Consider the following 72,089-nt stretch of genomic DNA (forward strand, 5'->3'; position numbering starts at 1 on the left):
CCAGTTTTAATTAAATAAAGGTCTTTATCTTTGGAGAAAATGATTTTATACACCAGGGACAGCCTGGCTCACAAAAGTACTAGATGATCCCTTGATGGCCCCAGGTTCCAAAAATAATAGAACCAATTAGAAGTCAACTCTAGTTGAAGCTGATATGGAGCTCATATTTGCAGAAATCATTGTATGGAATTAAAGAAAAACTTGCAGGTGTTCTGCTTAGGTTGACGTTTCCTCCATCAACTTGAAGCTGATTTCACACATCTGTAAAACATGGACCATTCTCTCATCGGAAGAGCCAACCCAATCACTGGGTTTCCCAAACTGAGCTAATGGCTGCAAAGTTAGTGAATAGTGATGGGCGAACTCGCAGATATCTGGGATCGGCGGGTCCAACCGGATTTAAAAAAAAAACAAAAGAGTTCTGTCGTGGGATTAATTCCAGATTTCTGCCTGGACACTGAACCCCATATAAGTCTATGGGGGCTCCAATTAGGTGCTTTAAAATGGTTGTAGAAGGGATAGGGGGGTTAGAACAGGTTTTTTTTACTTACCAATCTCCTGCGCTGCTTTAACACTATTTCCGGGGTCGCTCATTAACCTCATGCATATGCACTACTTCCCCCACCAACCGGCAGTCCTGACGTCTGTGATTGGTTGCAGTCACACCGCGCCCCCAGCCTATGTGACAGCATGTCTGACTGCAATCAATCACAGACGCAGGGACACACACAGCATGAGGTTAATGAATGGCCCCGATATTAGCATTTCAGCCGCGTGGAAGACTGGAAAGTATAATGTGCCTGCTCTTTCCCTATTTTCATTCTTTTTCCTTTTATTTTTTTTAATGATCTGGATGGCCGGATTCAGATAGTTACCCGGAGGTCCACTAGAACTCCTGACCAACAATCTGCGCATGGGTACTAGCTTACCCGCACTGATCCAGAGTTTTGCAGTCTGGATTCGCCTATCACTATTAGTGAACTCTTCAGAATTTTCCATATTTCTGCATACATTTAACCTAAAAGTACATCACTATTTCACAAGTCTAAAACTTAGATAAAAAGAACAAAATAAAACTACTAGGTCCAAAATCTTAGTCATTAGACAATATATTAGTCTTTTTTTAATTTGAGGAAACCGATCCAATATCACACCTCTGTGAGTAGCAAAAAAAACATGATGGTATTGGGTGGGACTCCCTGATGCAACGATTACTGCATCTAAACGTTGCAGGTAATTATTGATTAGTCATGTACAGTAGCTTGAAGGAATTTTAGACCATTCCTCCCTATAAAATAGCTTCAGCTCTGTCATGTTAGAAGGTTTTTCTCATGAACTGCTAGCTTCAGTTCCTTCCACATCATTTCTACAGAATTAAGGACTATGACTTGTCCGTTTAACAGTTTTAACTTTATTCCTCTTTCATCATTCTTTGATGAAAGAATTTTGTGATACTGGTCATTTTCAAGCTGCATGACCCACATTCTTTGAGAATAATCTCATGGACAGATGATAACATTTAAAATGTATTGTTCCATCAATTATGGCAAGCCATCCTGGCCTAAAAGCAGCAAAATAGGCCCAAACCATGATACTACCTTCACTATGCTTTATGAGGTTTTTATGCTCTAAAACTGTGTATTGCTTTCTCCAAATATATGGCTTCTCATTTAAACCAAAAAGCTCTATTTTGGTCTCATCCATCCATAAAACATTCTATCTATAGGCTTTGACTTGTCCAGCCTTTTGACTTGGCAGCAATGTTCTTCTTGGAGAGCAATGACTTTCTCCTAGCTGTCGTGCCATGCACATTATTGTTACTCAGTGTTCTCTTCAGGATGGACTCATGAGCACTAACATCAGCTAAAGTGAGAAGAGGCCTTTAGTTGCTTAGAGGTTACCTTGTTTTTTTTTGAGACCTCGCAGCTTGTTATACACTATGCTCTTTGAGTGATTATTGTTGGTTGTCCACTCCTGGGAAGGGTAATGATGGTCTTGAATTGCCTCTATTTGTACACCCTCTATGTGATTGATCATTGGTGGAGCACACATTTTTTAGAGATCGTTTTGCACCTTTTTCCAGCTTGATGAATATCAACAACTCTTCTTCCGGGGTCCTCAGAACCTTCTCTATTGTTCTCTGCCAATCCCTTCACTGGCTTCCCATTGCCCAAAGACTCCAGTTCAAAACACTAACCATGACATGCAAAGCCATCCACAACCTGTCTCCTCCATACATCTGTGACCTAGTCTCCCGGTACCTACCTGCACGCAACCTCAGATCCTCACAAGATCTTCTGCTCTACTCCCCTTTTATCCTTTTTTTCCACAATCGCATACAAGATTTCTCCCGTGCCTCCCCCATACTCTGGACCACTCTACCCCAGCATATCAGACTCTCACCTACTGTGGAAAGCTTCAAGAGGAAACTGAAGACCCATTTCTTCCAACAAGCCTACAACCTACAATAAGCCTCAGTCCAGCACACCTCTGCGCAACCAGCTCTGCCCTCACCTATTGTACCCTCACCCATCCCCTGTAGACTGTGAGCCATCGCGGGCAGGGTCCTCTCTCCTCCTGTACCAGTCTGTTTTGTATTGTCAATGATTATTGTACTTGTTTTTTTATGTATACCCTTTTGACTTCTAAAGCGCCATGGAATAAATGGCGCTATAATAATAAATAATAATAATAATTCCACAATACACTTCAACAAACATGTTGTGAAGATCAGACTTTTTTAAACTCCTGTTCTTTAAATTAAATAAATCACTCAGTAACAATTGATGGCATTAAAAAAATGACAAAATCTAACATTTTGGATTCATTTGTTTGATTTGTTTCTCTTTATCTACTTTGGGAACCTGTGTGAACATCTAATGTAGTTTTAGTTTAAATTATGTGAACAATTGTGAAGGGTTGACAAACTTTCAAGCACCACTGTATTTGTTAATGAAGCACTTAGGTCAGGTTGGTAGATTCAGCAGTCAGACTGGGTCTTCCAATACCAGAATAGTCTGTGTTTTACAAATGTGTAAAATCAGACTATACTTTAGACTAATCCTTTTTACACTGTCCTAACACCATGATCCCTGGGATTTATTTAGTCTGGGGATCCACCCCATACTCCATGGAGTATCAACACAAATTCTACATTCGACCTTGTGTGGTATAAAAGTGCATGGAATCATTTCAAAGGATGAATACATTTTTATGCTTTTTTATTATTTTTAAAGGGGTTGTCCACAACTGGACAACCTATACTTAATAGCTCCAGTTTGCTCCTCAAAAAAACTAAAGAAACCTGCATTCTTTCCTTCCTCCGATGTTATGACACCATTCCTAGACATAAGTATGCAGTTGCTTTACTTTGTGTAGCAGACTAAATCTATTAAAAAGGGCTTGCTATTGGTGGACAATCCCTTTAAAAGGGAACCTGTCACCAGATTTGGCCCCTATAAGCTGCGGCCACCACCTGTAAGCCCTTATATACAGCATTCTAGAATACTGTACTTAAAAGCCTAGGCCGCTCTGTATAACATAAAAAACACGTTTATAATACTCACTTAAGGGCGATCAAGTTGAATGGGTGTCGCTGCTCTCCAGTCCAGCACCTCCTCCATCTTCTACGATCTCCGTCCTCCTGCCCAGCCCCGTGCATGATGCGTCTGGTGTCATTCACAGTGAGGCCTCCATTGCGGTCCTGCGCAGGCGCACTTTGATCTGCTTGGCTGAAGGCAGAGCAAAGTACTTTAATGCGCAGGTTATCTGGCTATTTTCCGTGTCAAGACTCCTAACAGAAGCTCCACCGACCTTTTTGATTCTTTAAATTGTGAAATTCACCCGATACGCCTACCGGAAATTTATAATTAAACTGACAAATGGGTGTTACCATTTGCCTAGTCAAGAGGGTGTGTCCATCCATCCAGACACATCAGTGATGGCAGGTACAAAGTGTGTTGGAACATTAACTATAGGAATGATAGCATTCAGTTGTCCATTTGGCATACATTTACTCAGTATAGTATTTTGTTTTCATTAAGGTCGTCTTTACCAATACAAATATGTCAGAACAGTTAAGAAATCATTCCTAATTTCAATGTAAAATATAATTTGAATATATTTTAAGATTATAGTTTCTAAATAATATCTAATTTCTTATAATTTATAAGAGTTGATTAACAGATCATGAGTTTCCTTAAAGGGAACCTGTCACCAGATTTGACCCCTATAAGCTGTGGCCACCACCAGTGAGCTCTTATATACAATATTCTGGAATGCTGTATATAAGAGCTCACTGGTGGTGGCCACAGCTTATAGGGGCCAAATCTGGTGACAGGTTCCCTTTAAGGAAACTCATGATCTGGTAATCAACTCTTATAAATTATATGAAATTAGATATTATTTAGAAACTATAATCTTAAAATATATTAAAATTATATTTTACATTGAAATTAGGAATGATTTCTTAATTGTTCTGACATATTTGCATTGGTAAAGATGACCTTAATTTCCCATGAAAACAAAATACTATACTGAGTAAATGTATGCCAAATGGACAACTGAATGTTATCATTCCTATAGTTAATGTTCCAACACACTTTGTACCTGCCATCACTGATATGTCTGGATGGATGGACACACCCTCTTGACTAGGCAAATGGTAACACCCATTTGTCAGTTTAATTATAAATTTCCGGTAGGCGTATCGGGTGAATTTCACAATTTAAAGAATCAAAAAGGTTGGTGGAGCCTCTGTTAGGAGTCTTGACATGGAAAATAGCCAGATATCCCTCTGGTAAGGACCTAGCCAAGGAGTGGCTCTTTTTAGGAAACCACCATATTAAGTGGCCCTTTTAGTCAATATCCAGCTCTTGACGATGAGTTTAAAGATATGACAAGGGAAATACCAAGGCCAGGTATCCATCCACAGACAGCTGTTTTGGGGTATTGCCCCTCATCAGTGTGAAGTAGGATTCTGGCTAGGAGGGAGCAATGCCTAGTAGACCAGCCAGACAAAGCAATCACAGATTTCGGGGAGACCAGCCAGAGAAAACACTACCGGCAGCCAGCGAAGGCGCTCAACACAGTGAAATCCTATGTGCATTGCCCCCTGGGAAGTATGCAAATCAAAAAGGTCCGTAGCATTTAATAGGGAAAACAAGTAATTACTTATACAGACCAGTTCGGGGGAAAAAGGCAGTTGCCCTTTAAAAATTTATCAAAATCATGTTTTTTTTGTAACGTAATGTAAAACAAGGTTAACTTCGATATCTATTTTTCAGGTTTTCATGTTTAAATAGAAAAATAATCAATTCATTAACCATTCTTCTGTTTTAGAGAACACCACATTTACAACAACCATTGGGAATAAGACAAAGCAAAAAAAAAATTAAAAAAAACACACAAAAAGCTTCAATGATATTGATGTCTATTAAATATTTACTTTTCTCTCCAGTTTAAACTAGAAAGGGTAATTTTGTATTTGGCAGAAAATGCTGCAATTATGCTCAGTCAATCCAAAAGCCTAACTTGCTCATGCAAAATGCAAACAAATTAGTTAAAATGTTCTAATTACAAGGCTGTAAAAATACAAACTATCGCCAGCGTAACTTTGCGTGTTCGGCAAATTTTCTAATTTTATTCATAAGAATTTAAAGCTGCCTATCGTGCATTTCAATGCCGCTTACCTGAACTTTGAACGTCTTTTCCACTTGATATAACATGTGGAGCAAGAATAGCTATTTATATGCAATCTGATAAAACCCGTGTAAAATTAAAATTTTAAATACAGTACTTTAGAATGAAAGGTAAACTAGAATATTTTGTGACACGGTGATCCTGTGATCGACAATGGGCCATCCCTTGATCATCGTCTGTCTGGAAAGGCCACTGAATTTATAAATAATAACATTATCATTTAGATTAAAATTCAGCCCTGTTTTAAGTGCTGAGTATGGGAGGATCTGATGTGCTCTGAAAGATTACAGCCATAAATATGTATTTTGCTGAGCAATTTTCTGCTGTGATATTTCTATGCAGTAAGAACTGTGTATTTCCTACCGGGAATGACTATGGGAATTACTGTGTTTTGATTCATAAATGGTTATCTTTAATGGACTTCCTATTGGAAACCCAAAAGTTAGATTTTGAGTCTCAGAAGCTCCCGATTTAGTTTTGTTTAAACCCCAAAAAGGGAGCAAAATTTCACGATACTAAACTCCAAATCCTCGACATTTACATATAATAAAATAATAAAATTTAGGGTATCGGCACACAGTTCATTTTTATCGCTTTTTTATGCATTTTAGTGCAGTTTGTCAGAAAACTGTATGAAAATCCTTAAGCCTGCAAAGTCAATGAAAATGCTAAAGTTTTGTACACATTGCTTTTTTTTGGTGCAGAAGTAAATTTGCAGCATGTCAATTTTTTCAGCATTTTTACAGCGTTTATCCACCCCAGATTGTATTGAAAACACATGGAAAAAATGCATGCAAAGACACATCAAAAAGGCACTGAAAATGCATCAAAAGCAAGGTTTGGTCACCGCAGAGTTGGCTTTCAGTCGAAATGCTCTTAAATGTCGTGACACTGTATGATGAGATAGATCCTTACCCTGTTCAGTCCTGAACTGGCGAGCAATTCCAGCTGCAGTGTTCAAACTATTTCCTATGGAGAGTCTATCTTGCATTTATCTTTTGAGGGTGACCAGACTTTTTGGGGACTTGAAAGATTAACTTGAAAGAGTATGTGATGTTGTAAAGATGCAATATTCTTGAAACAGACTTGGAACAACCAATTTCTCTTGCTATGGCTGATAGGGTCACCCCTTTGGCCTTCATCTGTACAACCTGCTGCAAGAGTGTTTCAGTCGCCTTGGAACTGGAAGGTTCTAGAGAAAGAATGGATGTTTTGCCGCTCTACCACCAATGTGAAGAAGTGTTGATTAATATTAGTAATTTATTTTACAGGTCAACGCGTTTCTGGGATCAAGTCTCCTTCCTCAGGACCATGGAAATCAACACCAGTGTCACAGAATACAGCTGAACAGACATATATACCTGCTGACAGATACAAAGCACGCCCAAACAAATTTTATACTCTCTTTTTTTTCTTACTTTCTTACATTGATTTTTATTCAATGCTGCACAGCATATCATTTAAAGAGTTAACATCTTTAATTGTATTTGAAAATATTCTTGGACGTGGGAAAATGTTGATTGATTTCAAATTGCTGCGTCACTGCATGACAGGTCTGCCCACTGATTTTTTTGTATTCCTCAGTGGGCGGGATTTGTATCTGTCAGCAGGTATATACAGTATGTCTGTTCCGCTGTATTCTGTGACACTAGTGTTGAGTTCCATGGTCCTGAGGAAGGGGACTTGATCCCAGAAACGCGTCGACCTGTGAAATAAATTACTAATATTAATCAACACTTCTTCGCATTGGTGGTAGCGCGGCAAAACATCCATTCTTTCTCCAGTACCTTCCAGATTATTCTCGTGGAGTTGCAGCAACCGCCATTAAATTATACCTTATATAGGATTTGTGCCTGCCACAACCCTGCCAGGTGAGTGGTTTCAATTCTACCTAACTCACCATTTATCTGGTAAAGCCCTATTTTGCGCTCTCCTTAGTTTTCAGTCACTTTGAAACAGCACACCATTTTTGCAAAGTCAGTGCAAACTAGAAAGTTAGGCTGCCAGTTAGGCCTGCAACACACATCCGTCAAACACGTGCGAGTTTGGTCCGTTCCCGTATATACCAGAGACACGGAAAAACGTGCACCAATGTTATTTAATGTTTGAGGACACATGTGCGTTTCTCATTAAGGTCCGTGTGTCCGTGTGCGTGCTAAGTTTGTGTCTCCGTTTTGCACGAAGCATGTCCGTTTTCATCACGGACCCAATGAAAGTCAATGGGTCTTTGCGCACGTCCGAGTGACACGGACGCATCTCTGTTTGCTCCGTGTACATTTTGTGCTTTTTTCATGTGATGTCGGTCTTTTTTCTTTTTCTGTTTCGTTCTCTCCCTCAGTCCGTCGGTCGGTCGGTCTCTCTCTATGTCTGTCGGTCGGTCTCTCTGTCTTATCTGTCCCTCTCACTGTCTGTCGGTCAGTCCCCCCCTCTCTCATACTTACCGTTCCCCGATCTCTGGCGCGGCCCTGCACTGCTGTTATAAAAGCTCCGGCGGCATTTACTATTTTGAAAAAGCTGGCCGCTCATTAATCAATCTCGTATTCCATGCTTTCCCCGCCCACCGGCAAATATGATTGGTTGCAGTGAGACACACCCACACGCTGAGTGACAGCTGTCTAACTGCAACCAATCACAGCCGCCAGTGGGTGTGTCACTATGGAGCAGCGAAATAAATAATTAAATAATTTAAAAAATTGGCGTGCGGTCCCCCCCAATTTTAATACCAATCAGATAAAGCCATACGGCGGCAGGCTGGTATTCTCAGGATAGGGAGCCCCACGTTATGGGGAGCCCCCCAGCCTAACAATATCAGCCAGCAGCCGCCCAGAATTGCCGCATACATTAGATGCGACAGTTCTAGGATTGTACCCGGCTCTTCCCGATTTGCCCTGGTGCGTTGGCAATCGGGGTAATAAAGAGTTAATGGCAGCCCATAGCTGCCAATAAATCCTAGATTAATCATGTCAGGCGTCTCCCTGAGATACCTTCCATGATTAATCTGTAAGTTCCATCACAAGGAAGGTCCTGGTGTTGACCCAGGCCAGCATTTGGACGTAATAATTGTCTGCGTGCTGCTCATTTCTCTGCAGTACCAAATGCAGTGTTATGGCTTATTATAAATTAAAAAAAAATGTAAAAAAATTTAAAAACTCCATATATTTGGTATTGGCACATTTGAACAACTAGAAATCATTTATTAAGTAAGATGAATACTAGGAAAAAAGTTGTGAAACCCAATGTTGCAATTGCTGTTTATTTTGCATTCTCCTCCTCCCCCCAAAAAAAGAAGAAAAAAAGAAAAATTAGAAATGACCCCCAAAAGATGAAAAAAAGTTAGTTGTTCCTAAAAAAAAAATCCTTAGAACACTAAAGACGTCATGGGTCTTTAAATACATTGATGTGAAAAAAAATTGGTGAATTAGACGATGACTACATTGGGTTTTTCGCCAAGCTTCCACTAATGAATAAAATTAGGCTGATGTAATAAAGTTTATATTTCCAATGACTTACATGTAGGAACATATCTGACATTGTTATCCATTTTTACATTTGCATAACAAAGTAGAAAAACTTGAAACCACATCATGATTCAAACTCATGTAGAACATTTGTGAAATTAAAGTTGACTTCCTCAAAAGGTCATGGAGATGTCTACCGTAGGACCCAACGTGAGAAGACATATCTGGGCTCAGACACAAACCTAAATATTTTTAACAGGGAAACAGTATGAGGAATACTTGATATGTTCCCTTTCCCTTTGCCACCGTAATGCCTTCGAACTTGTAGAACCAGAAACGTTTCTGTCTCTGAACCCGTGCCATGATGTCTGTTACCTAAAATGTCCAGGGCTCTAGAAGACTTTACTACTCGCCAGACAAAACAATGATCTTGATACTGATATAAATCTCGTTTTACAAATAGGTGGAATGTGTGAAAGGGACGACTTTAAGTCTAGTGTAAACATGCCTGAATAGATCTGGGCATTAGGTAACGCCCTGCCAGACCATAAAACGAAATGTGTATCAATTTCATGAAGAATACCTTTTGAATTGTGTCCTAAATGAACAATGCCATTTACCGCATGTTTGAAAGAGACGTGAACGTATTAAGATTTAAGAACCTTTCCAGGAGGCAGCCTTATTAAGCTACCGAATTGTAGCCAAAATATTTGACCCGGCTTACCTATGCAGTCTGCCAAAGTGCTAGATATATAACACTTGTGTGTACTCACATATCAGCCTGACATAAAGATATGATTGTTATCAAAAGACGACGAGGAATGACGTGATGTTTTAATACAAATGCATATTGAAAAGGATCCAGAGAGGCTTCTATTTTTAACTCCTTCCCTGCTTTACAAAATGGCAGCAGAATGCTGAGGTAATGGCATTGGCAAACTTTTGGAAAAATTTCTATTGCCATTCCGGGCTATATTCCTCATGCATTAATCTAACTTTTAATAATTATTATTAATATATATCCTCATGATAACACAACAAAAAATCCAATCAATGATAAATTGAAGAATGCAAAAAATAACCCTGATATGTTGTCAAGAGGTTTGTGACAATTAAGGTTCTGTTTCAGAGTCTTTCATTTCATGTATCTCTATATCGAAGAAATTATAAGATTATTTGCTTTTTTGAACTCGGCCATATTGGGGACACATTAGAAAGTGAAAAAAAATGTCACAATGTGATGGTGGTTAGCGAGAGACAGGGGGCTCCTGGTAGGGGTTCCTAGGCTATCCCTAACCTCAGGGTACCCCTAATGGTGGAGATACTAGAGTCCCATGCCTGGTTATGCTCCTGCCCAGAACTAAACTGATTTCCTCCTCCTACCAGGGAAGAAAAGGGCATGAGTGAGATGGAAACACATATAAAGACAGACAGGGGGAAACCAAAACTCTGTCACACTGCAAACACAAAGAAGCAAACAATAAGTGACTCTGGAGAAAAGCAATAACAGGTAGGTAGCAACAAAAATACAACAAGGGTTAACTCCACAACCACACACAGCAACAAGTACTACAACCACTATTTAGTCTGGTTCACAACACCTCACTAGACCAGCTAAGAAAAACTATAGCTAGCATAGAAGGAAAGATCTAGCCAGCATATATAGGAGGGGAGCAGATGTGATTGGCTCCCCCACAACATGTGATTAAATGAGACTAACAAGCCAACCAGCAGAGATTAACTCTTACTAGCCTGCCTATGAACTACCAATATGTTAAGGTACCGTCACACTAAGTGACGCTCCAGCGATCCCACCAACAACCTGACCTGGCAGGGATCGCTGGAGCGTCGCTACACAGGTTGCTGGTGAGCTGTCACACAGGCAGATCTCACCAGCAACCAGTGACCAGCCCACAGCCAGCAGCAACGCATGGAAGCGATGCTGCGCTTGGTAACTAAGGTAATTATCGGGCAACCAACCCGATATTTACCTTGGTTACCAACGCACACCTCTTAGCTGTTACGAACCGGCGCCGCCATAGCCGCAAGCAGCCTGCTGCGGTTCCTGTTGCGCCCAGGCGCCGGCTGCCGTTCTTGGCCGTGCCTCGGGTCGTCCAGTTGGCTGTTCCTTCCACCACGTCTAAGTGTGGAGAGGCGGCTAGTGCGCATGTGTGCACCGATTTACCCCAGCCAGAGTCTAAGCCCGGTGTTTTGCCTAGTGAGCATGCTCAGCCTGTTTGTGTTATGTCTGAGACTAAGTCCTCAGTTCAGGCTACTGAGCATGCTCCCACAATTAACCCTAACAGCCTCTTTGCACAGGTACTTGGACTTCGTGCTGTGTCTAAGTTCTGGGATGTGCCTACTGAGCATGCTCAAACTGATAGTCTGCTTTCTAAGCCTGTGGCTCAGGCTACTGAGCATGCTCAGGCCCTTAGTGCACCAGAGGCTAGGTCCGGTAAGGACCTCACTAAGCATGCCCATGAGGTGGCAGGCCCTGATAGGGCAGAGGGTGTCAGGTGTCCTGATGACGTGGCAACTCCGGACTGGCTCGCAGAGGCCCGCCCCTATGATCTGGCACCTCAGTATTGGTCGTCAGACGATGACTGGTGAAGTGTTTGGGGCGTGGCTGCCATGAGGTCATCAATGACATGGCGGTTCCGGATAGGTCGCATGTGACGTCACTGATGACATGGCACTCTGCTATTGGACCTTGGTGGTTCCACCCTGGGTTTGGGGCGGACCCAGGTTATAAAAGGGGCTGGAGACAACATGGAGGTGCGCAGTCTTCACTTTTGCTCAGTCAGAGCACACCTCCATGTTAGAGCCTCATTGCGGCATAAGCCTATGTTGGGAAGCGGTAGGTAGGGTTAGGCGAACGGTGCCTGTCACGCCAAGATTCGTGGCTCGGCACATCAGGGTCAGGCGCCGTGCTTCCCTCCTGCCGTTCCAGTCTTGCTATAGCAGCCCAGTAGCGTTAACTGGGCTGCGGCTGCTGTGCTTCCTGTCCGATTGTGCCCCCTACGCACACGGACAACGCACCTGCTGCGCCACCTGTCTGATTGTGCTCCCTACGCACACGGACAACGCACCTGCTGCGCCACCTGTCCAATTGTGCCCCCTACGCACACGGACAACGCACCTGCTGCGCCACCTGTCCGGTTGTGCCCCCTACACGCACGGACAGCGTACTCCAGGACCCCTGTGGAGTTAACAGGGTGTTCCTTATTTTCCTCGGCTTCCCGGTCAACGCTACTGGTGTACCCATCTGGCCTGACGTGTCCTACACACACGTGGCCAGTCGAGAGGTGGCCAGAAACGCTAATCGGAGGACCGCTCGGCCTGACGTGTCCTACACACGTGGCCGACAGGGCGCTTTCGTGGCGGTCTTCCGGTCAACGCTACCTGGTTACCACCCGGCCTGACGTGTTTCCTGCACACGTGGTTGGTGTAGCGCTAGGTGCACCAAAACGCTAATCGGGTTGTCGTCTGGTCTGACGTGTCCCAACACACGTGACCGGTTCCCAGAGTTCCTGGGTTATCTCAGAGCCATCCAGCTCTATAGTCTCCGCCTAACCCTCAGGTGCCAGCAGCTCCTTTGTCATCTGGAGCACAGTGGGCCCCGACTGGCGATTAGGATATATACCCCCTGGTCCTAATCTGCCGGTCCCCCCGTAACATTAGCGCTGGCTCCCTGCACTCCTAGCCAGAGTACACATCGGGTTAATTACCCGATGTGTAGTCTGGCTATGTGTGCAGGGAGCAGGGAGCCGGCACTGACAGCGTAAGAGCGGCGGACGCAGGTAACGAAGGTAAATATCGGATAACCAAGAAAAGGGCTTCTTGGTTACCCGATATTTTCATTGGTTACCAGCGTCCGCAGAAGCCGGCTCACTGCACATTCAGCTGTTGCTCTCTCGCTGTCACACACAGCAATATGTGCTTCACAGCGGGAGAGCAACAACTAAAAAATGGTCCAGGACATTCAGCAACAACCAGCGACCTCACAGCAAGGGCCAGGTTGTTGCTGGATGTCACACACAACAACATCGCTAGCAAGTCGTGCCTCAGCAGCGATGTTGCTAGCGATGTTGCTTAGTGTGACGGTACCTTTAGTCGATGCCCAAGTCTGACAGCGCTGATTTTAGGCATCAGAGAAGTTATCAGACAGAGTGTCAGAATGTGTAGTCTGAACAGATCCCGAGGCTACTGATAGTATCAGTCTCAAGACACTCAGTGGTGTCCTAGGTTGAAATTACTGGAAGCCACAGGTTCTACAGAAAGGAGATTCTGCCATATGCATCTTTATCTTGGATCTTTGGCCTTGACAGTCCCAGTTTATGGTTATTTTAATATACAAGACATAATTAGATAGTTCTTTCTTCCGTCTCATGTTCCTTATTGAAGGAAAGTATGGCTGCCACCAGACATACAAAAGTTATGTCCAGGAGCCATAATTTTGATTTAAAAAAAAAATTCAATCTGATACTGTCCAGTTTGAATCATATTACACATTGATCTTTACAGCCTTTGCATCATATGCTACCATCAGATAGAGACATGTAAGCCCGGATGGATCCACTTTAAGCTTCCCAATTGTCTAACTTGTTTCAACTCTTTGTTTGCTACTGTTTTATCAAGTGCTTTTCCATTGAACTTCTCTCCCTTTATACAATAACCTTTCTATTAATGTCTCAAACCAAAGAGAGATGGAAGGAGGGAGCAGCCAAGGCTGGATAGATCTTCCTTTGACCAAATAATAAGGTCACATTAACACAAATTGCTAACAAAACATAGATTAAAAAGTTGGACGTAAGTGAGCTTCGTTGAAATGATCTACATGCTTTAAAAGTCTGTATTGTTGGGTAATGCACTGGTATCGGAGATGTTTGTTAAGACTATAGCAACAAACAAAAGATCTCGCATTCATACTTTTGTGCACTGACAAAGAAATTATTAAAGACATTAATAATGCAAACATGGGCCTGTCATCAAGACGGGAATACATTGGAGGAACATTTGTACAGATGGCTTTGTTTCATGTTGAATCAAGTCACCTCAACTTCAGTATCTTGCGATTGACTCTTCACCTTCAGAGAATGGGTGTTGACGAGTAGCTGGAAGATCTACTGAAGGATGCTCTACCTATATGGATAATACTGTGCAGTACATATGAATGTACATATCTGTCCTAGATGTGTTTTAATGCTTGTAAAAAAAATAGCAGTCTTGCCCTTTCTTGCACTTTCGTAAAAATGACCATTCATGTTTTTCTTGCGTTAAAACGGTCATTCTCTAGAGATTTAAGAAGGGCACAAAGGCCAGTTTTGATCCTTTTCTGCTACATCTTAGCTCATATCTCTGGTATGAAAGAACAGATACATGCCAACAGAAGACAGATTTCTATGGAAAACACAATCCTGCATGTTTTTTTTGATTATTGAGCGAGTCCCATCTAGTACATGGGCAGTCATTTATGCCAAATGACTAATTTGACCTCCATCCATACAATGAAGAAAAAACAAAAAGCCAGCACCAAATGTGCATTCCAGCACTAAAAATTCCAAACTGTACTTATTATAAAAAAAATTGAGATTTTTGGCAAAAAATTGCAATTTCTTGAGCTGCCTCACCACGTCACGGCAAATCTCATTTGAGGCAGTCCTACACTAAAATATTTTTATAAAATGTGCCATACGGCCTCACATATGAATAGTAGAACTGCTCTTAGCAGCACTCACCTGGTCTATTTCAATCCCGTACCCATGACTGAGTCATGGCTGTGGGCGGGACAGGTCCAAGCAAATGCTGCATGAAGTAAATAGCCTGTGGACAAAGCCTGATGACAATGTGAACAGTCACCAACCGCCAAAATCTAGACAGGTGGAATACATCCCAAATTGGGGTGCATAGCATGGTGGGGGTCAGCCACCGACCAATTCAATGAAGAAAAAACAAAAAGCCAGCACCAAATGTGCATTCCAGCACTAAAAATTCCAAACTGTACTTATTATAAAAAAAAATGTGAGATTTTGAGATAAATTTTTATAATAAGTACAGTTTGGAATTTTTAGTGCTGAAGTCTCAGTCATGGGTACGGGATTGAAATAGACCAGGTGAGTGCTGCTAAGAGCAGTTCTACTATTCATATGTGAGGCCGTATGGCACATTTTATAAAAATATTTTAGTGTAGGACTGCCTCAAATGAGATTTGCCGTGACGTGGCGAGGCAGCTCAAGAAATTGCAATTTTTGGCCAAAAATCTCAAAAAATTTTATAATAAGTACAGTTTGGAATTTTTAGTGCTGAAGTGCACATTTAGTGCTGGCTTTTTGTTTTTCTTCATTGAATTGGTCTGTGGCTGACCACCACTTTGCTATGCACCCCAATTTGGGATGTATTCCATCTGTCTAGATTTTGGCGGTTGGTGACTGTTCACATTGTCATCAGGCCTTGTCCACAGGCTATTTACTTCATGCAGCATTTGCTTGGACCTGTCCCGCCCACAGCCATGACTCAGTCTTGGGTACGGGATTGAAATAGACCAGGTGAGTGCTGCTAAGAGAAGTTCTACTATTCATATGTGAGGCCGTATGGCACATTTTATAAAAATATTTTAGTGTAGGACTGCCTCAAATGAGATTTGCCGTGACATGGCGAGGCAGCTCAAGAAATTGCAATTTTTTTGCCAAAAATCTCAAAAAAATTTTTACAATAAGTACAGTTTGGAATTTTTAGTGCTGAAGTGCACATTTAGTGCTGGCTTTTTGTTTTTCTCCATCCATACAAGTCTAGCCCAATGCACAAAGTAAAGCAGAGGTCAATATGGGAAGTTACCAATTTAGTTTAGACATTGATGTTTATATTAGGCAGCCTTCACAAGCCAACCTTCAGACAAAAGCTGTGAACACATGATTAAAGATGAGCAAATCTGAGGTTCGATTTTTGAACCGAACTCCAAATTTAAAAATCAAGATTCGGATTCGGGGTTCGAATGTTGTATGTGCAAACAACTCTCGTGAGTAAAGCTGTGCTCAGGTACACTTGGGGATCAGCCCTGGGTGAGCCGCTTGCAGTGTTTGAATGGTGCACACTGGGGGTAACAACAGTGGGATCACATGTAGTGTGCACCAAAATAAAAAAGTTTTAAAAATCCCTCCCAATCTCTCCTAGAACTGATCTGCTTATGGCAGGCTGTATGTGGGCAGAGACTCAAACTGCCAATCAGTGACTTGATCCGGGGTTCGGGTCAAGCTCGAGCCTGTGGACCAAGGCTCGTTTGCTGCCAGCGAACCTCCAAAGATTTGCTCATCTCTACACATGATATGTTATACTCACAAGAGCGAATTTGCCTGAACCCTTGAATTTCAACCCTTGGGAAAGGACACTGTCAAATGCCGGTGGCTACCTCTAACTTATCCGGGACCAGCTGGAGCCCATCATGGCAGAGACCGCCGGTTCCCCCAGACAACCGAAGGACAGTGAGTAAAAAGACCTGGAACCGCAGCCGCTGACTCTGTCTTTTATTGCTGGGGTCAGTGCTCCACGCTTTGGCGCCAGCCATCACTACAATCCTCATCATCTTCCCCGGGGCCCACTCCACCTGTGGGGAGCAGAACAATTGCTGCTGTAATACCATCAGCCCCGGAGGACATCACCGGCAGTGGCGGCTAATTCTTAGCCGCGTACCACAGGTGGTGTCACGAGACAAACCTCCATTTCATTATCTCCCCCTTTTATTGTACGCCTTGGGGCCATGAAGGGGCCACCCGTGACATCCCCAGACCCGACATCACCGCCCCGGCGATGAGTAAGGTTAACCCCTTGCCCCGTGGGTGCTACACTTACACTCTACAGGAGAGAGAGAGGACACTGCTGACCATAAGAGCTTACACTTTACAGGAGAGAGAGATGAGCCCACTGACCATAAGAGCTTACACGCTATAGGAAAGAGAGAGGACCACGCTGACCATAAGAGCGTACACTCTACAGTAGAGAGAAGACCCCGCTGACCATAAGAGCTTACACTACAGGAGAGAGAAAGACTTATGCAGAGACTGGAAATGCAAAAGGATTTTGCTGAACAAACTGTCATCCAATGGGAACTGCTGATCTGTGATGGCTCAGGTATTGACCACCACTTTACAATGTAGGATAATTCACTAGATGTCATTGCTGCAGGGAAGTAAGAGAAAGCCCCCACTGTCACAACTTTTTTGGCTTATTAGCTGCGGCCACCACCACCGGGCTCTTATATACAAAATATTAAAAAAGCCTCATCAAAATAAGATAGAGACAACAAACTTATCTGGAAAGTCCACGACAAAGTCCCAACCCGTTTCCTCCCAGAGATGCCAGGGAATCATAAGGGGACAGGTCCAGGAGGTCCAATACAGATACGAGCTTCTCCTTAGCGCACCAGAGCAATGGTGTGTGAGGGTGATGCAGGTATTGTTGTCTCTATCTTATTTTGATGAGGCTTTTTTAATATTTTGGTGTTTGACATATGCAGGGGTTTTTAGGGTCATTCAGGGTCTCCCATCAGTGAATGGGGGCGCCACAACCCTAGGGCATCATACCCTCCATTGCTAGGTAGGGAGAGCTACTTTAGGGATATCTAGGGATAGCCTTTTCCCGTCTCCCTTCCTATCTTTTGTTATTATACACCCTGCATATTTTGTTGTCTGTATTATTGTGGTTTTTGATCTTTTAATGGTTATTATTAAAAGTTATTTTTTAATGGGGATTATTCTTTGGTTTTCCTAACCTGTGGCGGATAGTCTCTTTATGAACTTTCCCCAAGAGCTCAGAGATTAAAGGCACCAACACAAGGAGGGGGATAGGGCTTTCCAGCTTATGCGGCCTATAGAAATCCCAAGTGTCAGCCATCGAGAGCACAGCTCCCCTATTTAAATATAGGGAGCAGGACCCCGACAGCTTCAGGCCAAGGGGTCACTCAGAAACATCTATCTACATGTGCATGGAGGCAGGCTCCAGTCCACCAGACAATACCGGCGGGAATGGATTCCCGGACGAGCTCCCCAGAGAGGCAGCGGCACCCAGAGACTTGGTTTACTTCTGTGTCAGAGTCTGCTTAATGGTTGCACCAACATCCGCACAGCTTGAGTGAGTACACTGCTGCCCCTGCGTTCTGCCTGCCCCACAGCCCGCACGACGCCATCCTCTCACCTATCCTCTAGAGTCCCGGGGTTTCCCCTACCCGTGGAAGGAACATCACCTGGCTGCCCCGCTCCATCTCCGCCAGGTACTCCCATCGGCAGCGGCGGTACTCCCCTTACCGCGAACCATGGGTGGCATCACAAACTCTCCCTTGTAAATATGCCCTCCTTTTACACTTCAAAGTGGCTGCAACCCCCCTGGTCAGTAGACCCTCGAGCTACCGCAACAGTTCGACTGTTGCAGGGGCATTATATTATAGATACACATGAATAAGGCATTTATAAGATGCCATACAATTAAATGAAGTGATGGCCATACCATTGGATCAGAATCTCTGCTCAGCATTATTTAAGTACACCCCACAAAGACACCATGATTTTCCCCACCATCATAACAGGACCTGGTTGCATCCTGCAAAAGTAAAAAATGCATAAATTACTAGTTGATATTTTGTCTATGCCTATGGATCCAATGGAGAAATTGTAACATTCTCCATTAGTTGTTTCTTTATTGTGGATGTGTATACATTTCCACTATGCTTTGATTATGGGGAAGAATATCACCACAATATGGTGCCTATAGAACACTATTCAGAGCCCCACGGAATGTCTATGGTTCTCCTGTGTCCCTGATACCTTTGATTGCATTAATTATGTTTTATGTTGTTAGAGATTAATATACAGTGGAACCTCGGTTTACGAGTAACCTGGTTTGCGAGTATTTTACTATATGAGCAAAGCTTGCTGTAAATTTGTAACTCAGTTTACGAGCAAACTTTGGGTATGAGCAAATACTCACCGCACACACTTCCAGTTCCGTTCTTTAACCGAGCTCTGACCCACTCTTGCAGTCCCCACAAACACACACAAACAGACACAAACACACACACACACAAACACACACAAATACGCATGCACACACACATATTATGCTCACCTTACCTTCCGTTCCATCGCCAGCCTCATGGTTCTTGTAGTTCGCCAGTACAGGATGTGTATCAGGTAACCATCGTGACGATGGAGGAACGTCCGCTGTCAGCCGCTACTCAAAGGCAGCGCGCTGGCCAATCAGAGGCAAGTGGCTCCTGACTTTGACGTCAGCGCTCTGGCAGCGGAAGCTTCGGCATCGGTCGCGATGGTTACCCGATACACATCATACAAGAACCAGGAGGCCGGTGATGAAACGGAAGGTAAGGTGAGCATAATATGTGTGTGCGTGCATGTTTGTGTGTGTTTGTGCATGTGTGGAATGGCACAATAGGGGACCAGGATGGGACATTGAACAAGTTGTGGAACGAATTGTCTGAGCTTCTATTATTTCCTATGGGAAAATTGACTTTGCAAGACGAGTAACTTGGTTTACAAGCACGCACCCAGAACGTATTGTTCTCGTAAACCAAGGTTCCACTGTATATCACTTTCGATAGTACAACCTTATTAACAAAACTAATTAAGATTGCCCTATATCCTTTCCTTGTAAGGCTTTGTGCCCACTATGGTCCATGATGGAACTCATAAAAGAAAATAGTATAAAAGCTGATATTGTTCATAAACCATCAAGACCAGCATCATTGTCCAATGCACTTGTTTTTATAAATATTTATACATTATTGAGTCTCCTAAATTTCCTGATTTACTGTAACTTTATGTTTATTTTTGCAGATTTGAGCCTTTTGATGCTCTAGAATTGGCAAGATTTGGTGGGAACATTATTTTATAACTACTTTGGATTCTGAAAAGGAAGTACAAGGTGGGAATAATAGACAAAACAAACCACATTTCCCTAGGTGAGAATTGTATATGTTACTTTGTCTGTCAATATCTTTGAAGTTTTTATGATTTCAATGTAGCAACATAAAAAGATTTCCTCGGAAATAGTCTTAATAAGAACTTTTTGTTTCTAACATCCATGAAAGTAGACATTTTGATGAAACTATGTCAACAACATTCATCAGTGGTTTTCTGTCTGGGGTTAATATAACGAGGATCTTAGTATCAACTATAAAGAACTAATCTTCATGATATATTTTTTTGTTCTGATTTTCTTAGTGTTATTAAAATACATTTTTGGGCCCAATGCAAAGATTTTAATGGATACCCCAAGTATAAAAAATAAGTAATAACCAACCACCCAACAACATTTGAAGAAAGCCCTCTAAATGGCCAGGTGACATGTAGCATGTGAAGGTGACAGGCCTAGACACCTCCATACTGTCCCTCAAAGTGAGTGAGAAGGCTATAAGGGTGTGCAAAAAATCTACACATAGCTGCCCAACAAATGTTCACAATTGGAAATATTTGTACTGTAATATGGTTTCTTTAGGGTATGCCAGTGGTTTTGTGCCATAGAGACAGCACTTGCCATGGCTAAGGAGCCATTAGTGAAGGGTTGGCCTTTATTAATCTCGATCTCGAGCCATGGTGCATGGATGGATCAATGCTCTGTATTAAGATCAATCTTATGCAACCCTAGGTGGGTCCCCCAGGGTCTTCTCCGCTATTATCTTGACAGTATCAAGCAATCGGGTTGCTGGTCTTCTAATTCACCTTGCTCCTTCTATTCTTCCTAAACCACCAAAAAGCTACCTCTAAAAAAATATTTTATAAATAAATATTAAAAGGAACACCTATGGTATTCTCTTATTCGACAAAAACACAGAGACATGAAGAAAAACACATAAAGTGTGCAGGTGTCAAAAAGTGCTATGCCCATACCTAATGATAACATGGGAAAGAGGGATAGTTCAAAGTAAAATAAATTATTTTCCAATATATAGAAGGACGGGACCAATCTGCATGGATCCTAAACTTCCCCTTCCTAACAGCGGAGGGTGCCTTAATTTTTTGGACACTCCCTGCTCCAGATGGCTCACCCTCTCTGTCCCTATCTTCCTCTAGCAGGGGCAACCACCACCAGAAACCAAGTGTATAAACTGTGATACAGACAGAACCACAGACATACAACACCGACAATTATTGCATTAAATATGTACATAGTTCCCTAAATAATCTAAAGGGTGCTTTACACGAGACGATCTATCGTGCGATAGATCGTCGGGGTCGCGGTTTTTGTGACGCACATTCGGCGTCGCTTGTGGTGTCGGCCTGTGTGACACCTCCTAGCGACGCAGTATCGCTCACAAATCGTGAGTCGTGTACTCGTCACTAGGTTTCATAAAATCGTTTATGAAACATGGCGCCGGGTGTTCATCGTTCCCGTGGCAGCACACGTCGCTCCGTGTGACACCACGGGAACGATGAACTGCAGCTTACCTGCGTCCTGTGGCTCCCGCCGGCTATGCGGAAGGAAGCAGGTGGGCGGGATGTTTACATCCCGCTCATCTCCGCCCCTCCGCCTCTATTGGCCAGCCGCCATGTGACGTTGCTGTGACGCCGAACATCCCTCCCACTTCAGGAAGTGGATGTTCGCCGCCCTCAGCGACGTCGCACGTGAGGTAAGTACGTGTGACGGGGGTTTACGACTTTGTGCGCCATGGGCAATCAATTGCCCGTGACGCACAAACGACGGGGGCGGGTACGATCGATCGTGAAATCGCACGATCGGTCGTCCCGTGTAAAGCAGGCTTTAGTTTCCCTCATTGAGGAACAATATATAGGTTGTTAGGTAAGAGTCGAGAGGTCTACTTATCTTATAGACACCCTCATTTCTCCCATTTATTTTTTTTATTTTTTTAGAGGTAACTTTTTGGTGGTTTATGAATATTCTCCCTTGTTCAAAAATTTTTTTGAAGTTTTTTTTCAAAAACTTGTTCTATTCTTCCTATCATGATCTCCTTCTCCAGTGAAGGGTTGGCTTACATTGGCTTATTCTATTCAACAGGGTATTATTAAAAAGGACCAACCACCAGCATTTTCATATATAAACTAATGCCAGTGCTATACTGGTGCTATCCTGCTGATTCTATACATACCTTTAGTTGTGAGATCGGATGTATAGTTTATGAAATACAGGCAAGTAAAGTTTGTGAAATGCACGGTTATTTGATTGATAGCAGCTACAGAATATCTAATAGGTGGGTTGGGTTTTGCTACTTATTCCCGCCCCTGCCGCTGCCTGTCCTTCCTCCCCCCTGTCCTTTCTCCCCTAATAATAACAGAGACAGGGGGAGGAAGGACAGGCAGGCAGACGGGGGGTGGGAATAACTAGCAAAACCCAACCCACCTATTAGATATTCTGCAGAACCTATCAATCAAATAATAGTGTATTTCACAATCTTTACTTGCCTATATTTCAGAAAGTATACATCCGATCTCACAACTAAAGGTATATATAGAATTAGCATGATAGCGCCAGTACAGTATAGCACTGGCTTTGGTTTATATATCAAAATCCTGGTAGTTGGGCCTCTTTAACCCCTTCAGCCCCCAGCCTGTTTTCACCTTAAAGACCCGGCCATTTTTTGCAATTTTGACCAGTGTCACTTTGACAGGTTATAACTCTGGAACACTTCAACGGATCCTGGCGATTCTGAGATTGTTTTATCGTGACATATTGTACTTCATGTCAGTGGTAAATTTAGGCCGATATGTTTTGCGTTTATTTGTGAAAATTTCGGAAATTTGGCGAAAATCTTGAAAATTTTGCAATTTTCAAAATTTGAAATTTTATGCCCATAAATCTGAGAGATATGTCACACAAAAAAGTTACTAAATAACATTTCCCACATGTCTACTTTACACCAGCGCAATTTTTGAAAAAAAAAAAATTCCGTTAGGAAGTTAGAAGGGTTCAAAGTTCATCACCAATTTCTCATTTTTCCAACAAAATTTACAAAAAAAAATTTTTTAGGTACCACATCACATTTGGAGTGATTTGAGAAACCTAGGCGACAGAAAATACCCAAAAGTGACCCAATTCTAAAATTTGCACCCCTCACTCTGCTCAAAACCACATCCAAGAAGTTTATTAACCCTTTAGGAGCTTCACAGCAACCAAAGCAATGTAGACGAAAAATGAAAATTTTACTTTTTTAACACAAAAATGTTACTTTAGCCATAAAAATTAGTATTTTCACAAGGGTATCAGGAAAAATGCATCATAAAATGTATCGTGCATTTTCTCCTGAGTACGCAGATACCCCATATGTGGTGGAAATCAAATGTTTGGGCACACAGCAGGACTCGGAAGGCAAGGAGCGCCATTTGAGTTTTTGAGTGCAAAATTAGCTGCACTCATTAGCGGACGCCATGTCGGGTTTGAAGACTCCCCGAGGTGCCTAAACAATGGAGCTCCCCCATAAGTGACCCCATTTTGGAAACTAGAGCCCTCAAATATTTTTTCTAGATGTTTGATGTGCACTTTGAACCCCTGGGGGCTTCACAGAAATTTATAACGTTGAGCCGTGAAAAGAAAAAAATTTTTTTTTACCACAAAACTGTTGCTTCAACCAGGTAGCTTTTTTTATCACAAGGGTATCAGGTATAAATGCACCATAAAATGTATTGTGCATTTTCTCCTGAGTACGCAGATACCCCATATGTGGTGGAAATCAAATGTTTGGGCACACAGCAGGACTCGGAAGGCAAGGAGCGCCATTTGAATTTTTGAGTGCAAAATTAGCTGCACTCATTAGCGGACGCCATGTCGGGTTTGAAGACTCCCCGAGGTGCCTAAACAATGGAGCTCCCCCATAAGTGACCCCATTTTGGAAACTAGAGCCCTCAAATATTTTTTCTAGATGTTTGATGTGCACTTTGAACCCCTGGGGGCTTCACAGAAGTTTATAACGTTGAGCCGTGAAAAGAAAAAAAATTTTTTTTACCACAAAACTGTTGCTTCAACCAGGTAGCTTTTCTTTATCACAAGGGTATCAGGAAAAAATGCACCATAAAATGTATTGTGTATTTTCTCCTGAGTACGCAGATACCCCATATGTGGTGGAAATCAAATGTTTGGGCGCACGGCAGGACTCGGAAGGCAAGGAGCGCCATTTCACAGCAAAATTGGTTGGAATTATTAGCGGACGCTATGTTGCGTTTGGAGACCCCCTAAAGTGCCTAAACAATGGAGCTCCCCCACAATTGACCCCATTTTGGAAACTAGACCCCTCATGGAATTTATCTAGCTGTTTAGGGAGCACTTTGAACCCCTGGAGGCTTCACAAACGTTTGTAATGTTGAGCCGTGAAAATATTTTATTTTTTTTACCACAAAATTGTTTTTTCAAACAGGTAGCTTTTTTTTCCACAAGGGTATCAGGAAAAAATGCACCATAAAATGTATTGTGCAATTTCTCCTGAGTACGACGATACCTCATATGTGGTGGAAATCAATTGTTTGGGCGTACGGCGGGGCTCAGAAGAGAAGGAGCGCCATTTCACAGTAAAATTGATTGGAATTATTAGCAGACGCCATGTTTCATTCGGAGACCCCCTGAGGTGCCTAAACAATGGAGCTCCCCCACATGTGATCCCATTTTGGAAACTAGACCCCCCCCATACAAAAAAAATTAGTTTGGCGAAATAAAAAATACAGACATCAGTAGAAAAAAAAAAAAAAATGAGCGCCTGCCAAGACCAGTGCCAAACGTGAGAGCAATGCACGAGTCTCGCATCGCATCATCCACTGCAGTCAGGAAGCGAGCAACTGCGCTGGATAATGCGATGCGAGAGGGCGGGGCGGCAGATGAGAAAGGGCGCAGCGGATGGAAGATGGGAAAGGGCGCAGCGGGTGGAGGAGCGGCAGAGGATGGGAAAGGGCGCAGCGGATGGATGATGGGAAATGGCGCAGCGGATGGATGGGAAATGGCGCAGCGGATGGAGGAGCGGCAGAGGATGGGGGGGGGAGGTGAGATGGGGATACCTACCTTACAGGATGGATCTAGGCAGCAGGATCACAGCAGACAGAAGAGGCAGCAGATGAAGGAGGCAACAGATCGAGGAGGGTGAGAGGGGGCAGTAGATGGAAAATGGGAGAGAGCAGGCAGCAGATCGGGGAGGGGGGCAGAGTCTGATGGGAGAGAGAGATGGCACATGGAGGAGGGGGGCCCCGGGGGGAGGGTGGCTTGCAGCACATGTAGGGGGAGGGTGGCTTGCAGCACATGTAGGGGGAGGGTGGCTGGCTTGCAGCACATGTGGGGGGAGGGTGGCTGGCTTGCAGCACATGTGGGGGGAGGGTGGCTGGCTTGCAGCACATGTGGGGGGAGGGTGGCTGAAGCCAGCCACCCTCCCCCCACATGTGCTGCAAGCCAGCCACCCTCCCCCCACATGTGCTGCAAGCCACCCTCCCCCCACATGTGCTGCAAGCCAGCCACCCTCCCCCCACATGTGCTGCAAGCCAGCCACCCTCCCCCCACATGTGCTGCAAGCCAGCCACTCTCCCCCCACATGTGCTGCAAGCCACCCTAACCCCACATGTGCTGCAAGCCACCCTCCCCCCACATGTGCTGCAAGCCACCCTAACCCCACATGTGCTGCAAGCCACCCTCCCCCCACATGTGCTGCAAGCCACCCACCCTCCCACCACATGTGCTGCAAGCCACCCACCCTCCCCCCACATGTGCTGCAAGCCACCCTAACCCCACATGTGCTGCAAGCCACCCTCCCCCCACGTGGGGGGAGGGTGGCTTGCAGCACATGTGGGGGGAGGGTGGCTTGCAGCACATGTGGGGGGAGGGTGGCTTGCAGCACATGTGCTGCAAGCCAGCCACCCTCCCCCCACATGTGCTGCAAGCCACCCTCCCCCCACGTGGGGGGAGGGTGGCTTGCAGCACATGGAGGGATAGGAGGTGTGGTGATGGAGAAGGGGCAGCCGATGAAGGAGGCGGCGGCGGCCGCCGATCGGGAACAGTGAGGGCCGATTCGGGGGCAGCAGCGGCTGAAAAAGGTGAGTGCGACGGCGGCGGGGACAGTGGCGAGCATGGCGGCGGGGACAGCGGTGGAGCGGGAGCAGCGGCGGGGCGATCGGAGACAGCGGCGGAGACAGCGGCGGAGCGGGAGCATGGCGCCGGGGCGATCGGAGACAGCGGCGGAGCGGGAGCATGGCGCCGGGGCGATCGGAGACAGCGGCGGAGCGGGAGCATGGCGCCGGGGCAATCGGCGACAGCGGCGGAGCGGGAGCATGGCGCCGGGGCGATCGGAGACAGCGGCGGAGACAGCGGCGGGAACAGCGGTGGAGCGGGAGCATGGCGCGGCGATCGGAGACAGCGGCGGTGGAGCGGGAGCATGGCGCGGCGATCGGAGTCAGCGGCGGTGGAGCGGGAGCATGGCGGGGGGATCGGAGACAGCGGCGGGGACAGCGGTGGAGCGGGAGCATGGCGCCGGGGCGATCGGAGACAGCGGCGGGGACAGCGGTGGATCGGGAGCATGGCGCCGGGGCGATCGGCGACAGCGGCGGAGCGGGAGCATGGCGCCGGGGCGATCGGCGACAGCGGCGGAGCGGGAGCATGGCGCCGGGGCAATCGGCGACAGCGGCGGAGTGGGAGCATGGCGCCGGGGCGATCGGAGACAGCGGCGGGAACAGCGGTGGAGCGGGAGCATGGCGCGGCGATCGGAGACAGCGGCGGTGGAGCGGGAGCATGGCACGGCGATCGGAGACAGCGGCGGTGGAGCGGGAGCATGGCGGGGGGATCGGAGACAGCGGCGGGGACAGCGGTGGAGCGGGAGCATGGCGCCGGGGCGATCGGAGACAGCGGCGGGGACAGCGGTGGATCGGGAGCAGCGGCGGGGCGATCGGAGACAGCGGCGGGGCGGGCGGCGGGGACGCGGGCGGTGGGGACAGGGGCGGGCGGCAGGGACAGCAACTTACCGCTCTCCTCGGCTTCCAGGGACGGTCACAGGCCGCAGATCCACATTGATTGGAGAGAGCGGTCACAAGACCGGTCTCTCCAATCAGAGCTGGGGGCGGGTGAAGCATCGATCACCCAGCTCCAGACAATGGCCAGTGCTACAGCAGCACTGATCAGGGCTGGATTTCAATGTTCCAGCCATTTTCAATGGCTGGAACATTACAGTGGCTGTAATTGGCTGAGCGGCGTTCGTCAGCCAATCACAGCCTCTGTAGATTCGGGGAGGAGGCACCAACCCTCCTGAGGTCAGGCAGAGGTCCCCTCCTTCCCGAATCCACCGTTTAAGTAAACAAATTTCACTCCCCGGGGCTCCGGGACCGCGATTTCACCAGGACGTACTGAGTACGTCATGGGTCGTTTAGCACCATGTCACCATGACGTACTCAGTACGTCCAAGGTCGTTAAGGGGTTAAAGGGAGTCTGTCAGTCGAAATGGACGGAATAACCTAAGCACAGAAACTTGTAGGAGATATAACCCCTACTAAATAGTGTACTTTTACTATTCTAATCGTTGTCTCAATTCTGCAGAAAGTGAAGTTTAATCATGCTTAATTGATTATGCAAATTAGGTACTCAGTGCACTCTGTGTGTGGCCAAGAGGCTCAGTGCAAAATTCTGCACCCTAATATTGCATATCACCACCTCCCTCTCTAGTGATAGCCTGTGCTTTTTCTGCAGACAGTACTAGCTTCCGGGAAGAATATGCTATCAATCACCACTTAGTGAGGCAGAGACATTCAAAAAAAGGTGGTAAAACAGTACACTGAGCCTCTTTGCCACATCAGGGGTGCACAAAACACCCTCCCTAATTAGTAGAGATGAGCAAACGTTTGGAAGTTTGGTTCAGCAAGTACCGTCGAACCTTAAAAAAAGTTTGGATTTGACCCTGTCTTGATACGAACCGCAATGGAAGTCAGTAATTGGACAGTTCGTGGTTCCACCCAGATATTGCCAGCCATGAGCAGAACACTTCCGGTGGAGGGTGGTTACGGTTTTTCAATTATTTTTTTGTGCGTACACACTACATGTGATCACGCTGATTAAACACTGCAAGAGGCTCGCACTGGGCTGAGCATCATCACTCATACTCAAGCACAGCGCTGCTCGCTTGAGTGGTTTGCTCTCCTACCTCACTTGAACTTTGAACCCGAACTTTGCTTTTTTTGGTAGTCGGATTACAAATCCGAACTCCGAACACTGAACCTCAGGTTCGCTCATCTCTACTAATTAGTATATTTGATTACATTTCTGTTTATGTAAAATGTGAGCAGTGAATACCAGAACACTATAAGCATGATTTTTACAGGAGCCTTATCTCTACAAGGCTATGTGCTTAGCTTAGACTCCCATTAACCTTTATTGAATTACGCAATTTGTCATTATACTATTTTAATTCAGTGTTGTGCCAATAAGTGAAAAATGGTTGTGTTAAATGTTTACTGCTTAATATAGGTGCTTATGGGTCATTGAAGTCCAAGGATGGTATCTGTCAAGCCATCCTTCAAATGTATACTTTTTTTTTAATATTATTATATATTATTTTTTAACAGTTCACATTATACTTTTTGGGATATGTTGAGTTTAGAGACAAGTTATGGAATGACATATCTGTATATTGGCAAAGGTAACCATTCCCATGATCATTCTGCTTTTTTTTCTTATAAGAGGATAAAGGCCCCTTTACACACTGCAACATCGCTAGCGATATCACTGTAACGTTACCGGTTTTGGGACGTAATAGAGACCTTCCCAGCAACATTGCAGTGTGTGACACGCATCAGCGACCTGGCCCCCGCTGTGAGGTCGCTGATCGCTACAAATCGTTCAGGACCATTTTTTGGTCCTTTGTTTCCCGCTGCCCAGCATGTATGTGTGTGTTTGACACCGCTACAATGACATCGTTAGCGACTTAGAACCCAGCCCGTAGGCGTGCTATCGTGTTCCCTTTCCCGCCCTCTTACCTCCGATTGGTGGTCGCTGTTGCCTTGTGACTGGACGGCTTTCACTGAAAAGAAGGCAACTTTAGCACTTCCGTCCTTTGTTTCAAAGCTACCTTGTTCCTGAGTGTGCTGGTTTGCGGATCATTAGAGAGTTCTCCAGTCTGCAATACTATAAAGCCTATACAGTAAGCATCATTTGACTGAAGCTGTATTGATGCTGTATAGGTAAACCAGTGTGGAGTCGCCGCACAGAGAACTCTACAAAGATCCGCTAAGCAACAGAAGCTCAGGAACAAAGGATATACAAGCGCAACTTTTGCCAATCTTTCCAATCTCGGGGTCGCCAATAAGAACGCACTAGCAATCACCAATCGGAGCTGAGGGGGGCATGTAAAAAGGACACCTAGGTGGCTTCAGCGCCAAACACCACGCCCCTAACATAGATGTGAGTCATCAAATAGCTGCTGTGTGACACGTCCCCAACGACCAGCGAGGTCGTTCTGCAGGTCCGTATCGCTGCTGCGTTGTTGGCCAGATCTGCCTGTTTGACAGCTCACCAGCGACTGTTTAGAGACTTTCCAGCGATCCCGGCCAGGTCGGGATCGCTGGTGGGATCGCTAGAAAGTCTCATTGTGTAAAGGGGCCTTAAGATAGAAATTTGTCTTTAGCTATAAGGCTTACTATCCTTTACATCTGCCTCATGAAAAGGATTTTTTTTTCCTCAGTTAAAGAGATGGTTTGAAGGTTAAAGAAATTTTAATCTAAATCCTTATCTATTTAGTGCTGTAATCTAAACTAATTTCTAATATGCTTTTATAAAAAAAATTCCCTACTGTTCTCTTACTTTACTATCTAACTGGTATTGTATTTTTCCGCTACTTCCTGACTGATGATGCTTCGTTTGAGAATCTCAGTGCATCGTGGGATACGCAAACAAAGCATCATCAGGGGGCAGAATGACGTCACTTCTGGGGGGGCAGCACTAGACTCTGAGCACTGCCAGTTATTCTGATCTAACACCATGCACTGACAGCACATTCTGCTCTGTTTCCAGCTGTACTGATCTGATCTAGCAACACAAACCGCGGTGGCATTGTGCAAATTGCTTAATGACAGCACACAGGGACATAATAGGGACTAGATCAGCACCTAAAATGAACAACACTGATGAGACTTAATTTCAGGGATTTGGTAGAGGTTGTGTTAGTGACCGCAGCCTCTGTCTCCTGCTCTGATGATGCTTTGTATAAGCATCCCATCATGCACTGGGATTCTCAAACAAAGCGTCATCAAACAGGAAGTAGAGAAAAAAATGCAATAGCAGTTAGATAGTGTAGTTGGAACAGTATGGAATTTTTAATGCAAGCATATTATAAACTAGTTTACATTACAGCACTAAATAGATAGTGATTTTAATAAGAATTTCTTTGACCTTCGGAACACCTCTTTAACCCCTTTATGACCAAGGGCATACTGGTACGTCTTTGGGCGCCTCCAACCGGTGACCTTGAGCTCCGGTGAAGAGCCGCAGTAATCCCTGCACATGTCTGCTGATTTGATCAGCAGACATGTGTGGCTAACAGGTGCAGGTGGATTGGAGATCCTCCACGCCTGTTAACCCCTTAGCTCACGCTGTCAAATGCTGTCACGCCATTCCCCGCCACCATCAGTTGCCCCGTGACTTGATCACGAGGCGATAATGTGTTATCATGGTAGCGCGAGGTCAGCTGATGACCCCTGATGCTGCCATGACTCATTTCCTGTGAGAGCTGACAGAGCACCAGCAGTCACTGGGATGCTGCATTTCTGCTGATCAGAGTGATACTGCTCTGATCAGCAGAAATGCACAGGCAAATGGACTGTGCAGTGATAAAGTCCCCTAGGGCGACTAGTAAAATAAATAAAAAATGTAAAAATAAACTTTAAAAAAAACATGAAAAAAAAACTTAAAAGTTCAACTAACCCCCCTTTTGCCCCATTAAAAATAAAAGTTAATAAAAAATATTTAAAAAATACACATATTTAGTATTGCCTTGTTCATAAATCCCGGATCTGTCAAAATATAAAATCAATTAAATTGATCGATAAACAGCATGGACATAAAAAAATTCCAAACACCAAAATTACTTTTTTTAGTCTCCGCAACATTTCTTTAAAATGCAATAACGGGATAAAAACATCACATCTACACAGAAAATGGTACTATTAAAAACGTCAGCTCAAGATGCAAAAAATAATCCATCACTGAGCCCCAGATCCCAAAAACTGAGAACGCTAAGGGTCTCAGAAAATGGCGGCAAAGCGCTATTCTATTTTTGGAGAAACTTTTGAATTTTTTTCACCCCTTAGATAAAAGTTAAAGTACCGACCTGAGGCATCATACTCATGTGTCAGTTTTACCGTATAGTGAACATGATAGTGAACATGGTAAATAAAAATAACCCAGGAAAAAAGACGAAAATGAAAAACGGAAAATCTCCTGGGGGTTAAGGCTGCTTTACACGCAACGACATCGCTAACGAGATATCGCCGGGGTCACGGAATTTGTGACGCACATCCTGCCTCGTTAGCGACATCGTTGCGCGTGACACCTACAAACAACCACTAATGATACGAAAAATGGCAAAAATCGTTGATTATTGACACGCCGTTCCTTTCCCAAATATCGTTGCTCATTTTGGACTCAGGTTGTTCATCGTTCCTGAGGCAGCACACATCGCTAAATGTGACACCCCGGGATCGACGAACAACAGAGTTCCTGCGTCCTCCGGCAACGAGGTTGGAGTGACGTTAATGCGGCTGCTCTCCGCCCCTCCGCTTCTATTGGTGGCCCGCTGTGTGACGACGCTGTGACACCGCACGAACTTCTCCCTTAAAAAAGAGTTTGTTCGCCGGCTACAGTGACGTCGTTAGGAAGGTATGTGCGTGTGACGCGTACTAGCGATTTGCCCGTGACGCACGCACGACGGGGGCGGGTGCGATCGATAGCGATGACGCTGCGTGTAAAGCGGCCTTTAAGGTTGTAGGCTATTGATCACTTATCGGAAAAGATTAAAGTACATACATTCCAAGTTTGAAATATGAGGCATGAAAGTTCGACTCTTTGTATCCTTTATATATGACTTAGTTCTCTGAGTCCTAAACCCTTGGTATATTCTACTTTGTATTAGAGGTTATCCATGGTCACATGTGTAATTATCTTGTTTTAAGCACACTTATTTTTGGGGTGTACGCCCACAAATTAATTGCAATTTTTATTTTGTTAATTTGCAAAACAACTGACAACATCTGACATCAAAGACAGTAACGTGGCTGCCGTTTGTGCCAAACCTTTGACGGCCGATGGAGCAGATGGCAAACTGCACATAGTAATAAATCTTTGAGATATTCGTTGGGCACTTCCAATTACGGAATACATTGACATCTTTTCTGATTTGAGGACACACCTTTTCCAAAATAATGCAAGGAGTGTTGTGTTCTTTTTGGAAGGATAATGACAATCTGCTAAGGGAAATTCAATACGAACATCTCATTTCTTGGCTCAAGGCATCAGATTGTACATATGTCTCCGCCTTTGTCTGTTGATGTGGTGCCATTGACAATATGGTCTTATTTACAACATTTCTAGCTCCTGCCCAACATTTCTGCCTTCACGATAACTAATTATAATGCACAATAACCATTCTTATGTGAAAATAAAGGAATTATATTTACTAACCATTAGGAATTATAATGGATATTAGAATATTTTTGAATGTTTTTCATTAGCTTGGTTTAGTGGAACTAGTGAAACCGGGATATGAAGTAATCCCTAATGCCTATTTAAAGAAGCAAAATAATTTATATATGGACATCTTCAGACCTGAGATTGGGTTAAGCTCCAAACCTGCTTACACCTTTATGGCACAGAAGACTTTGTAATAATACTTTGTGACAAAGATGTTACTCCTCCACAATCTACCCTTTTTACCTACTGAGCCAATCATATGAATGAGAAGTATGGGGAAATGTATATATGTTCCCAACATTAAAGAGGACCAACCACCAGGATTTTCCTATATAAACTAAAGCCAGTGTTATACTGGCACTATCATGCTGATTCTATACATACCTTTAGTTGTGAGATCAGATGTATAATAACTGGAATATAGGCAAGTAAAGTTTGTGAAATGCATTGTTATTTGATGGGAGGTGCAACGGAATATCTAATATGTGGGTCAGATTTTGCTAGTTATTCCCACCCATCTGCCTGCCTGGCCTTCCTCCTCCTTGTCCTTCCTCCTCCTTTTCCTTCCTCCCCCTTGTCCTTCCTCCCTCCTTGTCCTTCCTCCTTCCTTCCTTCCCCTGTAATAACAGAGAGAGGGTGAAGAAGGATAGGCAGGCAGATAGGGGTGGAAATAATTAGCAAAACCCGACCCACCTATTGAATATTCCATTGCAACTCCCCCTGTCCTTCCTCTCTCCTTGTCCTTCCTCCCCCTGTCCTTCCTCTCTCCTTGTCCTTCCTCCCCCTTGTCCTCCCTGTCCTTCCTCCCCCTTGTCCTTTCTCCCCCTTGTCCTTCCTCCCCCTTGTCCTCCCTGTCCTTCCTCCCCCTTGTCATTCCTCCCTCCTTGTCCTTCCTCCCTCCTTCCTTCCCCTGTAATAATAGAGAGAGGGTGAGGAAGGACAGGCAGGCAGATATGTGTGGAAATAATTACCAAAACCCGACCCACCTATTAGATATTCCATTGCCCCTCACCCTGTCCTTCCTCTCTCCTTGTCCTTCCACCCCCTTCTCCTTCCTCCCTCTGTCCTTCCTCTCTCCTTGTCCTTCCTCCCTCCTTCCTTCCCCTGTAATAACAGAGAGATGGTGAGGAAGGACAGGCAGGCAGATAGGGGTGGAAATAATTAGCAAAACCCGACCCACCTATTATTATTATTATTCCATTGCACCTCTCATCAAATAACAGCAAATTTCACAAACTTTACTTGCCTATATTTCAGAAAGTATACATCCGATCTCACCACTAAAGGCATGTTTAGAATTCACATGATAGCGCCAGTATAGCACTGGCTTTAGTTTATACATGAAAATCCTGCTGGTTTGTCCTCTTTAAAGTATGGAGTCATTGTTGTAAGGATATTGCCTTAGCTCTGCCATCAAAAACAATATCTGCTGCTTACACTTTGGAAAGCTCCATGAACTCTACACTATGGCATTTATGTTTCGACAAAAAAAAAAAAAAAAGAAAAAAAGCTTAAAGTTGGTCACTTGTTGGATGTATTGAATGCAGGATTAAAGAGAAGCTTACATAAAAAAAATTCCTATTATATCTTTTTGTGTAAAATGTATTTTTTTTTTTTTTGCCAATTTTTTTCCTTTTTCAAAATATGTATTTTTTTAAAAAAAAATAGAAATCTTGAATTTTCACAATGGCCACCGGGGCTTTTTTAAAGTCTAATTTCTTGTTGTTTCAGGAAACAACACTTAACATTAGCCACAATGAACAGACTCCCACCCTATCTTTTGTATTGAAGCTTTAACCCCTTCAGCCCCAAGCCTATTTTGATCCTAAAGACCAGGCCATTTTTTGCAATTTTGACCAGTGTCACTTTATGAGGTTATAACTCTGGAACTCTTCAACAGATCCCAGTGATTCTGAGATTGTTTTTTCGTGACATATTGGGCTTCATGTTAGTAGTAAATTTAGGCCGATATTTTTTGCGTTTCTTTGTGAAAAAAACGGAAATTTCGCGAAAATTTTGTAATTTTCAAACTTTGAATTTTTATCCTCAGAACAATTTTGGGAGAAAAAAAAATTAAGGAAGTTATAGGGGTTCAAAGTTTATGAGCAATTTCTCATTTTTACAACAAAATTTACAAAGCCACTTTTTTTAGGGACCACATCACATTTGAAGCGATTTTGAAAGGTCTACATGACACAAAACACTCAAAAGTGACACCATTCCAAAAACAGCACCCCTCAGGCTACTCAAAACCACATTCAAGAAGGTTATTAACCCTTCTGGTGCTTCACAGTAACTAAAGCAATGTGGAAGGAAAAAATGAACATTTTACTTTTTGGAACAAAAATGTTAATTTAGCCTCAAATATTGCATTTTACAAGGGTAGCAAGATTAAATGAACTGCCAAAATTTGTTGGGCAATTTCTTCTGAGCACGCAGGTACTTCATATGTGGCGAAAAAACACTGTTTGGGCGCACAGCAGGACTCGGAAGGGAAGGAGCGTCATTTGACTTTTTGAACAGAAAATTAGCTGGAATCGTTAGCCGCACCATGTTGCGTTTGGAGAGCCCCTGAGGTGCCGAAACAGTGGAGCTCCCCCACATGTAACCCCATTTTGGAAACTAGACCCCTCATGGAATTTATCTAGATGTTTATTGAGCACTTTGATCCTCTTGGAGCTTCACAAAAGTTAATAGAGTTGAGCCGTGAAAATAAAAATGTTTTTACCACAAAATTGTTACTTCAACCAGGTAGCTTTTTTTTTCACAAGGGTATCAGGAAAAATTGCACCATAAAATGTATGGTGCAATTTCTCCTGAGTACACAGATACCTCATATGTGGTGGAAATCAAATGTTTGGGCGCACAGCAGGGCTCGGAATGCAGGAGCGTCATTTGACTTTTCAAACGCAAAATTGTCTGGGATAATTAGCGTATTCCATGTTGTGTTTGGAGACCCCCTGAGGTGCCGAAACAGTGGAGCTCCCCCACATGTGACCCCATTTTGGAAACTAGACCCCCCATGGCATAGAAAAAAAACAGGGCGCACGCATGAATGTTCTGCAAAAAAGGGGAGGGACTAGGTGGGATGGAAAAAAGAAGTCCTGCCCAAAGTCGAGTACGACTGCAGGACGATTGCTGATCAGGTACCTAATTGTTCAAGTTTTTTTTTTTGTTTTTTTTATTTGGGGTGCACAAGAAACAGCAAAAACTAGAGCAACAATTACATACCTGATCAGCCAATCACGTAGCTGATCAGCATTTGGCGGCAAGCAGGTGGGGGAGGAGGGGGGAGAGGGAGTGGGAGATGCGATTGGGGATAATTAGAAAAGAGCCACGAACAATACTTACAGGATGGATCAGAACAGCAGCAGATGGGGGGCGGCAGATGGGGGGGCAGCGGCATATAAAGGGAGCATCTGTGATTGTGAGACGGAGGTGGCTGGATAGGGTGGAGGCGGCTGGGATAGGATGGGGCGGATGGGAGAGGGCGCAGTGGATGGGGTGAAGGGGGGATGGGGGGATGGGAGGGAAGGGGAGTGGGAGGTGAGATTGGGGATAGTTACCTTACAGGATGGATCTAGGCAGCAGGATCACAGGAGATGAAGTAGGCAGCAGATCGGGGAGGGTGAGAGGTGGGAGAGGGAGCGCAGCGCAGATCACGGGGGAGACAGGTGAGCAGAGCACAGATCATGGGGGTGAGAGGTGAGGGAGCACAGATCACGGGGGTGAGAGGTGAGGGAGCACAGATCACGGGGTGAGAGGTGAGGGAGCACAGATCATGGGGGTGAGAGGTGGCGGGAGAGCGGACAGCAGATCACGGGGTGACAGGTGAGGGAGCACAGATCACGGGGGTGACAAGGGAGGGAGCACACATCACAGGGGTGACAGGGGAGGGAGCACACATCACGGGGGTGACAGGGGAGGGAGCACACATCACGGGGGTGACAGGGGAGGGAGCACACATCACGGGGGTGACAGGGGAGGGGGCGGGTAGCCGATCACGGGGGTGAGAGGTGGGGGTGAGTGGGCAGCACATCACGGAGGGGAGGGGGCGCCAGCCGATCACGAGGGGGAGCGGCGGGCAGCACATAACGGAGGGGAGGGGGCGCGCAGCGCATAACGGAGGAGAGGGGGCGCGCAGCACATAACAGAGGAGAGGGGCGCGCAGCCCATAACGGAGGAGAGGGGGCGAGCAGCACATAACGGAGGAGAGGGAGCGCGCAGCACATAACGGAGGAGAGGGGGCGCGCAGCACATAACGGAGGAGAGGGGGTGCGCAGCACATAACAGAGGAGAGGGGCCGGGCAGCAGATCGGGGAGAGCGGTGACACTGTGGCAGACGGAGGAGGGCAGCGGCGGATCGGGAGGGGTGGGGGTGCGGGCAGCAGATCACGAGGGGTGAGGGTGCAGGCAGCAGATCGGTGAGACAGGTGGCGGATCGCGGAGGGCAGCGGCGGATCGGGAGGCTTTTCACCGGTTTCATACAGTGCAATGGCAGCGCGGCAACTTCTGGGTCCCATGCTCCGGTCACATAACAGCATGGGACCGCCCGGACCGGAGCTTGTCGCCCTGCCATTGCACTGTATACACTCACTGTGCTGGCATGCTGCAGGGACGACAAGTGACGGTGACGGGGCGGTCACCGGCAACAGGTCCATGGTGATTGGAGAGATCGGTCACAAGGCTGATCTCTCCAATCAGAGCTGCTGGAACTGGGGGAGGGTGATCCAGTGAGGTCACACAGCTCAAGCCAATGGCCAGTGCTACAGCTGCACTGGTCAGGGCTGGATTTCAATGTTTCAGTCATTTTAAATGGCTGGAACATTACAGTGGCTGTGATTGGTTGAGCGGTGTTCGTCAGCCAATCACAGCCTCCGTAGGTCCGGGGAGGAGGCACCACCCCTCCTGAGGTCAGGTACAGGTCCCCTCCTCCCCGAATCTGCAGTTTATGTTAATCGATTGCAGTCACCGGAGGCTCCAGTGCCGCGATTACGCCATGACGGAAAGATCCGTCCTTAGTCTTTAAGGCCCAGGGCACCAAGACGGAAAGATCCATCCATGGTCGGGAAGGGGTTAAAAGGGAATCTGTCATCAGGTTTTGGCTACTTCCTCTGAGAGCAGCATAAGAGCAAGGAGATTCTGAAACTAACCATGTTTTTCTTAGATGACTGGGTGCAGCCTTTCTGACTTTATCTGAGAATTGAGTGTAGCAGAGCTGGGAGCTGTCCCCGCCCACAAAAGGCTCTCAATAGAGATTGTGCATTGACTGTGAAATGTCAATCACAGCAGGAGGCGTGGCATACTGCTCTGCCCATGCACAGGAGTCACACCAATGGTAATCACAGAGCAATAAACCCTTTAGTATGAGTAAATAATAGCTCAGATGCAAGTAAGAGAAACACAGATGTTTTTACTTTTTTACACTCACAGCATGATGTCCTTAACTTACATTGCAAAATCCTGGTGACTGATACCCTTTAATGAGCGTGTGTATTGTGATTGGTGCATCCTGTATTATCAACTGTTTATAGAGGTGAAAAAAACAATCACATACCAATTGTTAAATTTGAACTCTGCTGATTTGCATGTAGTGCCCTCACCTGCTGACTCACAGGACATATATGCAAAAACAAAAAAGTCACAAGGTGCAAAGAAAAATATACAAAATCTCAAAATCTATTTAAGTCATAATAAAAAAACTGCAAAGTATGGTGAACAAACAAAGATACATCAGATCTTATGCGTTCCAAGCGCAGGTCGCCCTCTTAGTCATAGAGCCAATTTATTTTTTTCCCATATCAAAATATGTATTTAAGAAAAATAGATATCTTGACATTTTCACATTGGCCAACGGGGTTTTTTTTAAACTATATTTCCTATTGTTTCATGAAACAACCCATTAACATTGTAGTGCCGACTTCTCAGCAGAGATGCCAACTTACTCACCACCCCAGCCAGATTATGTACTTCCCCGGTCATTCACGTGTGGTGCTGCCTCCTTCCCTTCCCAGGGGCTGTGCACACAGCCCAGGTCTCCCGGCAGTGGGTTTAGGGTTTGCATGTGCACACCGACCCTCCTCTTAAAGGGCCGTCACGACAGTTCCCGGAAATGCTTCTCAGCCTATGGCTGAGAAGCACTATGTATTTAAGGCACCCTCCTATTAGGGGAGGTGCCTGCACAATGTATTCAGTTAGTTAGTATACCTGTCTACTAGCTATTTTTCAGGTCTTGGTACCCCCTGTGTCTGTCATCTGTAAGTGCCTTCCCATACCTGTCTATCCCTGCCGTGCCCACCATTCGCGGCCTGTACCTGTCTATACCTGAGTCCGTCACTTGCCCTGGGGTTCAGCTACCACAGTCCCAGTCACAGCCCTGGGAGTGGTACCTGGCGTCCGCCTTGCGGTGGGTGATTAGTTAAGCCCCTCTCACTAAAGGGTACACCCAGGTCCCGTCTGTGGTCCAGTGGGTCCACTACTCCCGCTCGCTGCCTCTACACCGGTCGCGAGCATTACAAACATTAGCCACATTGAACAGACTCCGACCCTATCTTTTATATTGAAACATTTAATGAGCGTGTGCAAAGGAAGAGGAATTGTTGTATCACCTATTGTGATTGGTGGATTCTGTATTATCAACTGTTTATAGAGGTGTTACCTACTTGTCAATGTAATCCTTTCTCTGCTTATAAGGTAATGACTGTAAACTCTTTCCTAAAGGACAAGTATGAGCCTTTAAAAGCCACACCAGCCATTGTAAAAATTGCAAGATTACTAAATTAATTTATTTATTTTTATTTTATTTATTATTTTTTTAAATCATACTTAAAAAAGAAATTGCAGAACACACATGACTCAAAACAATAGCTCATTTCTTGATGACACCTTTTGTTTAAAACTTAAGCCTGCTTTACACGTTTCAATATGTCGTGCGATCGCATTTGCGATCACACCCACCCCCATCGTTTGTGCGGCATGGGCAATTTTTTGCCCGTGTCGCACAATGCTGTAACCCCCCCATCACACGTACTTACCTTCCAAACGACCTCGCTGTGGGCGGCGAACATCCACTTCCTGAAGGGGGAGGGACGTTCGGCGTCACAGCGACGTCACACAGCGGCCGGCCAATAGAAATGGAGGGGCGGAGATGAGCGGGACGTAAACATCCCGCCCACCTCCTTCCTTCAGCATTGCTGGCGGGACGCAGGTAAGCTGCAGTTCATCGTTCCTGGGATGTCACACGGAGCGATGTGTGCTGCCTCGGGAACAATGAACAACCGGACGCTCAATTTTTAGAAAAGGAGCGACGTGTCAGCGATGAACGAGAAGGTGAGTATTTCTGCTCGTTCATAGCTGTCACACGCTACGATATCACTAACGATGCCGGATGTGCGTCACTTACGACGTGACCCCGCCAACATTTCGTTAGATATACCGTAGCGTGTAAAGCCCGCTTTATCCTCATTGAATGTTTTCAATGGTGTAATACTAATAATGGCTATGCAAAACTTCTTGTGAAAACTGTTTCATCAGTAACATGAGCACTATTTTGACAAGGAACTCAATGAAGGAAACTCCTGAAGATGTGCCGCACACTAGATTATTCCATAATGTGATTGATTGGAGATACTGACTACTATCCAAAGATAACTTTCTGATCGTCTGATGTGTAAATTACAGATCCCCACAGGCGGTCATATACAGTCAGGTGTTTTCCTAATCACACGGACAGTGTTCCTCACTCCCAATCATAGTCATTTAGAAAATCCTTTTAATAAACATTCATCTGCACGCAATCATTTTTATGTTCTCGGACTGAAGACTTTTATTAGGTACTTTATTAACCACACACCCAAACACAGTATTTGCAGATAGCATTTTGACAGCTTTTAGTGCACATTTATGTCTTTTTGCTTAAAGTGTTTTCAGCAAAACAGAAAATTCAATCTGTGCCTGGAATCTTCCTGCACCTCCCAACTCCTGTTCATTTATTTTTCCTGTGTTAACACAAACATATCCTTTAACGTGAAGCTACACGGCCACAATTCAACATTTTGAAGAAAAATAAATAAACAAATAAGTAAATAAATCGTTTTGTGTTTCCCTATTCGAAGAGACATATCTTTTTCTATATTACAGTCGATGGACCTGTATGAGGACTTTTTTGATCACTCATATATAGAGGTGAATGGAGCCATATGAGGGTTTTTCTTGATGGCTGATATACAGTGTGTCCATCCATATCCTGTCCACCGCCATTAACTTGAGAAGATCGGCAGCCATAGGAAAAAAAGTGGTGTCTAGGTATAGTAAAGTACGGAACAAGATCTGTATACAAGGTGTCGATTCGAATTGAATTGATGATGCCCTACAACTTTGTAATTCACTTTTTTTCTCTATCTCGTTCCGTTTTCGAGATAAAAATGCTAACTCCGTTGTTTTCCACCAGGTGGCGCAATAGGTGGTTTCATTGCGTAGTGCACGGCTGCTTTACTATACCTAGACACCACTTCTATGCCTATAGCTGCCGCCATTCTCAAGTTAATGGTGGTGGACAGGATATGGGTGGACACACTGTATAGAGGTGAGCGGACCTGTTGAAGTTTGGGTTTGCTGGGTTCAGCCGGACCATAGATAAAGTTCAGTTCGGCACCCGGACTTGACCTGAACTTGATCCCGAAGCCTGAATCCCATTTGTAGACAATGATTGGGCAGTTTGGCTCTTTGCCCACATACAACCAGCCGTAAACAGAGCATTTCCGCGGGAGGGCGGTGGTTTTGGTTTTTTTTGTTAGACACGGCTTCCAAAAACATTGTTTTCTACCCTCTCCCATGAGAGTCATTTACAGACCAAAAGCGCTTCACAATGGACCAAGCATCGAGCGTACTCGAGCACAGTGATGCTCAATTGAGTGGTTAGCATACGTAGAGCACCCGAACTCCAAAGTCGGACACGGAGTCCGTGTTCAGTATGAAACCCAAATTTTACAGTTCAGGTTCCCTCATCTCTAGAGAAGAGCGAACCCAAGGTTCAGTGTTTGTACCAAGCACAGACTTTACAAAGAAAAATAGAGATCAAATTGGTGCTTTACGTATGCAAACCACTCGCACGAGCATAACTGTACTCAGGTACACTCGGTGCTCGGCCCAGTGCGAGACACACTGGGGATAACAACAGCGTAATCGGATGTAGTGTGCACCAAAAAAAGAAAAAGAAAAAACCCCGCCAACCTGCCCCCGGAAGTGATCTTTTTATGGCTGGCTGCATGTGGATAGAGACCTGAACTGCCCAATTAGTGACTCCCATTGGGGTTCAAGTCAAGTCCGGATCCCAAACTGAACTCTTTCAAAAGTCCAGCTGGACCCGCCTAACCAAACTTCTACTAGTTCACTCTTCTTTACTCATCTCTACTGATATATCATTTTTATTGGCACCATTATGAAACATATACAACTGTTTGATCAGTTTTATTCCTTTTGTTAGTCCCACTAGACAGCTTTAGTATTCGATTCTGTAACAAAAAAACGCTCCCCACTGCAGAGACAAGCCTGAATAGATCCTCCTGTTGATATCCAATGGTCCGGCACGGATCACGGCAGCTAGCCGAGAAGATAATAGAACAAAGCAGTAAGGAAAATCCAGCTGAACTCCAGAGGATAAATAAAAATTCTTCTTTATTTATTTCAAGTTTGATAAAAAAAATATCCATGTTGCAAGTAAAGACACCGGCTTGTGCACACTGATGAATGGCAGTAATAAGCATCTTGAGGGGCTAATAATTCAACAATAAATGAAGATTGGCACTTATATAAATCTTTCTTCCTTTTTCTTATTAATTCCGTTTTCCAAACTTACAGCAATAACACTGACGCGTTTCGGTCACCTTTTACAGACCTTTCTCAAACCATGTGTGAACTAAACATTACACCACCATGTTTAAATGATATTAAAAAATACAAAAATATACCGTTTTTTGTATTTTTTTAATATTATTTAAACATGGTGGTGGAATGTTTAGTTCACACATGGTTTGAAAAAGGGCTGAGATACTTGACCAAAACACATCACTGTTAATACTGTCAGTTTTGAAAAATGGGATAAATAAGAAAAAGGAAGAAAGATTTATGTGAGTGCCGATCTTCATTTATTGTTGAACGATGGAGTCCATCCTGCAATTGGAGCACCACAAAGCAAAAGAACTGCCCACCTTTTTTCTGATGATATTGGAGGGGCCAGTAGTGTGACAGAAGGAGGTCCCTCCATTTGTATAACTGTCATGATTCTGCTCATTGGTGCTCTGCTCTCCTGCAGAGCCTTTGCCGGACCTCATATTTTTCCCCGGTTCCCTGACAAGTTCTGTGGGGTGTGGGAGGGGGTCTGTTCTTTGGAGCCATATTCTAGGTGATTGCTCCACTTTATCTGGGAGCTGTTTCACCCGGAACGCCGCCAGTGATCATTCCTGTTTTGCAGTGCACATCTCTGGTTCTCATAAGTGTCTGACCTGATCTTGTCCCGCTACATAGTTCTCCCATCTCCTTACCTACTGATTTAATTCCTTGACTCCCTGACCTCGGCTTGTTCCCTAACTCCAGCTCTGCTCACCCCATTGTACTTACGTGACCTCTCTGTTTATCGACCCTGGCTCGTCCCCTGACTCCGGCTCTGCTCACTCCTTTTGTTTTTTACGCTATCTCCTGGCTTTTTGACCCCTTGCTTGTTTGACTGACCCTCACTAGGTGTGTCTAGCAACACCTAGTGTACAAACCGGCTAGATCCACTCCACTTGTGTGCCTGGTGACATCTAGTGGTTTGGTGTCTTATTTCACCTGGGTTCCCGTCATCACACTAACCACTAAAGGCCCAGTCACACTAAACAACATCGCTGCTAACGAACAACTTTTGTGACGTAACAGCGATGTTGCTAGTGATGTTGCTGTGTGTGACATCCAGCAACAACCCGGCCCCTGCTGTGAGGTCATTGGTTGTTGATGAATGTCCTGGGCCATTTTTTAGTTGTTGCTGTCCCGCTGTGAAGCGCACATCGCTGTGTGTGACAGCGAGACAGCAACAACTAAATGTGCAGGCTGCAGGAGCCGGCTTCTGCGGACTCTGGTAACCACAGTAAACATCGGGTAACCAAGAAGCCCTTACCTTGGTTACCCGATATTTATCTTCGTTACCAGCCTCCGCCGCTCTCGCGCTGTCAGTGCCGGCTCCTGCTCTCTGCACATGTAGCTGCAGTACACATCGGTAATTAACCCGATGTGTACTGTAGCTAGGAGAGCAGGAGCCAGCGCTAAGCGGTGTGCGCGGCTCCCTGCTCTCTGCACATGTAGCTGCAGTACACATCGGGTAATTAACCCCATGTGTACTGTAGCTAGGAGAGCAGGGAGCCAGCACTAAGCAGTGTGCGCGGCTCCCTGCTCTCTGCATATGTAGCTGCAGTACACATGGGGTAATTAACCCCATGTGTACTGTAGCTAGGAGAGCAGGGAGCCAGCGCTAAGCGGTGTGCGCTGGTAACCAAGGTAAATATCGGGTTGGCTACCCGATATTTACCTTAGTTACCAAGCGCAGCATCGCTTCCACGCGGCGCTGGGGGCTGGTCACTGGTTGCTGGTGAGCTCACCAGCAACTCGTGTAGCCACGCTCCAGTGATCCCTGCCAGGTCAGGTTGCTGGTGGGATTGCTGGAGCGTCGCAGTGTGACATCTCACCAGCAACCTCCTAGCAACTTACCAGCGATCCCTATCAGGTTGGATCGTTGTTGGGATCGCTGGTAAGTTGTTTAGTGTGACTGGGCCTTTAGATACAGGAGCCATTATTGACCATGTCATCTATGGGGTCATAATACTGTGAAAAAAAATCAGATATCAAAAAGGGGTTTTTTTCTGCCTTAAAAACTCTTTCACACAGACGTTTAGCCTTGCCACACACTTTAGATAGCTGTCAGTCAAACAATAGTTTGGCTTAAAACTATTGTTCTTAAACCTGGTAAGCATAGCCTGCAAGTGTTGTGAATAAAATGGGACCTGTCATGATCCTCAGTACTCTGCTCTCCAGTAGAGCCATTATTCTGTATTATGCTCCAGCTTACAGATGGCATCTTAGCCATCGGGTCCTGCGCTGGCTCGGGGAGGGGCCTGTGTTCAGGTGCCTCATTGCGGGTGAATGCTTGGCTTCATTAGAGAGTAACTTCACCCGGAATGCTGCCAGTCATAGTTCCTGCTCTGCAGTGAGTTCTCTGGTTCCTGTGAGTTTTGTTGTTCTGATCTTGTCTCCTTACCTCGGACCTTTGTTACTATTCTCTGCCCGTGTCCCTGACTCTGACGTTATCCCTCTGGTTTCTGACCTCCGGCTTGTACCGTGACCTTGCCTCTGCTGTCCCCCTGTGTACCGTATCTGACTTCCTGGATTCTGATCTCTGGCTTCTACCCTGACCTCGGCTTTGCTCATTGCTTGTGTACCTTATCTGACTTCCTGTCTTCTGACCTCCGGCTTGTACCCTGACCTCGGCTCTGCTCATTTCCTGTGTACCTTATCTGACTTCCTGGCTTCTGATCTCCAGCTTCTACCCTGACCTCGGCTCTGCTCATTTCCTGTGTACCTTATCTGACTTCCTGGCTTCTGACCTGCAGCTCGTACCCTGACCTCAGCTCTGCTCGCTCTCTGTGTACCTTATCTGACTTCCTGGCTTTTGACCTCCGGCTTGCACCCTGACCTCAGCTCTTTTCGTTCCCTGTGTACTTTATCTGACTTCCTGGCTTCTAACCACTGACGTGTTTGACTTCCCTGTCTCTAGTAGCTTCTAGTAACACCTAGTGACGTATCGTCACAAGACCAAGCCACACACAAATACTCCTTCCATATCTCTCTCGAAAACACAAAGGATTGGTCATGTTGAAAGCCACCTGCCCAATCCTTTAGAATCTTACCAAAATATCCAAGTTCTGCCAAGAACTATTTAATGTGAATGCCCAGCTTAACTTTCACATTCATAAATGGGATTAGTGGTAGAAAGTCCCCCAAATCCCTAACCCCATAATCACTACTTTATAACCAATCCTGAACTCCTCCACACTTATCTTTCGATGTGAGTGATATTAGCAGCTTGTTTTATTAGATTTCTACCTAGGTTTGGTCCTATTTTCCCTGTACATGTATATTATAGAAGTATTACTGTTTATCCCTGAATGTTAAGTGCCCTATTTTTAGCTGTTTACAACGATATTATTTCAGAAGTAAATTCCACTTTATTATTCCGCATAGAGCAGGTATAACTATGTGCTAATCTCAGCAGAAACCAGGCTAAGCAAGATTTTTTTATTTTTTTTTTTATTTTTCAATTTTTTTTTCATCCTGTATGAAATATACAAGTAAGAAACAAACAATCCTGTCCGGCTTGATCAGATGAATTTTTACCTGATCTATGCCTGTCCTGCTGTGATCGGTGTAACTTATAATTAGTTTCTGCAAAGAGTTCTGCGGTTCTAAAGAATTGGGGATTAAGCTGCAAAAAAAAAAAAAGAAGAAGAAGAAAAAAAACTCGAATTTCTCTATGCCTGACAAGTTGAAACCTGAAAAGCAACACTTAGTCCATTATGGATTTTTCATAGTGACATTTTCCTGCAGCCCTGAAATATGCCACCTTGCCATTTATCATTTTCAGAGCATGGATGTAGAAAAAGAGGTTACTATCGCAAACAAAATAAAATGGATTGTCTGTATAGAGGTGAACTGAACAATGCTGATAAATGTACTGCATTGAATGTCAGCAAATGTCACTTGAGAAGCCATTTGCAGCTGCCATAACAGCCTAAGAGACCAACAAAGAGTAACAAAACTAGGCGAAATGAGTGGGGCGTACCCACTTCCACATGAATAAGCAATGAGAGGCCGAGAAGTTATACCAGAAAGTTGTTAAACTTGATAGAGGAAGCTATTTTTTTTTTTCACGGCACTGACATATTGCTACAAAAGCCCGTGCGTGCTGTAGACTCGATGGAAAAGGAATAATTGCAACGTACAATGTCGTTTAGCTTGGATTGTTGGGAAGGGACTTATTTGATTGTAGAGAATTACACGCCATTTTTGTCGCCTTTATGTTATTCCTATTCCTGTGCAAGGATAAATTTGAGAGCGTGTAGGTTTCATTTAAAGGCTAAATACAGATTGCCGTGGCAGAAAAATACCAGACATTGTACAATACTGTAAGACCACCCGGTGTAAACGCTGAAAACACAGGGAACCGGGATTTTATACAGATGGAATTAACTAGTTATAATTTTATGCTCCTTGTCTTAAAGGGAACCTGTCACCCGATTTGGTGACTATAATGCCTGCTTTACACGAGACGACCGATCATGCGATTTCACGATTGATCGTACCCGCCCCCGTCGTTTGTGCGTCACGGGCAAATCGCTGCCCGTGTCGCACAAACTCGTTTAACCCCCGTCACACACACTTACCTTCCGGACGACCTCGCTGTGGGGCGACGAACGTCCATTTCCTTAAGGGAGAGGGACGTTCGGCGTCACCGCGACGTCACGCGGCAGCCGGCCAATAGAAACGGAGGGGCAAAGATGAGTGGGATGTAAACATCCCCCCCACCTCCTTCCTTCCACATAGCCGGCGGGAGCCGCGGGACGCAGGTAAGCTGTGTTCATCGTTCCCGTGGTGTCGAACGGAGCAACGTGTGATGCCACGGAAACGATGAACAACCAGCGCCATTTTAATTAAACAATTTTATGAAACCTAGCGATGAGTACACGACTCACGATTTGTGAGCGATACTGCGTCGCTAGGAGGTGTCACACGAGACGACATTGTGTACGATGCCGGATGTGCGTCACAAAAACCGTGACCCCGATGATGCATCGCACGATCGGTCGTCTTGTGTAAAGCCCACATAACCTGAGGCCACCACCAGTGGGCTCTTATATACGGTATTCTAACATGCTGTATATAAGAGCCCAGTCCGCTGTGTAGAACATAAAAACACTTTATTATACTCTCCTAAGGAGTGGTGCGCTGCAGACTGGTCAGATGCGTTTCTCCGTTCTCTAGTGCCGATACCTCCTCTTTTGTCTATCTTTGTCCTCCTTCTTCTGAAGCCTGGGTGCATGACACGTCCTACGTCATCCACAGTAGCCGACACTGAGGTCCTGCACAGGCACACTTTGATCTGCCCTGAGCACGGCAGATCAAAGTATTGTAGTGTGCCTGCGCAGGACGTCAATGCCAACATAGGACCACCCCAGCAGCGAGGGGCTTGTGATAAGTCTTTGGCTTTACCCAGAAAGAAATGAGATAGAATAATGAAACTTTACATTTGTTCCACATATTCTCCACTGATGTCAACACACGTCTTACATCGGTATTCCAAGTTCTGTAAGCCTAGCAAAAAGAAGGATTTCGGTTGTGCCTCAAACCAGGCCTCCGTAGCAGCCATGGCATCAGAAATGGTGTGAAATTTCGTACCCTTGAGGTGTTTCTTCAGGTTTGGAAACAGAGGATAGTCGGATGGAGCTATATCTGGTGAATAAGGTAGGTGGTCAACCAGCTGGAAGCCCAACTCTGCCAGTTTTGACGTGGTCACTTGTGTAGTTTGAGCGGAGGCGTTGTCTTGCAGGAACAAGATTCCTTTGGACAGCTTGACATGCCTTTTGGCCTTCAGAGCTGCCTTCAATTGGTTCAAATGTTCAATGTAATACCTTGCATTGATGGTGGAACCCTCTTGAAGGTAGTCCACTAGCAGCATGCCCTCCTTATCCCAGAACACAGAAGCCATCACTTAGTGGCTGATTTTTGCACCCTGAACGTCTTTGGACAAGGAGAACCACTGTGTCTCCACCCTTTTGACTGCCCCTTGTTTTTAGGGTCATACACTTTGCAGATAGCTTCCTCATGTCCAAATATTCATGGATAATGACACAAACACGTTCACGGGAAATCCCCATGATGTCTGCTGTTCCTTTAGCTGAAATTCATCGATTCTCCAGTATGAGGTTGTACGCAGCATCAACAATCTCTGCAACAACAACCACACTCAGTCGTCCAGGACATTCTTCATCATTGGTGCTGAAGTGGCCTGTTTTAAATTTAGCGACCCAGTTCTTAACTGTGGAATATGAAGGGCATTGATTCCCCAATGTCTGCGACATATCACCATGAATATCCTTCGCAAACATTCCTTGCAGAAACAAGAATTTTATCACTCTACTGCTCTCAATTGCTGTGAATATCGCATTAGAATACTGTTGCAATAAGCAACAAACACACAATTTTTAAAACCTTATTTTTCAGACCATAAGACAAACCCTGGTTTTAGAGGAGGAAAATAGGAAAATACAATTTTAAGCAAAAAATGTGGTCATGACACACTGTTATGGGGCTGCTGCTAACACTGTTATGGGGGTAATGTCCCCAAATTCTCTACTAAGGTACCCCAGCCTGATAATGATCTTCCTGCCTTGTATATTATTCCCATCCTTAGAAGAAAAAACAAAAATCCAGCTCACCCCATTTGCATGGAGACCAATATTGAAGGATGGTGTATGAATAACATAGCCGGCCTGTCCATGAAATCCAAGGGAAAGGAAAAATTCTCCAGAATCCAAGTCCATAATATAAAAACTTCCGTTTTTATTAAGTAAGCATTAAAATTGCAGGTTCAACATCATAAAACCATGAATACGCGTTTTGGACATCTTGTGTCCTTAATAATAGTCAATACCATGGCATTGCTTTTTGATGTTGAACCTGCAATTTTAATACATATCGAATAAAAATAGAAGTTTGTATTTTATGGACTTGGATGCTGGAGAATTTTTCCTTATCCTCATCCTTGTATATATGTTTATACTCACCTTTCCTCACTCCACGCAGCATCGCTTGTCTTCCTGTCTGTGCCAGCAGCAGCGCCGCTGACCTGTGTGGAGCCGTGCGCACAGTGATGACGTCATCGCTGTGTGCACAGCTCTCCACACACATCAGCGGGCCAGCAGATAGGAGGACATCGCGATGCTGCTGAGATCGGTGGCCGGTGAGTATACCGTACTTATTCACTGCCCCCCGCGCTGATGATGATAGGAGGGCAGTGAATATAGCCACTTGTTAACTCGAGGCTGTAGGAGCCAGGGATGATCACGTGGGCCAGCTGTTTAGTATGCGCGCACCCCCCGCCCATCATCCCGCCCACCTGTCAATGCCGGCTTCAGGGCTGAGAGATGATGGGTGGGAGTGTATATGAAATGAGGCTAATGAGTGGGCCCACGTGGTCACGGTAGGTGCTGCTACAGCCTGCTCATGCCTGTGTTGACCTGCTCCACCACCACCGCACCCCCCTTACCCGCAGCCATCGGACAATAAGATGCACCCCCTACTTTCCCCAAAACTTTTGGGGGAAAAAAGTGAGTCTTATAATCCGAAAAATACAGTATATTAGACACATAAGGCTTTCATGTGATGTAACATTCGTTACTATAGAAGCAAAAAAAGATCACAAAGGCAAAGACTTATCACCAGCCCATTGTATTAGCAGCTCCTGTCAATCAAAACACTGTTCATTTTACTAGCTTTACTTGCTTGTGTTTCAAAAACTATACATCTGATCTCACAACTAAAGGTATGTATAGGATCAGCATGATAGCACCAGTATAGCACTGGCTTTAGGTTATATAGGAAAATCCTGGTGATTGGTACGTTTTAATGTATTTATCAAACAAAAATAAAATCTAGGCTCTATGGAAAAACAATGAGATGTAACGTGGCACTTCTGGTGTAGATAGGGGTGCTTTTGTAGGTTCAAGTAATCCGAGCACAAAAGTGTGAAAATAATTGATTCTAATAAATAATGCAGTGAATCCAGTTATGGGTGAAAACATTTTGGTCTTAATTCAAACCTTCATCAGTTCAACATGCTGCCGCATCTGACACTGCAAGGATTGGTGACGTGGAGGAAACACAGCGGTATCCGCCATTGACAGGAATGCCAGTGCGATGGTGGAGCTTCAGGGGTTAAATAGATGTGAGCGAAATCTATGCGTGCGGTAGTATGTTGAACTGATGAAGGTCTGAATTAAGACCGTAACTGGATTCACCATATGGAAAAACAATGCCACAAGGGCACTATGATCTGTATATTAAAGGGGTATATCTATTTTACAGATATCCGGATAGGGGTGACTCATGTCTATGTTGAGAAGGGTGCAGTTGTGTGCCATCTGGAAGTGGAGAGGTGGATTGCGCGCTTAATCTGATCACCCCATTTGTTAGAAAGTTCTGAAAATTACTGAACAAACACAAGGTAAGTGAGGGTCCCTGTGGTTATGAAATGCCCAAAGCCACATTGTGGTTTTGCCTTGTACAAAATCATAAAAGCTTCCATAGGGTGCAGGAGGTCCGTCCTAGAGATGAACGAAGCCGAGGTTCGCGCCCAAACTCCGAACTCGGAAACGGAGTCCATGTTTGGGCCGAACCCCCCAACTTTACAGTGCGGATTCGCTCATCTATAGAGATGACTGAACCCGACGTTTGGTGTTAAGTGGTTGTACTAAACACAAACTTTACAAAAAAAACAGTTTGGGTTCGAAGATTTGGTGCTTTACGTATGTAAACCACTTGAGCGAGAATTGCTGTGCTCGAGTACACTCAGTGTTCAGCCCAGTCTGAGCCACTTGCAGTATTTGATCGTCTCGCGCTGGGTGTAACAACAGCGTGAGTGGATGTAGTGTGCACCAAACAAAAAAAATGGAAAAATCCTGCCCACCCTCCCCCGGAAGTGTTCTGTTTATGGCTGGCTGCATGTGGGTTAAGACCCAAATTGCCCAATTAGTGACTTACATTGGGGTTCAGGTCAAGTCTGGGTCCCAAACCAAAATATCTAAAGTCCAGCTGAACTCGCCAAACTGAACTTCCAAGGGTTTGCTCTTCTCTAGTCTCTACTGTACCTCCTTTAATTTCATATAATGGCTGCACATGATTTTTTTTTTCTTGTTCTGTACAAATCAAATAGGATAAAAACTATGGCATAATCATAACATTTTTTGGAATATTGCTTCAAGGAGCACAACAGCCAACAGCCATCACCTCCCGTGTTCTGGACACTGAGCCCCGGGGCATTCACCCCTACCCACGGAGGGGTTAACATCCAGCTGCGATTCCATCGCCCCTGGGTGCTCCCCAACAGCAGCGGTGGTACTCCCTCTTACCACACACCGTGGGTGGCGTCACGAAGTATCTACAACAATCCCCGTACACATATCGCCCTTTTTTATTTGAGTGTCCGCGCGACCCCCGGGTACGGAGCCCCCTCGAGCCACTGCGGATCCGGATCCGAGCAGCCCGACTGCTGACGTGGGGGTGGCACAGGTACATGGAGTGCTTGGGGCTTCATATTACAATTTTACAGAGTACCTCATGTGCCATAGTATAACCTTTTGTCCATGGCTCTGCTATGTACAGCACATTCACCCAAAAAGTGCCAGTGGACAGTTTTCTCCAACCATCTTTCTTTGTACATGTGTTCTGAGAAACATGTAGCAAAGTGCATTGGATTAAATTTTCAGAAAGGCAGGAATTTCCCCGATGCATTGTTGTCATTCTAAAGTAGTTCTGGTGATGATGTCTCTTAAAATTGTTCCTCCAAAGGGGAAAGAAAATTTTGAAAGGTCTGCAAACAAATTTATTAGCTTTCGGAAAACCAGTATTTTTGGCAGTATTTGTCCATGAACAGGTATACTCAAATGGGGAGAGAAAATGGCTAGAAAATGTGAATCGAATTAAAGGTATTTAATGCATATTGAACTTCTCACATATGGAGATGTCAGTAACTTAGTGACCGTCAGTGACCTATGGAGCCTCGTTCTGAGAACAATCTAAAAATGAGGCTGCATAGGGGTTACTGCCGGTCAGCTGTAGCTACAGAATATCTCCTGAGCTTGAGCAATTCTGGGCTGCCGCTAACTGGAGTGACCTATGGATCTGCATTGTGCGAACGTTCTCAGAATACAGGTCCTTAGGAATCAATGAACGTCATGGGACATTACTCTTTGGATTACGTTGGAACTTCCAGGATTTATTTTATTAATAAATTGGTGAACGAAGGAATGTGGGGTAGTCTTTACTCAAATAAACTTTTTTTTTTCCCTGTGTGTGTGGGGTTTTTTAACTCTATACTTACAAGGTTAGTATTGGGGTGTCTGATAAATGCCTCTCCATTAATAAACCCTGGGCTTGATGCTAGCTGTCAATTAACAGCTTCTTGGGGTGGCTACGTGCTGCTATTTTTAGACTGGGAGTGCCCAAATAACCATGGCCATTCCAGCCTGATAATACCAGCCCCCAACTATCTGCTTTACCTTGGCTGGTTATCATAAATAGGGTGGAGCCAATGCCATTTTTTTAAATGATTTATTTCAATCATTTTAAAAAACGGCATGGGATCCCCTCTATTCTATATAACCAGCGAAGATAGAGCTGACAGCTGAGGTTTGCAGCCCGTAGCTGCTGCTTTACCTGCTCTGGTTATAAAAAAATAGGCAGCATGTCTTTTTTTCTTTTTTTTATTCCCTATCCCCAATTGTTTGCAGGGCAATCAACCCCATTTTGCTTCCTTTTGCAGCCCCCTACCAGTTAGTATGATCATTTTACAGCACACAAATTCAGGTCTCCATTGATTTATATGGGGTTCAGTGTCCGAGGTCAAGTTCGGGTCAACTCCAGGTCCTGAGTTGAACTTTTATTTACATGGTGGGCCTGAACTTCTACATATCCGATTATCGCTACCCTTTAATGTAAACTAGATACATTACAGAACAATACATAACCACCATTAATGGAAAGAAATACATGTAGATTGCTTCAGCTTCAAACATTACTTAAAGGAAATTATTTCAATACAGTTAAAGATCTGAAATTTTGTTCCTAGAGACCTTAGTCTTAAGCGGGTTTTACAAGTAGCGATATCACTATCGATGTCGCTGGTGAAAGCACCCGCCCCGTCTGTTGTGCATCACGGGCAAATCGCTGCCCGTGGCGCACAACATCGCTAACACCCGTCACATATACTTACCTGCCTAGCAACGTCGCTGTGGCCGGCGAACCGCCTCCTTTCTAAGGGGGCAGTTCGTGCAGCGTCACAGCAGCATCACTAAGCAGCCGCCCAATAGAAGGGAGGGGCGGTGATGAGTGGCCATATCATCCCGGCCACCTTCTTCCTTCCTCATTGCCGGCGGCCGCATGTAAGGTGTTGTTCCTCGTTCCTACGGTGTCACACATAGTGATGTGTGCTGCTGCAGGAACGACGAACAACCTGCGTCCTGCAACAGCAATGATATTTGGGATTATAACGACGTGTCAACGATCAACGATTAGGTGAGTAATTTTGATCGTTAACAGTCGTTCGTGCGTTTCACACGCAATGACGTCACTAAGGAGGTCGGATGTGCGTCACGAATTCCGTGACCCCAACGATATCTGGTTAGCGATGTCGTTGCATGTAAAGCCCCCTTTAGGGTTATCTGTCCAATGTCTTGTCTGCAGCCTAAAAGCTACATATTAAATTAAAGTCGCCTGAAGTTGATGATTTTGGTAATAAATGCTGGTCATCTAATGTTTCTGCATACACTAGTTATAGCAGCTATCAGTTGCGACTCACCCCATAGACATTAACATACAGCTCAGCCAAGTATTCATGTGTTTTCAAAGGGTAGAACAGAAAAATCTGGTACCTGACAGCACTGAGGACATCTTATCTCCAGTAGAACAAAAGGGTTGAAACTGCCTGTCCCTTAAATCCAGGTATAATCTATTGGGGAGAGTCAGAAGACCCTAGTGCACATTAGATGGATGACATGGGTGGACTTGGCTAACTTTAGTCTAATGTACATGGGGGATCTTAAGACTGTGTATGATCTTAGGTTAAGTAAAGAGGGTCCTGTATTGTTAGTTTATATGGAAACAGTTACTAAAACAGAAATTACAGGGAAGTTGACAATCATCGTTTTGACTTTTACTTAATAAATCAGTAGTACCCATAAAGTTATTGGGGCAATGGCATTAGGTGCGGCTGCACGGGCTTCTGCATAATGTTCTATAACTATCACATCTCATGGTCTCGCAAAGCCAATCTGTAGGGCTATCACAGCCTAGTATAGGAGCTGTGGGCAGCCAATGAGTGGCTATTTTATGCTTGTACAATGTAGGCCTAAAGGTCTTAGCTCATTCCACATATGGATATAAAAATGCTTAATCTGATTCTGGTATTCTATTTTCAGTGCTGAATTAGATTGAAAATGAGAGTCATAGCCTGAGTCTGTGACTAATCCAAAGATTCTAGTGATATGTAGGGAAGTGCTGGACCTGCAGAGTCAGTGTGACTGTGAATTGATTGATCTAAGATATACTGCAGTAAAGCCCCCATCACATTTAACGACTTACCAGAGATCCCAACAAGGATACGACCTGATAAGGATCGCTGGTAAGTCGCTATGTGGTTGCTGGTGAGATGTCAAACAGTCAGATCTTCTCAACGACGCAGCAACGATACAGCGACCGTAGCGACCTGTATAACGATTTCAGTGGTACGTGTCTGAGCTCTGTGTCGTCAACGAGGTCGTTGGTAAGGCGTCAAACACATGGATGCATCCTGCCCAGCAGGACCACGACAATCAAAAAATGGTCCAGGCCATTCCGACATGAACAACAATCTCACAGCAGGGGCCTGGTCGCTGATATGTGTCAAACGTAGTGAGATCGCTGGCGAGGTCGTTGTCGCGTCATAGAATCTGTGACTCAGCAGCGATCTCGCTATGTGTGAAGGTACCTTAACAGTACTTTTATACCAGCCTTTTTCTTATTTTTCACATATCGCACACAAGAAGAGGCAGTATTAACCCCTTAACGACCGCGGGCCGTAAAATTACGTCCTAAATGACATAATCTTACTGCCCGCGGTCCTCCGGCGGCAGCATGCCGCGATCGGCACACATCTCAGCTGATTTTCACAGCTGAGATGTGTGCCTGCTAGGCACGAGCAGAATCGTTATCTGCTCGTGCCGATTAACCCCTTATATGGCGCTGTCAATACATGACAGCGCCATTATAAGCGCAATCGCGGTAAAGTTTTTACTTACCGCCGAAACCGGAAGTCACGTGACGCGATCACGTGACTCCCGATAGTTGTCATGGTAGTACAGGGTCATGTGATGACTCCTGTACTACACATGAATTGGTTTCACTTTCGCTGTGCCCGGGGCACAGCAAAAGAGAAAGACAGCGTATCTGCTGTTTACAGCCTTCCAGCTGTGATCAGCAGATACTGCAGAGCGATCGGAATGCTGATCGCAATAGCCCCCTAGGGGGACTAGTAAAATAAAAAAAAAAAGTAAAAAAATAAGTTTTAAAAAATTAAAAAAAAACAAAAAAACCTAAAAGTTCAAATCACCCCCCATTCGCCCCATTGAAAATTAAAGGGTTAAAAAAATAAAAAATATACACACATTTGGTATCGCCGCGTTCAGAAACGCCCGATCTATCAAAATATAAAATCAATTAATCTGATCAGTAAACGGCGTAGCGGCAAAAAAATTCCAAACGCCAAAACGACGTTTTTTTGTCGCCACAACTTTTGCGCAAAATGCAATAAGAGGCGATCAAAACGTAGCATCTGCGCAAAAATGGTACCGTTAAAAACGTCAGCTCGAGACGCAAAAAATAAGCCGTCATTGAGCCTAAGATCCCGAAAAATGAGAACGCTACGGGTCACGGAATATGGGGTAAAACGTGCGCCACTTTTTTCGGACAAACTTCCGATTTTTTTTTAACCCCTTATATAAAAGTAAACCTATACATGTTTGGTGTCTACGAACTCGCACTGACCTGAGGCATCACACCCACACATCAGTTTTACCATATAGTGAACACAGTGAATAAAATATCTCAAAAACCATAGTGCTATCGCACTTTTTTTGCAATTTTTCAGCATTTGGAATTTTTTTGCCATTTTCTAGTACACAATATGGTAAAACTGATGGTTTCATTTAAAAGTACAGCTCGTTCCGCAAAAAATGAGCCCTCACATGACCATATTGACTGAAAAATAAAAAAGTTACGTCTCTCAGAAAAAGAATGGCGAAAAAAAAAAACGGAAAGCGAAAAATCGGCCGGTCGTGAAAGGGTTAAACTCCTCAGGGCTAATCTTGCTACTAAATCAAAATCCTGAAACCAAGTCTTATGTGTCACAGAAATTGTCATTGCTGCAGTGTGAGACAGGAAAGCCATGTATTCTTTTTTTTACATCCTAAAAAAGAAATCATCATTGTCCCAACCACCGCTTGCCAGATAGGTTGAGGTCACTTGAACATTAAAGGGGTTGTCCACTACTTTTATATTGATGGCCTATCCTTAGGATAGGTCACCAATGTCTGATCATCCAGGGTCCGACACCCTACACCTGGGTCGATCAGCTGTTCTCAGTACCAGCGGCAGCAGGCAGCCAGAAATACTCAGTTCTGGAGCTTCTCCATGTTCTGATAGCAGACATGGCTAGATACTGCACATCTGCCTCCTATTGATTAGAATGGGAGGCGGATGTGCAGTACCCGGCTGGAGCCACTTTAAGAAGACGGAGCAGCTCCGGAACTGAGCATTTCCGCCTGCCAGCAGCCGATGTCGGTACCGAGAACAGATGATTGGCGAGGGTGCGAGGAGTCGGCCGATCCGACATTCATGACCTTTCCTAAGACTAGACCATCAATGTAAAAGTAGTGGACAACCCCTTTAAGAAGCCTGTGTTAGCGTTTCAAAGTTGAAAATGGGTTCAATAGCGTACTAGGAGACCTTAAAAATATATTTCTGAGCAATTAAAGGCTTTTTAGTACTTTTTTTTTCATTGCAAATTTATTTGATGCAAATCGAGTTTTTCTCGGATAGTTTGCTGAAATCGGCAAATTCGAGTTTAAATGATCCGCTCATCTATAAAAATAATCTTTTACATAGATGGAAGAAATCATATTTTCCATTACTGCATTGTTGTCAGGTAAATAAGATATTAATTCAAGAGTTAAATCGACTTATCCATTTTAGAATGATAATTTGTACTTTTCCACACGTCCTTTCCAGGGGTGGTTGTCTTATCACGCTAAGTCCCATAAGCCTTGTTATCTGTTCCCACTTCCCAGAATAAACAAAGCACTCAGGGAGAGAGGAAAATAACTTTCACCAAATCTATTGTTTTTTCAATGCCTTTGGTCTTTAGTGCTGTTGTTCTTTTTTTTGTAGATAACAAGCAAACAGGCAACAAAACTCAGAAACTTTCAATTTTCATTGATTCTGCCCACAAAGGCTTGTAAAAAAGAGAAGGAAAATAACACACTAGGGCCTGGTGCTTTACAGCTCAGGGGCCGAGGAGCCGCCGTCCCTCCTGCATTGCAATTCAGAGCGGGAAAGTAATGTGAAAACTTCCCGTCATTGTGCCGCGCAATGTATTCATCTGCAAAGTACTAGCATTTCTCTATTGTGATCTTATTACTTATAGATTCCATATAGCCTATACAGACAATATATGGGGATGACCCCACTTATACTAATGTGTGACTATTATTAGCGTAAAACCATTAAATATCTGCCACTCGGTCATTAGTATTAAAAGACAGCCAATATGTTTTATATTTCATTCTTCACTTTATCTCTTAGATTGTTATAGGAGAAAAGTGCCCCTGAGGCTATGTGCGCACGTTGCGTACAGTTCACTGCAGAAATTTCTGCAGCGATCTGAAGAGCACATGTGCGCTTTAAATCGCTGCAGAAATGTCCGTAGTGAAGCCGATTCCATGCGCTCTGCCTGCAGCTTCTCCCACAGACAGAGCAGGAGCTGCCGGCAAAGCGCACGGAAGAAGTGACATGTCACTTCTTTTTACGCAGCGCTTCGGCAGTAGCCGAAGCGCTGCGCTCTAAAACGCCACGTGCGCACGGCCCCTGCACAATCTCCATAGACTGTGCAGGGGACGCAGGACGCATGCAGTTACGCTGCGCTACAACGTGCGAACATAGCCTCAAGCCGCAAGTATCTCACCTAATGTGTCTTTAGAAGACTCCATGCTTGCTATTATTATCCTTCCATGTTATATCTACTACTATCTCCTTCTGTAATAGCTTTGTATAGTCTTGCATTGTGTACTAAATCCGTTGACATTTTAAAGAGGTTCAACCACATGACTGGCAAGAAGGACCTCTTAAAGAGGACCAACCATCAGGATTTCCCTATATAAACTAAGGGGTACTTCTCACATAGCGAGATCGCTGCTGAGTCACAGGTTTTGTGACGTATCAGTGACCTCATCAGCGATCTCGCTGTGTGTGACACTAATCAGCGAACTGGCCCCTCCTGTGAAATCGGTGATCGTTACACACTGTTCTGGTTCATTTTTTGCTCGTTGGTCTCCCGCTGTGCAGCATACATCGGCGTGTTTGACGGCGGGAGACCAACGAGCACCGACTCTGTGTAAGCAGCATACGCTGGTAACCAGGGTAAATATCGGGTAACTAAGCAAAGCACTTTGCTTGGTTTCCCGATATTCACCCTGGTTACCAGCGTACGCTGCTTACAGGTTGCCAGCGCTGGCTCCATGCACACGTAGCCATGGTAAATATTGGGCAACTAAGCAAAGCGCTTTGCTTAGTAACCCGATGTGTACCCTAGCTACGTATACAGGCAGCCTGTCAGCGGTGTACGCAGGTAACCACGGTAAATATCGGGTAACCAAGCAAAGCGCTTTGCTTAGTTAACCGATATTTACCCTGGTTACCAAGTGCGGCATCGTTACATGAGTCGCTGGTGGCTGGTGGCTGGTCACAGGTGAGATCTGACTGTTTGACAGCTCAGTAGCGACCCTGTAGCAACGTACCAGCGATCCTAACCAGGTCGTATCGTGGTCGGAATCGCTGGTATGTTGTTTAGTGTGACGGTACCCTAAAGCGAGTGCTATACTGGTGCTATCATGCTGATTCTATACATACCTTTAGTTGTGAGATCAGATGTATAGTTTCTGAAATGTAGGCAAGCAAAGTTTGGGAAATGCACTGTTATTTGATTGATAAGTACAATGGAATATCTAATAGGTGGGTTGGGTTTTTACACAGTGCACAGTGTCTGCACGACTATTGTTAAAGGGGTGAATCAGTACTCTGCAATAGTGCCTACTTCCCTGTAAAACAAATAGGGAAGGCTTTTTTCAAATACCTTGTTCAGCCAATTCAGCATCTGAGCGGCACTATTGTGGTCCGCTCATCCCCATGAAGTGCCCCCCCCCGGGCTCAATGAACGCTGAGATCCGGGGATGTCATGTCAACTCCCAGTTCACCTGACATCACCGAGGCCGGCCCCAGTCTTCCTGATTGACTGGTCTGTGGGCAGTGTTTCACCACTCATCACAGCCCAGCATCACAGCACAGCATGTTGCGCGTGCTCTCCTTCACTGCAGAGCACCACAAGCAGGAGCAATGCTCGGCTGTGACGAGTGATGAAGCGCCGCCCACAGCCTAGTCACTCATGGAGATTGGGGCCGGGTTCGGTGATGACGGGTCAACTAGAAGTTGATATGACATCACCAGATTTCAGAGGTCACTGAGGCTGTGGAGGTCACTTCATCGGGATGAGCGGACTGCAATAACACCACTCAAAGGTAGAATTGGCTGAACAAGGTATTTAGCAAAATCCTTCCCTATCAGTTTTACAGAAATGTGGCCACTATTGCAGAGTAGTGAACCACCTCTTTCATAACAGTACAAGCTCAAGCATAAATTTCTTGTACCTTTCTTTTTTTTCATCTTCTACTTCCTCCTGTGCATCCAGCTTCACATAGATGAATAGGCAGTACTAAGATCTGCAAAAAATGACAGTTCCGAGCAGAAACCTGCTTCTCCTCAGTGCTGCAGGCACCCCCGTCCTTTATTGTGTGCTTGCTTACTGATAGCGGTAGATGGATCGCAATATTGGCAACTTTTATCTATATGGATGAGGTGACCACGGCCAAATTATGCTACAACATAGTGTTTAGTGCTAATGAGAATGCTGTCGGGGGAATGTTTTGTGAGACAGGGTCATGGGAGCTTCTGATTTCAATGAGTTAGGGTCATAAGGTACAAATGCAATTGGAAACTATGGGAACTCCAGCATAGCTGAGCTGTGCTACAACCCAAATGTTAGATGTTTTGTTATACAGGGTCATTAGATTCATTTGAGCATTCTCAAATGACAGCATTAAAACTACCAAAGGACAGATCCAGTGGCAATGGAAGAACGGAGACTATAAGAATGCCTGATCATGAACATTTCCATATAACTGGGTGTATTAATACACAGTAAAATAGGTAAAACCATACCAAGAACTACTAATGTCCTATTTTACATAGTCCATGCTGTATATTTTTTCCAAAGGCTCCCTAAAAAAACGTCTGATGCCTCATTCACATGTCAGTGTTTCTTCCGGTACACAAAAAATGGTTCCGCGTTTCATCAATATTCGGCCAATGTTTCCGTTTTTACCATCAGTTTTTTAAAAGTTTTTTTTAAAAAAATAAATGATTTGAAAACATTTTCCATCCCATTGCAATATGAAAAATTGGAGAACACATGGATGGCAATATGTGCAGTCATTGATTTTGCAGGAACCCATAGACTACTTTGTGTGATTTTGACACATGACTCAAAATCGGACATGTCTTCATGATTTATTTTGTGGACACACTGTCCTAAAAAAATAACATGGACATGTGAACGGGTACATAGTCTATCTTGAAAAACCCAGATAGAACATGTACATCCTGTTTTTCTGATGGAAATTCAGTCACAAAACTGGGCTATGTAATACATCGATGTACAGCAGTGTTCCCCAACTCCAGTCCTCAGGAGTCACCAACAGATCATGTTTTTAAGATTTTCTTAGTATTCCACAGGTGAATAAATTATTACTTGGTCAATATTAACGAAATCCTGAAAACCATGATCTCTTGGTGGCTGTTGAGGACTGGAGTTGAGGAAGATTGCCGTATAGGATAGAAAAAAGTAAAGTAAACTGTAAGAAAAGGGTGTGTGATTTTTATTTTTGTATCCAATGGCGCAACTTGACGTTTGTGGGCTCCGATGCAAAATCTCCAACAGGGGCCCCAACTATCACAGGTTTTTAATAGCGATGAGCTTAACTGCTCAAGTGCTTATTGCTCGAATCGAGCTGGTCCAACACTCGGACAGGCTCAATTTGACTAATGAGTATAATGGAAGTCAATGGTGAACTTTTTTTCAAACCCTTGTAGGAGGCCTGCACAGCATGAAAATTGCAGAAAGTGATGGAAACAGAGCTCAAATGGAATGGTAACAGCATGAGGGAAATGCCTGGTTGCATCTCTGATTCCCAGGTTGCTGCTGGGATATAAATAATAACATTTTAAAAAATGGTGCGTGTCCCCCTATTTTTGATAACTAGCCAATATAAAGCAGACAGCTGGGAGCTGGTATTATCAGGCTGGGAAGATCAATGGTTAATTGGTCCTTCCCAGCCTAAATATACCAGCTCTTAGATGCCACAGACTTGGCGTATCCATTTGATGCGCCATTTCTGGCGCTTTGCATTGGTTTTTTCCTATTGCCCCAGTGTGGTGTCTAGTATCAGGGTAATATTTTGGGGGGTTGATGTCAGCTGTGAATTGTCAGCTGGCATCTAGCCCAGGAGTTAGTATTGAGGTGTCTATCAGACACATCCATTACTAAACACTGTTTAGCCTGGTTTAATGTATCAACTAAATAATTTTTAAAAACGGTGTGGGGTTCCCTCTATTTTTCTTAACCATCCAATGTAAAGCAGACAACTGGGGACTGATATTATCAGGCTGGGAAGACCCATGTTTATTTGGCCCTTCTCAGCCTAAAAAAAATACCAGTCCGCAGTCACATTGGATGCGCCAATTCTTGTGCTTCACCCTGGCTCTTCCTAATTACACTTGTTCGTTGGCAATTGGGGTAATTCTTTATGGGGTCGATGTCAGCTGTGTAGTGTCAGCTGGCATCAAGCCAAGATGTTAATGATGGAGAGGCATTTATCGGACACCCCATTACTAACCCATTAAGTGTAAAGTGAAAAAAAATTTGCACACACAGAAGTTAAAAATACTTTATTTGAATAAAGACTCCCCCACACTATTACTCATTCACCAATTTATTATTATTTTTTTTTTTTTTAAATTCTTTATTTTAGAGACCGACTCGAGAACATACAAAATAACAACTGCGCCACAAAGAGCAGAATAACAGATTTCAAATATTTAACATTGACATGTAGCCCATCCTTCCTCTCCCCTGTACATATCTAGTTACTGCCACTGCTCGAGTCAGGCCAAGTTTAATCCTTTTATGAACCAACCCAACAAGGGTAGAATACAGAACATAGAAAGAGAGAGCAAAGCCCAAAAGAATTTAGAACAGAATAAGAGAAGGAGGAAGAAAGGGGAATGAAAGGGAGGGGAGAATAGGAGAAGATAGGGGACAAAGAAGTGAGAGGAAGGGAAAGCGAGAGAAGAGAGGAGAAAGAGAAGAAAAAAAAAAAAAAAAAAAAAAAGGGGGGGGGGAGGGGGGAAGAGTGCTCCTCCAGAGCCTCACAGCAGCCGTGGAGCAGCGAGTAATCCGGCGTAATCCGCCGAGTAAGTGACCTCCAACCATGGGAACCAGGTCCTACGAAAACCTTCCTGACTGTCATTGAGAGAGGATGTCAGGTCCTCCATGTGCCTTAGGTCGTTAACCCTTGAAACCCACTGTGCCAGTGTGGGGGGGGTAGAAGACTTCCACCCAAGCGGGATGCACGACCTGGCGGCCATTACCAGAAATCTAAGCAAAGAGCGCTTGTATCTATGAGCCGGGAGTTCCGAAAGCTGTAAGATAAACAGTTCCGGACCCAGTGTCTCAGCCGTGCTGGTCACCAGTCTAATTACCTCCCTCACTCCTGACCAAAACCGTTGCAAGGAAGGGCAAGACCAAAAGATGTGCACGTAATCACCCTCCCCCGAGCCACACCTCCAGCAAACGGGATCGACTGAGGGGAATATCCTATGAAGTCTGGTCGGGACTCTATACCACCTAGTCAACAGTTTGAAGTTGGCCTCCAACATTCTGGAACTGATCGAAGTTTTATGTGCCATCATTAGGACGTTGTTTCGTTGCGTGTCTGATAGGGCCGTCCCAAGGTCCCTTTCCCACTGCCGCAAATAAACCGGGGTGGGCAAATCTCCCGGGTCTGATAGCAAATTGTATGCCAGGGAAAGTGAGTGCCGCAGGGCCCCCTCTCCCAAGCACAATTTTTCGAATCTTGTGAGAGGCCCAGCATACCGGGCGAAGCAGGGAAGGGAGCTCAAGAAATGCCTCAACTGCATGGCCCTCCATCTCCCCAGGGGGTCCGGAGGCAGGAGACCACATATATCCGAAAGAGATAGCCAGTCACCCTCCTCTCCCATCTGGTAAGCTCTGAATCTGCCCCCCTGTACCCAACTCCGAAAAACTGGGTCCGAGAGGCCAGGACGGAAATCCGGATCTCCTATAATTGGTGACATGGGGGAAGGCAATGGCAGGAGGAGACGCCGAACCTCTCCCCTCGAACAGCATTCCAGAGTAGCGCCAATGGTGGGGTGAGATCTCTGAGAGGCCGGGAAAAAACTCCCGACCCAAGGCATGGCCGGTAAATGTACCTCCGAGAAGCTCTGTTCCAGATCGACCCATGGTTTCATCCTAGAGTGACGGCACCAGTCCAGAACCCTAACCATATGTGTGGCCCAGTAATATTTTTTCATATCAGGTATTCCCAGCCCTCCCCTACGCTTAGGTCTGCACAATAGGGAACGGGAAAGTCTCGCCGGCTTATTCGACCAGATAAATTTAGTATATAGTGAGGCCAATTCCTTGAAAAAAGAGCTCGGGATCTTAATCGGCAGGGCCTGGAAGAGGTAAAGAAGTCGTGGTAATATGTTCATCTTCAATATTGCACACCTCCCAAACCATGTGAAAAGACCCCTCACCCAGTTTGCGCAGTCTGTTCTAATGGACTGCAGGAGAGGGAGATAGTTCAGCTTATATAGTTGGCTATTGTCCGCTGCCAGCTGGACCCCCAGGTACCTCAGAGAGTGATTAGCCCACTTAAACCCGAACGCAGATTGAAGCGAAATAACATGATCTTGGGGGAGAGATACATTCATAGCCTCCGATTTTGACATGTTAATTCTAAAATTAGAAAGAGAGGAGTATGTTTCCAGCTCTCTCAGTAAATTGGGCAGGGAGACCCGGGGGTTGGTAATAAAGAAAAGTAAATCGTCCGCGTACGCCGCGATTTTGTAGGTGGAACCCGCAACTGTAGGGCCAGAAATGTCAATGTTACCTCTAATTCGGCTAAGCAGGGGTTCCAAGGTCAGGATAAAGATCAGGGGTGAGAGGGGGCATCCCTGCCTTGTGCCGTTAAGAATGGGAAATCTATCTGAAAGGAGACCGTTCACCCTGACCGCGGCAGAGGGGTTGCTATACAGAGAGCATATCCACCTGAGCATCATCCTCCCCAACCCCACCTCCCGCAGAACCTCCTCCATGAATATCCAATTGACTCTGTCGAACGCTTTTTCTGCGTCGGTCGACAAGAGCATCAGGGGCAACCCTTCCGAATTAGCCCTGTGGATTAAGTTCAGCGCCTTAGTGGTGTTGTCCCTCGCTTCCCTTCCCATCATGAACCCAGCCTGGTCAGGGTGGACAATCCCCCCCAGCAATGGAGAGAGTCTCTCTGATAATATTCTGGTGAAGAGCTTCAAGTCTGTGTTGAGGAGGGAGATGGGTCGGTAACTAGAACAAGAGGTAGGGTCTTTACCCTCTTTAGGAATGACTACTATATTAGCGGCCAGAGAGTCTCTCGGCAAGTGGACTTTTTCGGAGAGTGAGATATTGTTAAAGGCCGAGAGAAATGGGGGGAGCAGCATGGAGCCCATCTTTTTGTAGTAAAGCAGGGGGAAGCCATCCGGGCCAGGGGCCTTACCAGTAGGGGAATTTTTAATTGCAGCCCAGTACTCCTCCTCTGAAATGGGTCTTTCCATGGCGTCCGCATCCTCCGGTTTAAGGTGTTTCAAACCGGAGTTTGAAATGTACTTCTGGATACGCTGCCGTAGTTCCGTCCTGGCCCTCTCCGACCGCCCCCCATCTATTGAGTAGAGAGAGGAGTAAAAGTCTTTAAAGGCGGAGGCAATGTCTTTCGGAAGAGTGGCCCACCTGTCGCCAGAAATGTGCACTCTAGGAACATAGCCCCTCGCCCTCTGGATCCGGAGGGCCCTAGCCAGGGTCCTGCCACTTTTATTTCCATATTCATAGAAATGCCGCCTGCACTTAGCTAGCACTCCCTTGGCCTTTTGATATAACAGGGACCTGAGTTCCTCCCTCTTCCTGGCCAGATTGACGCCCACATTCCCTCCCAGAGACCCCTTATGTACTGCTTCCAACTCCCTTATGTCTGCTAGGAGAGATGTAACCTCAGCTTCCCGTTCCCTTTTCAGACGGGCCCCATGTTTAATGAATAATCCCCTCACAACACATTTGTGAGCTTCCCACACAATGTTGGGGGACATCCCCTCCCCCCCACTACAGTCAAAATATTCCGTCAGGGCCTCCCTTATTTCTTGCATTGTCACCGGCTCATTGAGTAGCGAGGTGTTCAATATCCACTGACCCTGCCTCCCGATGGGACATTCAAGGGACAGAGTGACCGTGATCAGCGCGTGATCAGAGAAAGATATGCACTCAATTGAAGCATCCACCAGAGAGTGTAGGTCCCCATGTTTAATAAAAAAGAGGTCCAACCTAGAATAGCAGTCGTGCGCTGCAGAATAAAATGAAAAGTCTTTGTCTGATGGGTGCAGCAATCGCCAAGTGTCTATCAGTTGGTGGTCATGTAGTCCCCGTCTCATCCGCAGCAACGTCATGTGTGGCATACCGGACACCCCTTTTGAACTGTCTCTCAACGGTTCCAACACTACATTAAAGTCACCCCCGAGAACCAGAGTGCCCTCCGAGAATTCCTCTATCTTCTCAAGGTACCGCAACAAGGTGGGACATTGGCCCGCATTAGGCAAGTATACTGCCACGAATGTGAATAACTGAGTAGCTATGCGTCCCTTGAGCATCATAAGCCTACCCAGGTCGTCTGTCTGAGAGTCTAACAATTCCCAAGGGAGCGTACTGGACATGAGGATGCTCGTTCCCCTAGATCTAGGATCAGGGGAGGGTGAGTGGTGCACAATGGGGTACCTTCTGTCCGAGAGTCTGTAAGGTTTAGCTTCACAGTAATGTGTCTCTTGGAGGAAGGCTACCTGGATTCGGTTTTTCCAAAGAAGGTTCAGCAGGATAGACCGTTTCTCCGGGCTATGAAGGCCCTTGACATTCAGTGAGCCCACCCGCAGTTCGGCCTGCCTCTGTTTCGCCATTCTCTGTCGCGAGACCCTAGAGGAGCAAACCAAGAAAGAAGAGGGGAAGGGGGAAGGAGGAAAAAAAAAAAAGAGGGAAAGCTGGAAAAAAGAGAGGAGGGGTAGAAAAAGTAGGAAGTAGCTGAGACCCTTTAGCAGGGGGAAGAGAGAAAGGCAAAAAGTTCAGAGAAGAGAACAAAAAAGTGGAAAAGCAGCAGGACTGCCGCTCGCAGTACCAGGGACCAGCCCAGGGACTACTAAGGAAAAGATAGGGACAAGAACTGACATGCGACCAGAGCGCATACCCGCGCCCCTCTTATTAGCACTAAATGACCCCTCTCCCCGACGGAGAGGAAGGGCCAGCCGGTTAACCACCCACACACCCCACCACCCAGGATGAACTCGGTAAAGAAAAACATCCCCCCCCACCCCCGAACCTAAACTAGACATTGCCATAGAAATAGAATTTTCAAAAACTTTAGACAATAAACTATGTCCAGAGAAAACTAGCCCAAGGCCAGGACTCCTGCTTAGGAGTCGTAGAGACGAAAGAGAGCCTCCCAGCTCCCCGTTCTTTGACTCCGTCTCCCGTCGAAAGCACCTCCGTCTGACATCTTGGACCACTCCTTCCTCCCAGCAGCATCCGGTACATGCCAAGTCCCTCAAGGGACACCGCTTTGAGCAGAGCGGGTGCCTCCCTTCCTCCTCCGCAGCCCCGGGGGTGCCTGGGGTTCCCACTCCAACCAGTCCGGAATTGAGCAGTCTGGTATTCCCAGGAAGGCAGAAAGATTAGGAAGCTCTGAGTGCCTCCTCAGCAAAAACACGGAGTCCCCCTTGCGTACTATCAAATGGAAGGGATGGCCCCATCTATATGAGGCGTTTGCTTCTTTGATGCCAAGCAGGAGAGGATGAAGCAGGCGTCTCATATATAGTGTGCGGCTGGAGACATCAGGAAATAACTTCACCATGGCCCCATCCATCTCCACCGGTCCATATGACCAAGCTCCCTGTAGGATCCTCTCTCTGTCTCCATAATAGTGCAAACGACATAGTACATCTCTAGAGGAGGGGACTGATCTAGGGCCCGGCCTTGCGACTCTGTGAATTCTGTCAAAGAGGTAGGTAGCCTCCAAGGGGCGATCAGTGACCCGGTTGAAGATGTTTAAGACTTTAGTACGCAGGAGTTCCTGGGGCCAGTCCTCCGGTATACCCTTCAGTCTGATATTATTTCTTCTGCCCCTGTTCTCTTGATCATCCAAGAGCAGGGCAAGGTCTCTGATGCGGGCATTGGATGACTCACAGTCTCTCTCAATCCTCTCCATTCTGCTCTCCAGGGACTCCTGAGCCTGCTCTGTGGCCTCAATTCTGTCCTCCAGTACCACCATTTCCTCCCTCAAAGCAGACAGCGCCATCTGCTGGGAGGATTCAATTCTAGCTACAATGTCCTCCAGATCTTTCTTGTTGGGGAGGGCCAAAATAAGCTCTCTCAGGGCTTGTATGTCCCCCCTGTGGGGGGCCAGCATGCATGCTGTTTAGTGTAGCCTGAGGTTCCGTGTGCCCCGTGAGCGGGGGGGTCCCCTGTGTGCAGAGCATGGCAGGTATCCCCGGGTCTGGTGATCCCCTCAGGGCCCCCTCACTATCCACAGCAGCGTGCTGCGAGGCAGGCAGAGCAGCCTCCCCCCTCCTCCAGTCCTCTGTACCTGGGCCCGCTCCGTCCAGTGCCACCGCCGCCTCTGTCCTCCGTTTCTCTGCACCGCTGATCCCCTGCACTGCTGCACAGGCTGTGGGAGAATGCCGAGCGGCTCCTGGGGAATCCCCCGCTGGAGGACGCCACGCGCCCGCCGGCGCCATCTTGCTCCGGACCGCCTGCGGAGGTTCAGAGCCCGGCGCCGTCAGGAACCTTGTGAGGCTCCCCTGGGGTCTCTGATTCGTCATCGGGGAGGCAGAAGCGGGCGCTACCCCCGGTTTCTTCTTGGGGGCCATCCTGGGTAAGTGGGGGCTGCAGGATATAATAGAATTAGGCTGTGGGCGCAGGAGCTCTGGGATCCAGCGTCCTCACGCTTCCATGTCAGGACACGCCCCCCACCAATTTATTATTTTTAAAAAATTCACAATGCTCCAACATGGTGTACTGGTCCCAAGGTGTCAACCAAATTGGTACTCCAACCTATGGAGCCTCATTCAGAGATCAGCGCCAGCCTTGGAATTTGTCAGGCACGGTGACGTCACTGAGTTACTGATGTCACCACGTGTGAGAAATTCCGGCAATCCTGATCCAGCATGATGATGTGCTAACAATTGCAAAACATTCGGGGCGAAGAATCAAGCTTTTGCCTGACCACCTGGGAAACTCAATTGAGTCTCGAGCATACCCAAGTACCCTGATGCTTGACTGAGTATCCAGCAGTGGCAAGCATGCTCACTCATCCCTAGTTTGTGCTCAATATTCATTTAGCGTTATAATCATTATGTATTTTTTAATAAATCTCTCCAGAATTTCAATAATTTTAGTTCTTTTAATATCCGACATAGCCTTGTTAGTTTTGCTTAGGTACACCCATAAGGTAGATGTTATGTTCCCTATCGTTTTGCACATAAACTCTTTAAAGAATTTGCAAATAAGATATACCTCTTAAGGAGGTGAACACATCTTAATACATTTGGCGCATCTTTGACTGTCTTTACTCCAGAACTTAAAGGAAATCTGTCAGGAAAATGAACCCTTCTATGTTGACTACACTAAAGATCAAATTATAAAATTATTAAAATTATTAACAACGCACAATTTCCTAACTGTTAAGGTCATTGTGTCGTCCTATGTGATTATATCTTAACAAGAGGAAACTCGCAGTCTTTTAAGCTTATTTCATAAATTGAATTTTTTCAAAACCACATAATAAAAATGTAAATGAGATCAATGAAAAAGAAAACTGATCAAAATTAGAGAACACTTTCAGATACCTTCAAGTTAATGGTGTTAATCTGGCAGCCTAACTATCCAGTTTACACTGACTTTGCAAAAATGGTGTGCCGTTTCAAAGTAACTAAAACCCTCTGGCAGCAGGTTGTCAAGATCATCACAAACTCTTTCAAGTCCCCCAAGAAGGCCCTCAAAAGTGAGGACAGAATAATATGGAGAATCTCCATGGGTAATTATTTCAACACTGCAGTTGGAATTGTTTGGCAGTTCAGCACTGAACAGGGTAAGGATCTGTTTCGTCATACAGTGTCACAACATTTAAGAGCATTTGGACTGAAAACCTCTCATTACCAGAAAGAATCAAAAGGCTAGACTCACCTTTGGTGAAGAGCATTTTGAGTGGACAGGGGAGATGTGGTCCGCAGTTCATTTTAGTGAAGAAAGCAAATTAAATTTATTTGGGTCTGATGCAAAACATTATGTTCTTCAACATACTGGGGATGACTGAACCCAAAGTGTGTTAAGAAGTCAGTGAAAGGTGGTGGAGGACGAAGAGGAATGCTGGTCACCCTCGAAAGACACATGCTCACTCATCACTAATTTTTAATAGTATTGGTCTTCTCATATGAGATATAGTTAGTTACCTTCTGTGCACTCCTATGCTCCAAGGTTTAAGTGCAACTGTAAGTTCTGCACTAACTTTAGTTATGTCCATTTCTGTATATCCCATTTCCTGATATAAGATGCCCATAAATCTTTTTGTCAGTCATATGCTCTTTCGGCCAACCACCCCATACACATGAATGCTCAGTTCAGATTAATTTAGCATCAATTTTCTTGACCGGAGAAAGGAGCATCTTGTCGGGGGAGATTTGAGAACTTCTATACACACTAGTTGGTCCAATGTTCACGGAGTTCTTTTTAGACCAGAGCTATATTCTAAATTCTTCAGTTTGTCAATGCATAAAGTGGGACAGTTAGTTTTTCTAAACACCAAATTACCATTCCATATCTTATAAGGGCTTCACGCCCCAGAATCCAAATCACCGGAGAAAGCCCCTCTCCAGGCATTCTTTATAAAGATCTGTTCCTCACTTTCAAATATATTTTACTTCTCATATAATTCCCTTCTAAGCCCAATTAAAGAGGGGATATAACCGTTCCATTAATATTTCATCAGAAGCTGGACGTAGAAGGTAATTGTTTAGTTTAACTCCAACTAGCAGATACGAGTGAACTACCGAGATGCTTATTTCATGCGCCAAATGTTTGGGAGGTTTTCTGTAAAGTACTAATGATTTTCTTGTGAAGTGAAAATTGAGGTTAGACCAGCCACTGACAGCCTCCTGCTCGTACAGAGCCAAACACCTTTGTGAAAGAAGTAATTATGTGATTAGTAACACTATATAACAATACCGATAAGAGATTGCTATGATCTTTTAACATTATCATCCTCAGTGTCTCTCCTTAAAATACCTTATCTGCTAAAGTACCCTAGTAAAAAAAAAAAAATGAAAGCTGAGTTGAAGGGGCCACAATAAAAAAATCAACTTGATCTATTATAAAAATGAGATATCTGGAACCGTTCACAAATCCATGGCTGAACATTTCACACAACTTGACAACCTGACAACGTAAATTTTAATTAAACACAAAGGGAAGCGTATCGCATTGCATGAAAGAAGGTCTATCTGGAAGGGAAGGAAATGTTGAAAAACCGGATTATTTCATAATTTTGTGTTCAATGTTCATTTAGTGTTACAGTAATTACATCTTTTTTTAATAAATCTCTCCAGAATTTCAATAATTTTAGTTCTTATAATATCAGGTATAGCCATGTTAGTTTTGCTTAGGTACACCCAGAAAGCAAACACTATGTTTTTATACAT

The sequence above is a fragment of the Anomaloglossus baeobatrachus genome, chromosome 3 (genome assembly GCF_048569485.1).
Source record: "Anomaloglossus baeobatrachus isolate aAnoBae1 chromosome 3, aAnoBae1.hap1, whole genome shotgun sequence".
In the NCBI taxonomy this organism is placed as follows: domain Eukaryota; kingdom Metazoa; phylum Chordata; class Amphibia; order Anura; family Aromobatidae; genus Anomaloglossus; species Anomaloglossus baeobatrachus.